Raw genomic sequence first — 71,750 nt, forward strand, 5'->3', positions numbered from 1 at the left:
CGGATTCTACACTATCAGACTATTATTTATTTCGGTCTCTGCAGAACTCCTTTAATGGTATCAGTGTAGTTTCAATAGAGGGATATAAAAATCAGTTGTCACAATTTTTTGCTAGGTAATCACAGAAGCTTTACTGTGATGGGAATATGGTGTTACCACATGATAGCACCATGTCAGATAATCATCGATAAAAATGGAGCATATTTGTTACGTAATATTGCTTTAAGGTTTAAAAAATAGTCTAGTCTGTGTTGATTTAAAAACCAGTACTATTAAAATAACGAGACAAGCAAGTTAACGACGTACAATAAGGGGACAGGGATAAAATATTAATTACCGCTTTTCATGGCATACTTTTTTCACTTCCATTAAAATTCCCGTGACAGAATCCCTTGAGCATATATATAATCAAAAGCTCAGAGTACAATACTGGCTTTTGACGTATTACATGTGATTTAAAGCCTCCTAACACCTCACTATCAAAACAGGTTAAACAAGCGCACACTGCCATCATACTGAATTCTCCTTAAGATAAAATACACTAATTATTAACGTCTTTATCTTCGTGTATGAGATGGTCAAATTAAGCCCCACACTAACCGTAAATACACCGAGTTGTTGTATGTATCCTATTTTTATCAGAATAAAATAAAATTGCAAAATATTTTAAAAATAATTTCTACTTGTTATGCTAATAATGAACACAGAACTCATGATGTTGGTTTATTTAGTCATAGGCCAAAATTATCAAATCCATTGTCAATCCGTTACGTACAGAGAAACTTAACGGTGATATAGATACTTTGACATTTTTATTCAATGCAAGAGACCTCACATCACATCACTACATCACAAGGAAGCAAATTCTGGTTGGGTATGTCTGAACTTAGTAGTTAAGTTCAGACATACAATAAGAAGATAGCGATAAAAGTACTTATACATATACACACAAACCTTTCAGACAATACAAATTTTTATAAGAAGATGGCACACAAAAAGTGCCTTCACTTAATGAAAGCTTATTTATTACTTTTAATTAGCCGCAGAATTTTAATACCTGCCATTACCACAAGAACTATAAAAATAGCAGACAAAGTCAGTCTAAACTAGTACATAGAAAATAAATGAAGTTCAAAACCTACTCTTCATAAAAACGATATCAATTTTTTCTATTTTAGCCAAAGTGGTCTTTGGCCTTTTCGCACGGAAAGCCGTATTATTTACATACAAGCCTCCTAACAGATTTCTATCTGTAATTTATTTACACAACATATTCCATAATACTTTTTTTACTTATTCTTAAAATTTTTTTTTACGGTATGGATTGCACTAGAATAAATATGATAATATTTCCAAAAATATATGTTAAGCATTTTTTGCCTATGTATATGTAACATGTATGCAGCTAACATGCAGATAATGGGTCTTTTAGCACGGACGTTTTTTATGATTATAAAGTTTATCCATTTTCTGCAATAGATCTGTTTAGAGCATTTTTTGTTGGTGTGCGTTCAAGCCATGCCAACCCCGCGTCCACACGCAGTAGAAAAAGATATTTTTAGTGGATGTGTCTGGGTTCAGTACAAGATGTATGATATTATGACCATGCATTTACACTAGAAGGAAATAGTACAGAATTGTTTATTTTGTAATATACAGGATGAAAGGTATGGTTCCTGAGAGTTGCCAACTCGCATTGGTTATTTATATTACTATGTGATTGAGTTTGTTCCGTTATCCCACTTCAGCAAAATAAATCATGGAATACTCGTGGTTTACTGTCATGAATAATCAGTTAACTGGCACAAAGAATATAACAAACGTGACTCAATTAGAAAATTTAAATTAACGTAATTTATTTTTTCTTATTAACAAATATGTCAAGACAGAAAGACGTGTTCATCTTTAAAGGCGATATTGCCAGGGATATTTTCTAGAATGGGGCGTGTCAAGCGGACTTCTAGGAAGATCTAGATACTCTTTAAAAAATGTCTCGAAAACGATATTTTTAAAAAATATCGTTTTTGGGACAGAAGCAACTTAAGTCTCTTCGTCAAAAACCAAAAATTACTATAAGTAGTTTAAAACAAAAAAAGAGCAATTTTGTTTTAGGAATATAGGAATAAGAGATTGACATCTCAATAATTCAAATAAGCGGGTTTCCAACTATGTGGTACCGTGTGGTATAAATCTCACTAGGCACTCCCGTTTCAGCGGTTAGAACATCCCACACAACAGCAATAGGCTTGCTGAGCCTTGCTTGTTGTGTGATAACGACTTGTATTATACGCGTACTACAAATTTAGGGATTTTTCTTCTTTTCATCAATAATAGTTGACGAATGCTTTTCTGATTGGTAACTTCCTCACTTTGGAGCTTGATATGCTAAGAAGATGAATTTGTTTCGACAGTATTGTCTGCAAATGTGAACAGTTGTAAAACAAGAATGGAGAGTTTTTAAACATAAAAACAAATATTAAGTTTTAAAAGATAAATTTTTGTGCATTAGACAAAGCTAATAATTTTTTTAATCTGTCGAGTCTCTGGAAATCCATATATATATATATATATAAATTTTACTCGTCTTGTGTATTAAGATTTGCGTAAATATACCTTCTTCCTTTGGCAACACGTAAGTCGTTTAAATCGACGCGTCTTCATTTCACTTATCTCTACGTTTACAGGTCAAGATGTACAACAATTTTGTGTGAACCTATTTGGTGTGAACGCACATCTTTCGTTAAGTCATATATACTCATAATCTAACCTAATTGTTTTCAATAGGCTCTTTTTTATGATACAATAGACCCCGTTTATAAATCTGCGCTGTCTTTTTCATCTCAATTCACAATCGTTCCTCAACAATACAACAACACACTGCAGGTGCACAAATTATGTTGGAACCCTTTTTTAAGATTCTCAGCTAGTATAGTCTTTACGTTTGCCTATTACAGTAAAAACAATAGCACAGTAGCTGGCTGTCTGATATATTATTTTAATAATCAGATGTAGTCACCGACATGTCCCTCAACTCATAGTCATGGAAAGCGCCAGGTGAAATGAGCCCCATTAGGTTGTTGCAGTAGTGTAACAGGTATAGGTGTTTGGCCAGGTTGTCTGAAATATAACAACAGGGTGTTCAAATTTTGAACAAATTGTGCGACAAAATACTACGAAAAAACAAAGAATCATACTGATTTTTTAACCGTGGCGGAGTACAGCGCTACCGGTACGAGAACAAAACCCTATTGATATGAAACCATGGGTCGTGCTTAAAAAAAGATTGGTGCGAAATGCTGTCATGGAACAGAAGAAACAATAGCTGTTTCTTACTAAACAAAAAGACGGACTTCAAAATACCTTGGAGCGAATAAATTGAGTTTCGCCTGTGCCCAGGTTTGCCGCTCCTTCGAACCTCATAGACGCAGTAGCGTTGGATTCCACAATCGAGGCAGACGATGTTTTGATGGTGATGTTTGTGTTGTTGTCTTGATGGAAAGACAACAGCTTTCTAGTTCTCTGTGCGTGTTTCTAAGGGTCCACTTGATCGGTTAGATAGCTGCGTTTATGTCTCTGGATTACCGTCCCTGCTGGATGCAGTCGCTTCTTTGTCAGGAGTAATGATGTCTTAACTGTGTCGTATGTAGATGGTGGTCTGTTCTTTTTCGTGTGCGTGACTGACCTTCGGCTTTCTTGTCATCTGGCGTTCGGAAGAGCGGCAGGGGAAGCCTGTAGGAAACTCGTTGAACTATTTCTGGCAAAGCTACAGAAGAAGGAGCGCGACAAGGTAGCACCAGATCGGCAAATGCCAATGTGGGATGAAAGCAAACTGCGTCGGTTTCCGGGGTTTTGCGAGTGCCAGCTACAAATTTAGTAAGAGTCGGAACACTTCAGTGAGACTGAAAAATACGCCTAGAAGCTAATAATTGCTAATTTGCACCCGCAGATTCCGCTGCATTTGGGGAATCCAAGTTGGGTTGCATTAGCGATCTCCAATCCAAAACAGATAGCAGCAACGTTTGAGAACCAATGTCAGACGCGGCTTTTATTAGTTTGTGTATTCGCGTGGCGTTAACTTTGTTGTTGGCAAGTGAAGGCGAAGTCTGAAGCAGCTCTGCAAAATGTTCGTTTACGAATGGGGAAATTGATAGGTTTTTACTAAAATCACACAAAATTCCGCTTCTTCCTTCAAATATCCAGTACTTCAATAGTTACTTCGCTCGAGTCGTTATGCATACTAATACTATCGTGGCGTTGTGCAGTAATACTATACCTTCAGCGGGAGGAAAAGCTTCACCTTCCTAGATAGCCAAATAGATCGTCCCTCTAACTATTAAAAAGATTTTTTACACTTCTCTTCGCTCAGGTGTTTAAAGTGATTATCAGGCTGTTATGTTCGCATACAAGCGGACATCATGGATTTGAAGGGAGAACTAACAGTTTATTCCCGCTTATGATCACCCGTCACCGTCATGCGCAGATGTTATTGCTGTTGCTAAAAATTAGTGAAAAAGCCACATTCTGCGTTAAGCTGACGTTGTACGTCGTGAGCAGCTGTACGAGATAACTTTGTCTGCCTTCAGTTCTATCGATCGATAAGAACGAGTAGGTTTAACAGAAGTGTTAATTGGTTCGTTTGGTCAAAATTAATGTGCGGACATAAAATAAGAGAAGAAAGCTGAGGCAAGATATTTAGTCTGGATATGTAGATGAGCCAGTGGAATTTGTTAAAATTGAATTAAAGACACTAGAGGTGATTAGGTACATGCTTCTTTCAGTTTACAATTATTTGATGCTTCTGGTACCTTTTTGACTGTCTTATCGGTGTTCGGCTGCTTCCTCGCAAACACCATCGACATTAAAGGCCAACGGTTTATAGCAATATAACACCCAATCTGGAAAGAGTTTCTTGTGACAGTACCCGAAGCCGGCGGTTTTCATGATAACTGCGGGTTATCGGTTGATTGTATGATTATATAAACTTACCATTTCGTCGGCCGAAGCCTTTGTGGGATAAACTTTACAACCACGGGTGCACCTACTATGATACTTATTGAGCTTTTTTAAATAATATTTGATAAGAAATATTTGATTTTTACTGAGATTTTTTTCGAAGATTCGAATCATATACAGACACAGTTTAGAGAGAACTTTGCAAGCGCATTTCTTGTAAAGTATCTTTATTGGGCCTTGTGAACTTGCTGTTTTCACGATAGTTCAGTGGTTGACGGCATACAGACATCCTTGTTCTACATTTAAGTAGTGACGGCTAACGTCGTCAAGTGATCCATGACTTCATAATGAAACTTTTACATGAACTCAGAACAGGGTTATGCCTTCATTTCCTTTTACGGACGAAATGGCCAGTAGATCATATGTCATATATTACGGCTGTAGTTCGATATAACTGTAATTTTATGAGATAATTCTGTGAGAAAAGTAGCAGACTCACGCACGTTTTGCCTTTATTTGCCATATGTAATTTGCCACTAATGGTGTTCAACAGTTACTTTATTATTGCCAGAAACTTCCAACCCGAGGTAAGTCACACCAATTTGCCCAGCCAGCAATGCCCAGGCATACGTGTCCATCGCAGTGTTAATCCCCCTCATGACTCAGCGCTAGGGTGACATTTTGCAAAAGCGCTTTGATGGCTGTCGTATAACCTTCATCACGTAATCACAGTACACAATGCATATTATTAAGGAAACGTACCCGGACGCGTATACCTAAAATATAGCCATGTGAAAATACATCGATAATTTGTGGTTATTTTTTTAGGCTGTCTAACCATGAGCGGGACCAAGGTGTTGCATAGTTGATATCCTGTCTTCAGGGAAGCACTTTCGGTCCGCGCTGGTGTTGTTGCTTATGGCCCTGACGTGTAAACTGGTGGCATGCAATTTAGTACGTTGCAGGATAATTCGGGGCAAAAATGCAAATCATTTATTGCTGCGGATGGTAATGTGGTATTCTCCGTGGTTAATTTCATCTTCGAGCAATTTGAATTTAGTTCGACTATTTTTTCGTCGAACCAATTTCGGACATTCCGTCGCTGTTAAAAAATCAGCATTTTAGCTTAGCCAACAAAACAGCAAAGAATGTTATAGTATATTCCGTTTCTCTGCTGGTTTCAGATTGCTGCCACTCTGTGTCCGTCGGATAGCTTTAGGTGTATATAAAAAACTTATACTACTTATAGCAGTAATAATAAAACTACCAGGTGGTACATCCACATCATCTATGCTCGATAAAGAGAGAAAAAATAATTCCCATCCGCACATGCTTACCATAGACAAATCAATTTTTGCAAATCAACAGTTATTATACACGTTGTGAGATTAACAATTAAGGAACCAAGTTAACATGGCTAGTACGCGGATCCCCGAGCAGAAAGTAAGTATATGTTTTTCTTACGTATATGAAATTAGTTCACTACTTTCCTGGTCAAAAATCGTTTCATGCCTATTTATCGATTTCATTTGCATAGTATCGCAATTTTTCCATATCTGTTAAAAAAAAATATTCACATGACATCAGTTCATTCTTTGTTTCTTTCTATACAAATGAGTTGAGTTACGCTCATATAAAACATAGAAGATATCCAACTGTGAGTTTACTTTTCGGTTGAGAAGCCGACCGACACGCATTGTTTGATTACCTCGTCATTGTATTTCGACAGCCATGTTCCGTTTATGCCTTCCCCAGGTGATTCTTTGCGGCGAATACGGTGTGGGGAAATCCTCGCTGTTCAGGAGATTCGCACAGAACTCGTTTGTTGCGTCCTCGGACCGCGCCTCTACCCTTGGTCTAGACCATTTTGACAAAGTTTACAAGGTCACTGGAAGGGAGATTAAGGTGAAACAGCACAATTCCATTTTGGTTTTTTATAGACTATTACATTCCTGCCAGGCCCTGCTAGGTCGTACCTCCATTATACAAATGGCGTGGGTAAAGAAAACTATTTTTTTTTTCGTTAGCAACACTAGTGGTACATTATTAGTACTTGAATAAGGTCCTGGACGGCTGTGAACATCACGACTGAGAGGTTATAAGTCCAGCTCTCAATGATTATAGCACCTTCACCTGACTTCATCTGTAATAATATTACATTGTTGTAATGTATTGATTACAGTTACAACTGTGGGACACTGGCGGCATGGAGCGAGTGGCTTCGATCACATCGTCATATTATAAATTCGCTGAAGCAGCCATCCTTGTATTCTCTTTCGATTCTCCAGACTCCTTTAATATTCTTTCTCAACATTTGTTAGATATCGTTAGCTACGCGGAAAATGCCAAGATTTTCCTCTGTGGCAACAAGACTGATATCAGCCATAGTCAGGTACATACTTCTACACATATAGCGTGTCGCAAAAATGTATATACGGTTTGACTTTAGTTTTCGATTTACATGTAAATAACATAATATTATGAAATATATAGGTTCTTCTATCGCAAATGTTTGAAACCATTACCGTTACAGTCAATATATTGCTGGTAATGACGGGTTATCGGTTCACAAACTTCAACAAACATTTAATTTGGTGTTGTGGCGCAGTCTTGCTCAATGGCGTCTTTTGAAGCTTCAAGTATCATCAGTTTTCTGGCGTAGACTTTATCTTTGAAACATCCATACAGGAAAAGTCCGTTGGTACAGAGTCCAAAAAGCAGACAATTTTCTGAGACATCTTCGTCCAACCCATCTGTTTGTAGTCTTTATCAACTCATTACGTATATATGCTCTTACATCACGATAATAACGTGCAGGCGCTCCGTCCTGTTGGAAATTAAATTCGCCGTCTTCGAAGTCCGTAAGATAGATTATTACAGTTAGCAGTTCTTGTTTTGTCAAAAAAAAAGGGCCAAAGAGTCCATTCATTGAAACGCCGTATCACACTGTAACTCTTGATTAATTTACATGACGTTCCCGTGAATTTAGAGTTGCCCACTAAATGCAATTATGTTGATTAATTGTGCCATTTACTTTAAATGTGCCTTCATCACTCCAAACAAATTTTACAGTTCACAGTTTTCCGGATATCATTCACAAAAGTAAATTGTTCAGTCCGGATCATCTTCACTGATAGCATGTATCATTACTGAAATGTAATTTCTTATTTAATGACGTTTTAAAACGCAATGAGTATTTCATTTGCTGATGCCAAGCTTATGACTTATATATATATATATATATATATAGATTTTTAGAGTTTCTTGTTATAACTTTTAGTGCTCTTTTTTTCTGGTAAAGCTTGTTGATGCTCTTTATATTTTTTTTATCTTTTAGTTTTAAAGATAACCAGCTGTGTTAGTTAAGGCGGAACTACTTCTGTTGCTTAGGTTTATATGCGTGCTGTTTCGTAATGTTGAAGTCAGTGAATTAAGAACATGCCGTGTGGATATTCTATATTAAATAGAGAGTACCCAGGAAGCTGGCTGCAATGTTATTCTATTAGATTCTGTTAAATTTTCAGCTGGTAACAGACGCAGACATTGAGGCATTCTGCGAACAATGCCGCAATATGGTTTCTGGAGTGTACCGGACTTCGTGTAAAACGGGCCAAGGTGTGGAAGAAATGTTTGAGGATATCGCGAAGCATCTAGTACACGGTGTTCGAGTTAGGGACCTCGACGAAGCTCTATATAGAGACGCGTTTAAGGTAAGAGAGCATTAATCCTAAAAAAATTGCCTATAGGTTAATTGTAAACAACAAATATCTGTTAGAAGAACGAGCACTATAGGCCTTATCTCTGAGACTCTTGCATATAGGGTACCGTTTCCAGCAAAGTCGGTGTTAGTTGTTTGTTTCATCAAAACGGCAAAAGCATTTTTTTAGCTATCTATCGGAATCTATTTCCGCCTCTTTAACACACAGGTACGTACACACGTCGCGTATAAATAAGCAAAGAATTAAATCAGGCCATGCAAACATTGAATTAAGTGGTAGAGGGCACACATTTTTGCGTAGAATTAAACAAATTAGTAATATGCATATAAGACAGTGAACTCTCCACAGTTCTGACGCTCTATCTTAAGATAGTTCACGATTGTATACTGCACCAGCGCTCATTCCTTTAAGCTATGAAACCACATTTATTTTCTAAACTTTAGCGAGTTACGTTCAATCTTAGCGGAAACGATATCTCGAGGCGTGGCATATATATACTGATATAGAAATATAAACATAAAACAAGCGTGCAAGCAAACAGTTGTGTGAGATCGCATGAAGAAAGAGCACCATTTTTTCCCGTGTTCCTAAAAGCGTGGGACCCACTCAAATTCATGTTAATTTTCAAGAACATACGCCGAGGTCGGCAACGATAGCAGTGACGCACATACGATAATCAAACTCCTATCTGAAAACAAACAGATATAACGAACAAATTGTACTCGCCCCACGAGTCTGTAGTTTCTAATAATAGTAGTCCCATTTAGAGCACGCACCACTGTCACACTCTTGCACCTTTCAGAGGGTTGTGGGCCTGTTGTATTATTTAAACTCGAAATAGAGCAATTTGTTTCAGGTAACGCGTGATGCAAATGCGGCTGAAGACGACGTATGCATGTGCTGATGCTCCAACCCAAGACTTGCTATATCGTAAAATAATATGCAGTTTGTAGACGTCCAAAATACAGGCAGTCGAGTGGCTTCGAAAAGACATTATTTTGTAAGTGGAGCTATAAGTTGACGTGATCGTCGCGCTCGTGTCAAGTGGGGAATCAAGCGGAGCTTCGAGACGGAGCTATGAATGGGTGAAATGTGTGTATAATAATGTGAACGGTACTTGATCAAAACTTGGGTGATAAGAAAAAGAATTTATGTTGCTATTGTGAGTCGCTGGTTTAAGTTTCCGTCTAATTTCTAAAATTGGCCAGATTTGATAGAGACCGCTGTCCTAGCATGATGAACGATTTAGAGGCAATGGAAAATTAGAGTTCGATAGGGTATTTTTAATGTCGCAGTAGTGATTCCCTAAGTGCCCGGTATCTTGGCTTTACGAAGCCTATAACGTTCGAGCTCAATGTAGACTTGACAAGTTAGTGACAGTGTTTCGAACAGCGGCAAATCGATCGGATGACATTTTATTACTACTTTTTGTTGATTCCTTCAATTTTTTACCGGCATTTTTTTCGTCATAAAGATGTGCTCGGTTGATCTTTATAGCGAAGGCTTTAGAAAAGTCGACCAACATATATATACCAGAAGTTGTTGCTTAGCGTGAATATATTTTTAATATGTTCTTATAAGGATTTCAGAAGGAGCAGCTGCTGCTATCATATCGAGAGGCCCATACAAGTTATTGTGGGTGAAAAAAATACTAGTAAATATGGGGCAAAAAGATAAGTCTATGTAAAAAAATATTTTGCCAGTAGGAAAAACGAACAAAATTTGAACCTCTATCGTTTGCCGAGATACCCTCTTCGGAGCGTTAAGTACGCGAAGCCAACGGATAAAGGTTTTAATTTATTATGTTTTCGTTGCGTTACCAATGTGTATATATTATAGTAATTTATATTTGGCAATTTGTTCTTTGTTAAGTTTTTGTTCATTAGTTCGCTGCCCACCTTTTGTACAACATTGTTTTCTAGCGGAGACAGTGTTGTGGCAAAGTGATGCCTTGATTAAAACATGCAGGATGCGTGTCAAAATTTAAAGGAAAATGAAACTACTTTCGAGACTATTGAAAACAATGGGGTTGGACTGTTAGGTTCGAATGTGATAAATATATATTTTAATCAATGTGGAAAGAAGACTGTCGCTTTTTGTTACGCGACCACGACGTTATAGAGATTTGTGGGATTTAAATTGGACACATCACTTTATCGAATAACGTTAGAGAAGCTGATATATATCGCGCCGTGCATACAAGACCTTTAACAATTCTGTTTCTGCAGAAGCGATTTTGGAAGAACTCAATCATAGAAAGGTTCGAGATCTAACGTGTCATCAATACCGTATTCCTATAAATGCGCGCATTAGCACATTAAGAGATTTTTTGTTTCGAGACTAGGCCACGTAAAGCTTGAGGATGGCCAATAAAGTCCTAAATCTAAGCCAAACTGTATCTGACGATAGGTTGTACGGCCGGTGTGAATGTGTGTATTGTACATTTGCCATTTGGACAAGATTAATGGGAAAAGGAGGGCGAAGATTTGCTTGGCATACCAACTGGTTGAAAAATATTTTAGCACCAATTGAACTGTTGGTCGGCCGTAGCACCTGTGATTTCTTGATTACAGCATAGAGAACGAAGTAATAATAATAGTACTATTCACATAAACATTTTGTACTGAGATATAGAAGAACGGTGAAGACACAAAATAAAACAATCTATACATTATATTATTATGAACTTCGCTGTTGCAAAAGAAAGCGTTTGAATATGGCCGTAGAGGAAGCGCCTCAGATGTACGAGCCGAATGTAGCTTGTCTGGAAAAAGGAAAGGAATATATATGTACCATATGCCCAGGATGTGCGCTTTACTGTGACGATCAGACGGTATCGACGTAACGTTGTAAAGCATTTGCTTTTCTCAATGCGCACAGCCGAATGTGATTGTAGCATTGGCGCTAAGGAGGGTTTCGTTCTAGCAAAAAACAAAACGTTGAGTGTGGGTGTCTTTTGTTTGGAAGGTACAATAGTTGTTTATCCGATCGACAGTGAGTGAGCTGAAATTACAGAGGAGTGCTTTTGGATCGCTGGGGTTTAAGTCAGAACACTTTTCCGATGATTTGTGCGTGTGTGTGTGCGAGTGAAGTCGTGTTAAGAAATCTATTATTAATAATTCTCATTTGTTAATGACCATTTAACCTTCCACCAACCGCTAGTAATATATTTCTATAACTAAAGAAAAGTGTTTACCGAGGATATATCATAAAGGTGGAATGAGTTAAAACAGGTCTGATCGTTTTAAACTCAAAGCGATCCAAAACCTCCAGCAGTTCGCGCTCAATAATAATATTAGCTATAACAGCATAAGTAACTCCTCTAATTTTGAGAAGTACTTATTTATGAAAGGTACGAAAATAAAATCGTCAAATGTGTACGCGAAACATAATTCTGCGTATTCAATATTTTCATATATGTAAATATGGCAAAATAGGCATGTTAGATATTTCTAGAAAGTGTTACAAGACCCGAAGTCAGCCTTGGAAGAAGTGATAGAGCTCAATGTATAACAAAGAAATGATTTAGCTGAAGCTACTTCGGAAAATATTTAATAATGTAAGACTCAGCTTTGGTTAAAATGAGGAGGATATACGCGTCCAGGCGAAAATCTACGTGCTTCTTTTATATCTACCACGAATCAGTTGAATAAAATATCTAGTCGTAATAAACCAAGTGATAATAAATTTTTATTCGCCATGTTTACTTTTTGAGCATTAAATGAAATATCTAAATGTTTATCAAGCAACTCCATCACTGAAGTTTATATATTTTCATTGTTGCATTTACTTAAATTCTAATTTCTAAATCAAAATTGAATTTAATGCTTCAGTTGAACTTAACAATTTTTCTCGAACTGAAACCGATCTGATTTTAGTAATATTAATGAACAATCAATTTTCAATAATAGGAAAATCTTATTGTCAACTGAACAAATAATACTTAATATGTCAAGTATTCAACAATATCTTACATACAGTATGCAGTTCGACGTATATATATTCTTAATTAGCAACGCTATTATATTGTTGGATTGAAGACTGCGTCGAAATAGACTCTAAGCAGACGATTATATGGACAGTTGTATACCCCGCATATATATATGAAAGATACAACTTCAAGTCTTTTAAAAGCTGTCCAGGGTGTTTTTCAACGACTAGCAGGCACCGTGTTTCTCGGTTCCTGCTTAGAGCTTTTTACATTATCTGCATAAATGTTTATAGATACAATTTACTGAATATGCAATTTATTGAATTCGATACACAAAAAATATGATTATTTATTAGGTTTTGAGTCAATTTCAGCAATCCTTTACCGACACCTAAGTATGGCCAAAGCTTGGAATGAGTGACTCGTTGGAAGTCTGACTTGATTATAGTGGGCTATGTATTATATATATATATACAGGGCAGCACATTAATAGTGAAATTTTTTCGCATATTGTTTTTGAGACTGTATCTAAACAATACATGTACTAAAATTTTCGCCATGTGCTAAAAGCGTAGTCTGGTCGTGCTTATTAAACATAACCACCGTCGACCGAGACTACGGCTTGGTTACATTACCAATGACATTACCAATTATTCATTTCCAAAATATTCTTTCTTTATTCTGTAAATAATTGTTTAACATCAATCGCGCGTCATGCGATATTAGTTGATGTAACCTCGGTAAAGCGTCGCCCAAATACGTTATTTGCAAATTCCAGCAAAGTTAAACTCCTTAAGCTTTAAAAATATAGGGGCTTAAAACAGCCAGAATGTATAAAAGGAGCAAAAAGCCTCAAAAAAATTAACCGTTGGAGTTTATCTGAACCAGAAATTGATACTTCCCACTCTGAAACTCGACCGGTATATCAAAATTAGTTCTTTGAGCCATTTAGACTAATTTTTGAACCCTTTAAATCTCAGCCCCATTGAGGACCCTATTTCTGGCTTGCTTTATGAGAGTCTTTCTCTGATTTTTTAAGAGCCACACGAAAACTGGAAAAAAATTCGGGAGAAAAAAGTTTTCTAGGGTTTTAATTAGTACGGAAATATTAGATAATAGCTAATTTTAGCCTGAATCCCAAAAACGACATATTTCTGTTGGTCATGATGAGTTTGTTTTGTTTTAGAAAAAAAAACTGACTTTCAACTGATATCAGAAACAGCGAATGACGACATGCTCGTTATGACGATCAGCTCGTCAGAGTTTCTTTCAGTGTAAACGCGCTACTATATATATATATATATATATATATATATATATATATGGAAATAAAGACGCTTGAGTTTCAAAAATGATGCATAACTTAGAATGTGGTGTTAATTTATTTGTTGTTGTCAGTTTTAATTATCATCATATCGTTTCTCTTATCAACCTCGTCATCATGCACATCTGCTCAGATGGTCACCATTATGGTCGTGTTGTCCTCAATTACCATCGAGGAGCCTCCGCTCCCTCATTAACTTCTTCTTGCATTCATTTCATTCCGATGCATTGCAGGGCATTAGGCCACCGGCATCAAGTCGATCAATAAATCGAAATCCGTCATTTTAATCCATTTTGGATCTCGGCTTCTCTTCTCACTTCTTTTTTTCGGTCTGTATTTTCTACGTCTGTGTGTGCACAACGATCTTCAACTTTTGTCTGGCTGCTATTATCGTCGGCAAAAATAGCACCGATGATGTTACCATAGCGCTCCTACCATTTGATTATTAGTGATAGCATTAATTACATATACACGATGCGAATTTTCTCTGGAAATCGTTTTCTCGTAGTTTACCTTTTTTCTTTTTTTTTTTGCTGTCGTTGTTTTTATATTATCATTATTTGTGTTGTTATAATTAATCTCGATCACTACACACCGCTTGTATCCACTGCGTTTGATAAATTTCTCGTCTTCGTTGATTATTTTTATTTCTACGAACTTTCGCTTTCGCGTGTGATTTTTTCTGCTATCCTAGTACACCTTATACCTCCACATCATTCCTTTATTATCAGTATTTCCTGTCCTTATGGTATGCCAGTGTTAGCATCAGCTTTTCATCATTTCCTTTTATTCCTGTCTCACCATCCTCGCCTTCTCACCACGCCTATATATATATATATATATATATATATAAAGAGATATTGGTCAGTTACCACCATAATCACCATTATAATCTGCCTATTTTTCATCGCGCTTTTATCTCATAATTATATCTCCACCATCTCATCAGTTTCATCAAGCTTATTTTATTATCATAATTATTACCACTATGTATATATATATATATATCTTTTATCCTCATCTTTCTTTCTCGCTATGTCTCGTACTCGCGCCCCTTTCTACTTTCTCGCTTACCCATGTGTGTTATTTTCGCTCGTTCGGACTTTTCCCGTTGCATTTATATATGGGTCTATATGGTTCATGTGATATTTTTTCTTTCATTAGTTGCTGTTGCCAGGGTTGTCGTCATTGCTGTCTTTAGCACGTAACGTAGCTTGTCTATAAAACTGTAGTCCGCAGCAGCTCAGAACTCAAGACCTCATATTTCACGCTTCGACTGTCTTGTGTGGCACTTCATTGGCCCTAGTAGCAGAACGCGCGAAACGTGTCAGCAGCCAAATTGCCCGCGGTCCTATAGCAGGCTAAGTTGATCAAGCCACCGCCACATATCGTAAACCTATTCACTTCTTCGTTTTTCCGCAAACGATCATTATTCGCCGCTGCAGTTCTCGTACGTTTTGCCGGGTTGTGTGTTTGTGCGCGTGTGTGTTCATGTACTGTGCTATGTCTCTCATTAATTTATCTAAATCTATTAATATGCAGCTTCGCTCAACACTTATCGCGACTGCGCCACCGAAAAATCATCCACCACCGATATATCCGTGCAACTGCTCAATGATTGGCAATAACTATTTACCACACGATTTCCTAAAACTTCCAAAAAAAATCCCTACAAAAACTTCACGTCAAAGTTCATCTCAATCATACCATCTTATGGCAGGAAACGCAAACATCACCGGTACGGTGCTAATCGCCAAGCAGGAAGCGAAGTGGTGGAAAAGGTTTTCAATGCAGACGCACAGGAGGTTTCATTGTCCGTGAACAGACTTCACCTTATTTCATGGATTTGCCTGCCTATTAGAAATTGCCTTGGCCAACTGACTGCGATTCTACTGCGTTTATTTTAATTATTTTTACTGCTATCGTTGAGCCGCTTCCAGAATCGCCGCCACTCTATTTATGGGTATGGGTATGCATGTGCCGTCTACCATAAGCACTCCATGCGTTTTCGCTAGTCACTTCTTTCAATAGGAAGGAATTCGTAAAGATTTCAGAATGAGCATCACATGCCTACGATTAACATTTTGATGACAACATGACGCAATTGAATAACCATTAGTAGCAGTAGCTGGAAGGGATAAACAGTCGAGTACACAGACAAGCAGCGACAACGTTATACTTCTTTGCTTGAACGTATTCATGTAGAAGGATATTAGGACATATTCATCGACTTGTAGGGTGATCTGGTTCGACTGAGGGCAATATTGTAAAAAAGCAAAGAATTGCGATTAACCATGGATACCCGTGCGTGCATGTACTTGTGTCAGTGTTTTACGGGAAGGTACAAATTACTGTATCGCTTCTTTCTTTCTGTAATAGAAATAGGGCACACATCCGCTTAAAGGCCAACGCCATTAAACAACGTGTTTTTTGCCTATTTGAACTCGTTTGTCTTTAGCACAGAAATTTCTTTGTCACTTGACACTGTTAGCTCTTATCAACGGATAATCAAATAATGAAGTGGTAAGTGTAACATTATATATATATATATATATATATATATATATAGTCTTCACCTACACTCACATCAGTGTCTATAACTTGAAAACTCTCGATGATTTTTTGCTCTCGCTCTCCTGTGCTTAACCGCTCCTTTTCCTCTCTCCACCTTACACTCGTTTCTGATTGTTATATCGACCGTATGTGGATTATATATGTATATTTAGTATTTATAAGAATCTCTTCGCCTATGAACGTTGTTCATACTCCTGCAATATATTTCACCACGAAACGGGATGATGCTCGGTGCTGAGTCGGTTCATTTACTTCTGTTGTTTTTCTTTATTATAATTACTTATTTTAGAATTATTCTTATTATTACTACTGTTACTTGCGACAGGTATAGAACAAGTACAAATGGTGTGGGTAACTGGTGAGCGAAGTTGGCTGTCTACTGTTTACTGCTGGCTGCTTGATGAATGATTAGTTCGTATTCTTAGTCTAATAGTAACTGTAATAATAGCGGCGACACTGGCAAACAAACGAGCCCAACCTTCGAGTCGGCCATACCAGAGACAGCCGCACGACGGGACGTGTTACGGCGGGACAATTGCACAGATTGACGCGCAACAACCTTTTCTCCTCTACAGACACAGGTATAGTCAGCAATAATTGGTTTCTCCTATTTTTTTTTTTTATCTGAGTCTCTGAGCTGACGTGGTTACCTCCGATCTCGTTACGTTACATCGTCTTAATTTGTTGTCATTCTTGTAATAGTAGTTATAGCAGCGGCAGAAGAGATAGCTGATGGGGATTTTTCTTGGTATTTTTATTGTTGTTGTCTTTTTTTGTATATTGTTGCTGTTGTTGTCTTTCTCTGCAGCGGCGAAGAAAACATATTTGCGCAATTCCTAAATCGATAGAGCACCTTGGGATACCATCTTAACAACATCCGCCGCCCTGGTTTGGTTTGACGGGCGTTGACGGGTTGATCCTTCCTTCACCAGCGGCTCGCATTTGCTCGCTGCTGGCGGGACCCATGCGAGCCATGATGTCCTCGGCCATCTTCTTGAATGCCTGCTCAACGTTGGTTGAGTCCTTGGCTGACGTTTCGAGAAATGGGATATCAAGCTGCTTGGCGAATTCGGCCGCGGTCGAGTGGTCGACAACCTGTGCCATCGAATTGATGAAGGTCAATCAGTATAAAATAAAAAAAGTTGCATTTGCTACATTAGCCTAGTTCTTGCTGACGTAACCGTCCATATTACCATAAGTAACATTAACGTTATAGCATTATAGGGCCCGTTTCTAGACATTGAACAAAAAATGTTCGAATTTATTTGAATACTCTAAATCGAGTACTTAATCATGCTCAGAGCTCTTGAGAACTGTGGACGTTCCTGCGACGATATGGTTAAGCGGTGCAGGACGAAAACAATAGTTCGTTTGTTATCTCAGATTTGTGGATAGGCGAACAGTGACAAAACGTTTTTCCCCGGGATGACATTATTTGTGGGCGCTAGTCATATCTTACAGGATTTGCTACGGCCCAGTCTGAGAACTGAATTGATATCATATTGCATTACTGGTGCCTGAGTGCCGCATTACCGTCTCACTAAAATCTAATTAAATCCGATGGTGATGATGATGATTGTCATATTGATGTTTAAACTAAAGCCTGATACGCAAACTATTATCTCGTTCCTAATAATAGCTTAACGCTAGGATTGTCAAAGGCGCGCTGTACAACAAGCAGCTGAGGCACGCCTAATATTCCCAAGTATGAAAGGCCATACAGCGCTCGTTAACCCTGATTCACGTGACTGGCCGCATATAGAACAGTGAATCTCTGCAAGCGTAAATATTAGAAAAAAACTGTCATACACAAATTGATGTGTTGATGTAAAAGAATCGATTACCAATTATCTTATTGTTAGTAAACTAAATGTTTTCGGGCTCCTTGTATAATGCTTAAAGGTTTCTCACCTTTTTTGTGGTGAGGTCGCATTTATTTCCGACAAGAAGCTTATTTACGTTCTCGCAGGCATAGCGATCAATCTCCTGAAGCCACTGTTTGACGTTGTTGAACGATTCCTGGTCAGTTACGTCGTACGCAACAATAATCCCATGTGCTCCACGATAATACGACGAGGTGATTGTACGGAACCGTTCCTGACCAGCTGTGTCCCAGATTTGTAGCTTGATGACCTTACCATCAAGCTCAATGGTTCGAATTTTCTGGAGAAAAACAGCAAAGCAATCACCATTATAACACAATAATTATTTCCTTCATTATTTTCACGAATAGAGGTAACTCACTTTTGAAGTGAATTTTTCGAGCCAGGCGAAATATGTGACCTATTTTCTAGTCGTTTTACATAGATAAGATTTGCATATATATGGTCATCTTTACCTTTGATCATGTGTATATAATGGTAATAGAAACTGAGATAAGCCAAAAACAGTCGCAATTTTTTCTAAGTATGTGATTACCCGCATTACTGTGTTATTATGCCTCATTCGCACATCAGTCTTATATTATTAAACGTTCTTATATTGACTTATAGGTAAACATGAACATTTCGACACTTACGAAATCCACTCCAATTGTTGAAATGTACGATTCTGTATAGGTGTCATCGGCGAAACGAAGTAATAGACATGACTTGCCGACTCCGGAGTCACCGATCAGAAGCAGTTTGAAGAGGTAGTCGCTATAGAAAATCATAATATTGGTAATAATATAAATAATTATTGAATCGCAATGCATACATACGTTTTAAGATTTGTATGATACGTACATATATTCCTGCGGCTCACTATGGGTATTACTAATACATCTTATTGTGCTTAAGCGTACGGGTGTAACCAAATGATGTTAGATTACGGAAACTGTAGTATCATGAGCAGTATTTGAATGTGCGACCGCGATGATAATACGCTAATGACCGACATGCTAATAGTATTAGGGAATAGTAAGTAATCATGAATGGGTGACAATGACGGCGATTATCAAGTAAGCTAATGCAGTACTTGCTTGTGGGCAAGCACCATGTCAAAATACGTCTGCGAAGAGTCAGTTTTTCATTTGGGAATTTCTGTTCGCAATAAGTTTTGACGTGCGAATAGAGAAAACCAGCATGACATCTCGCCCCTTTCTGATTGAGGATTGTGCTAAGCACTCAGTGATTTAGAGATATTAAGTCATTTCGCCAGGAACTTTATTCTATTGGTAGTTTACGCTTTATATGTGCTTGTACATATACGTTACGCCAGAAATACATGCAAAAGGGACCCTCAGCACCTGAAATTAATCGAAATACGCATAATAAAGTTTACGTTATAGCTTATCATTTCTGACCCATTTGCACTCTCCCGGACTTTCATGGACGAGACAGATAGCATTTGGCTCCAGCTGGATGCAGCTATACCGGTTTGTAGGCTATGTGTTTTGGATTCGTCGAAAGGCGTGGGATTACGTGCGAGACATCATGCATGCGCAGCGCATCGGTGCTTGCTTTTCCAGCAACAAATCCAGAGATTTGTTAGCTTACAAAAACGTACACGTTTAAAAAAATCCTCAGGTAAAACATTTCCTCGTAAAAACTCCATGTAGAGAGCTCGCTTAGATCGACGGCAGGATTGCCTACTCAACCGCTCGATGGATACACCCGCTTGGCTTGACTGGATTACACTACAGTATACACACCGCCTCTCAAGAAAGCGTTGAGTAGCCAAATGGAATAATGATGCAAAATTTGACAGATAATTCTAATACTGACGGACTAGCGATTACCATCGTATTCTCCTTGTATTTGAGAACACAGTTGGTACTAGCATGAAGCAAGTTGCTCGTATGGGTTAAACACTTCCAGAAAAATCGCTTAGTGGTTCAAAGGAAACGACCGAGGAAAAAATAGCTCTAACTTCTGCCTTTAGTGATGGATGACAGGTATTTAATGTATTCATATCGATGTCTGTGGATATGCAATGTAAGGAATAATAAAGATCCCCTTTGGACGCGTCAAGCGCTATAGAAAGAATACGTCAAGTGCGGGAACTCCTCGGCTGGTCATCAACCCATGTAAAAGTAATCGCGCAATTTCAGGCATGATTACATTGAATGATTTTTATGAATGCCTCGATGGTGTCATCGTAATAGTTGAGAATGTTGTTACAGTTAATACAAAGCAATTCGTCGATCAGTTTTGTTCAATTCCATCGTCCATTAGTTCTTGTCACTCCTATCCCAACCTGTTCTCTCTTCAAAAACTGCCTCCGGTATATATTAAGCTACCTATTGTGGAACTGACTCAACTGGTTGACAGTCTAATGTGAAGTATACAACAAGGCTTCGGAAAAAGATCATATTCGTGTCTATGAATGCACCCTTTAAGCACTGCAACAACCTTGCTGGCGTTTTTTGAAGAAAGTCTAGTAATTTCAATATCTCACAATGTTGGCAGTATTTTTAATGTGTAAACGATAACGTACATTCATTCGAAAAAGGAATATCATCTTAGAGAAAGTAGTTCATGCTAGCAGCCAGCAATTCACGAGCGCCATGCAAATACATAGCAGACACACCGCAGCAACTTCAGACTGTGGCATGCATGCTCTAGCTATCCAACCAGCGATAAATTTATTGTTATTTTCAAAGTCACTCGAATCCCATATCCAGGCGAAAATAATGTCGATATGTCTAGAACATCAAGCAGCATTGTAAGGATCACCCGCGGGTTCGAGCGGTGGCAGTGAGCAGCCAATGTTTTTATTGTTATTTTTACGGAAATTTTCACCAGTTTTGTGTTCTCCGATGGCACGCTTCCTACTAGCACCTACTTCATCACATATGCTTAAACCCCCATCTTTATAAATATAGGTAGCTTATCGAATGCGTGAATCGGCTTCATCAGCCACCCCCTGCGGCACTCTGGTTACTACCGCCTGCGGTTGCTGGCACCGCCGCAACAACGTCCTGGTTGTTGTTGTTATCATCACTTTAGCTGTTCGCTAGTCGATTCGTCGTGTTCTGCCGTATCGCTCTCACTCCGTCCCGCTTCTCTCTCGCGTTCGTCGCTCCTCATCAACGAGCGTCACACTTACGGCACAAATTTTGCGGCTGTCATTGCGCGCTCCGGTGTCCCATGTCTGTCTATGCCAATTAGAGGTCTGGCTTTGTGCGTATAAGCCTGGTACGTCTACATGCCTATCTCGATGTGGACATCTCGGCGTAAACGTGAACAACAACCTCAGCCATCACAACGACAGCAACAAGTTTTTGGTTTGGCTGACATCGCTGAATCCGGTGCTGCCATAACTGACGACCTCCTACCACAACAGCCACTGCTGCGAAAGCACACAGTCGCCAACTGCGTTGCAGAAAGTGGATCTCGCTGTAGGAACGAACGAGCAATAACAACCGTCTCCGTTATAACAACGGGAGCGGCTGCTGGCAGCAATGCCGGAGAGCGTATTGGGACGGTGCTAACAACCGAACCGATGTCGTGAAACGGTCGGTCGGTTAAAGCCGACGTCGATGGTCGACAATAGCAACCATGCCGCTATGGCTGCGAACGAAAAGTAATGCTAGGGAGATTCGCTTAGAAACGACGCGCTAGCTTTCACTAGATTCATGACTAGGTATGCAAAAGATACGTCAATGAATGATAATCGTAATCCTAATAATATTTTACAAATATTCTTATTATTATTGCTGCGCTCGTTAATGAATGGATTGGGTGCTACCCTATATATCCCTATATACCTTATATACCATGTTGTCGATGAATTAAAACATAACATTACCTCGCACTTGCGAACACAACTCTCGTAAAACATTTCAGTGCTGCATACGTAGGTAACCTAATGCTCATTTGTGAAGCATTTCCGTCTTTACCGATTTTCTTTGCCTTCGGTTTTTTTCACAGTAATACGTCGAACAGAATAATCCATGAACGAAGCTGAACGCCGAAGTGCGTTAGTAAACATGTGCCGCATGACGGTGCTAAAATGCTACGCTTACAGTTGCGTTCCTTCAAACAAGTTGGCTGCTCAACAGTTAAGCCTGTGGTTTCCCGAGTGGTATTTTAATTAATCTACTCTGCCATATTACTGTATTTATTTGTGTAGAGGTATTTCTAGAAGAAGTAACTGAATCCGTTCTTCTAAAATCTAGTCAGTGAGCTATCCGATTATATCATTAAGGCAATATTTCCCACCAGTAAAATACGGATGAAACTCTCGATATACCAAAGGCGCACATGTTTACTCGTCTCTGTGTGTATCTCTTCTAAAATAAATATGACAAGTCCGATAAACGTTATGCAACGTTTCGCCCAACAGAAGCAGCCACATTTGCCAAGTAAACTACAATTAGCTGCATTACAGCTGAAATAGCAATGGCCTCATACAGTACCACGGCATAAATTACGTAGACACGCAACCGAAATAAGTCTGGGGAGAAAAACAGTGCAAAACAAAATTGAGTCGTTTCACATCTGCTTATTACTTCACAAAGTGACGTGCATTGTCTCGAGCAATCCCCGACACCAACTTTCGCTGCTAGACAGTCTATGCTGGCAGACTTGTTCGGATAGCGGTGCGTCATCTAACGACAGACGCAATGCAGACTTCTGCAGAAGCGTCTTGAGGTTTTTGCAATCGTAGGTCATTCTATACATTTGTATATACGACAGAGGGCCTACAAAAGTTACACAAAACTATAGACGACAGTTGGAGTCATTACGCAATTCTACAGGAACTTAAAATATATATTTATCGAAAAGTTTCTTTTACACTTTGTGTGTATATATGTATGTATAAGAAATATAACGACAACGGATTTAACTAAACGACTAGTAAAAGCAGCTTACTTTATATGGATATGTGCTGCTATATAACGTTAGCTCTACCCGAGCGACCCTATCAGGCAAGTAACGCGATGCGTCACGCCGCACGTGACATTCACGACGATCCTGGTCTTTTTTCACTTTTGCTTTAGGGAAACACAAAAATTTTGCCTGAGCCTAATCATACGATCGCTATAAACCATAGAGTGCATGGCTGATTGATGATATAAAGTCGCCGAGTATGTTGGTGTGTGTTTGTGTAGGTTCACATTCACGTGTGGATTAACGTGCGGTTGATGTTAGCACCAATTTCGAGTGACAGACTGCTTGTATCTAGTCAATAACAGATGTACAATTGACTACATTGTTTTTTTGCCTTTCTTACAATTTCTTTCTGGGAGCACTGTTGGGCTTGTTGCCATCATGTAGAATTCAATAATCAAACCATTGAAGTAATCTCGTCTCGACGTCGACAAAGGGCTGTCTGTATATCATCAGTAGCGTGTGCATGCTTCCATGTTAATAACTTTGATTTAGGCTGCACCCCAAGCTGGTTTACTGAACATGAGTAACGCAGTTTCTTTTAACACCAACGTGACTTAAAAATTTCACTGCATAGAGGTACTGCTACAGATCCAATAAACTAATTGTACTTCCAGATCTATCAGAAATTATTATCAGCACAGTTAAAAGTACAGTAGTACTTATGACACTTACTTAGAAACAATCCGCACTCATACTGCCTACATAAAGGGGTTTTTCAACTCAGCTTTAAGCAAAAATTGCTTGAAAATAAATACGCCTTCCTTTTTCCAATCGGCAAGTAGAGAGGGACCGTAGCCAGTATCGCTGGCAATGGTTTGTTCTATTCCGTGATGAACTCTCTTTCCTTGCTCAGAGTTCAAAGCTGCCCCATAGTTCTAGTTTGGCTCGGAGTGCAGTATAAAAGAGGAATTTTATTTTTTTTTTTAGCGAGATTTTAGAGGAATTTTAGTGGGTAAAGGTTTCAGCAGAAGTAAATCCAACCGTCGGAGCTAAACCCCACACTCGGCCCGCATAAAATAGGCTTTTCTCTGGTGCCACCGGTACGTAGAAATATTAATCAAACCCTCTTAAAAAGATTGATGAAAGCCAACAATAACAGCAGCAGTGATACCCCTGTTATAACGTAAAACGAAGAAGGACAACAACTGCCAAAGTATCATTGCCGAACTGACCCTTCACCCTCGGCTCTAACTCGCAATCATCCGCTCTCCTTATGCTGGTTCTGTTACTTTGTTGCCGCTGCAGCTACTGTTTTCATCACGTGCCAGTCACGGCCAGATGTTGGCATCTGACACACGTAAAACGGAGATATTACAAACCGACGAACGCCCCCGCCTGCGCCTGACGTCACCTCAGGGCTATGTTTTTGCTGTGGATACCATTGCTACGACTGCCACTCGTGACGGCGTCCGCTTGCCTGCGGGCCTACCACCACCGTCTCAAGAGATTCAGCCTGCGCCGACTATGGCACTTTGTTATGATTGCAGCAGCGGCAGCATGAGTACCAGGAGCATCTGGGCGCTTTCGTAGTTGCCTCTGTGTAATCGTCGTGATCATTGCCGCTGCAGCTGTTATTGATTAAATTGATGCGTCGACGGAAGCGGCGGCAGCAGCAGCACAGCTGAAGCGATGACGAAGGAGATTGCTGGTGGACTCCTAAACGCCAGGAGGAGCCATCAGAACCGCTGCTGTCCGATCCACTCATATCGAAGAGAGGATCAGTTTTTCGCACAACGAAAGCAGAGAATATGTTAACGGCTGCGTCTTCTACAATTGTCAGCTCTGGTCGGTAGTGGTTCGGTCATCCGTGAAAGATGCGCTAACTAACAGCATGAACAAAGGAACGTACTTCCTCTTCTCCGTAATTATCGACTTGCTTTACCCAGTTTCATTCACTAGTCAGGCTGCTTGAGCCAGATCCGCTATGGAAGATACACAATGTTTATTTATTGTTGGATATATGGCGACTGCTATGCCCACGCTAGGTGAACGGCGTTCGAACACGTTTGAGAATACATAGTAAAGAAGTAGAATGCACAGTACGTAGTTGCGTTGTGTGTGGTACAAAGGGATTCCTGATTACTTCAAATGCAAATCATCTATATTTTTTTGTGAAGCGTCGATGCAATGCGGCTTCCATGCTGTATGCTGCAGCCATATTTCAGATCGTCGCATGAAACACATACGATGATTATCGTCTGTAATTGGAAAAACTAATACAGGCGAGAGCAATTGAATCTGCTAACTAGCTATCGTAGCTTTTCTGTAACAGACGGATTCGCCACTGGTTATAGACCGAGAGTTGTACCTTTCCAGTTACCAATGAAGAAGGTAGCTACAACCGACTGGAGCACAAAAAAAGCAAAAAATAGTACACAAAACGTGACATCTTCCTACTCTTAACAATAAAAGATCTCATTTTACCCCCACTAAGTTTGCTTAGTTTCTCAATTTTAGCAATTGAAACACCTGACGCTATCCCCCAAACTGTAGTTGCCGCTGACTAATGCTGTCAGGCTATTAAATAGGTTCTTTATGCACGTCTTGACGATTCTAAATCGACCCGACGACAGCAAAATCTGCATCGGCACCACTAGTTATGATGTAGTGAGTGAACTATAACTGGTTATGCCGTTTATCTGTAAATCGAGGCAGGGGTGTCATTATAGCATATCGGCCTAGTACTCAACTCGACTCAAGGCAGTTTGATTTGTTGAGGGGAGACGCAACGGAAACGGTAGGGGCTCAATGTAAACAAGACAGTGACTCCCACGTATCGTACCTCTTGAACGACAAAACTATCTCAGCCCTTGTTAGACCACAACTGTCAGCTACCACCTAATCTCATTGTCTGCCATCTCTTTTGCTGTGACCAAAGTACGCAACTAACACGAGTGCTATGCAGATTATCCATTCGTGCGCATCTAGTTCTCATACGAACGAAGTCATACGAACGAAGTCATACGAAATAATAATCATATGTTTTCTAGAAACACATGTATAAATAGGAATGAGTATAGCAATATTAATAATTGTAATAGAAACGTCTCAGTCATCTCGGTACATATCGTCATTGCCGTAACGTTCGCTTCTTCTCTCGCAGTCTTTGCTAGCTGATCGGTCGGAACCTGGTACTGTCGCCACAATCTCTCAGGTCGTTTCTGTTGATAGAGTGAGAACTGCATTCATCAGCGAGAACGAGAGACAGAGGGGACAAGGCGCTTATTACCGTATAGATGAACACCTCTCTCCATCGTCCATAGAAAGCGTATCTATCATCGAACCTCGACGACACTATCAGCGATAACGGCAAATTACTGCATCGTTCCATCGCGCCTCCTGCTTATGCTTATGTTGCTGCTACTGCTCCTGTTGTTGTTGTGGCGAACTGGGAAAATAGCAAGCCAACAACACCTTCGATAAGAACAACTGCCTTCAACAGCTATACTCTACGACGTCAGCCAGCCACTCAGTCGTCCAGTGGACGCCACTGGCACCGTCCGTTTGTGACGACCGGAAAGTAACCGTGGCTGCGGTTGTACTTGCAGCAGCAGAGGTAGCACAGCGTCCGCGAAAGCAACTGCTGCAATTGCGACGGTTCGGAGGCTGTGAAAGGATGACGTTATTGAAGAAGCCGATGGCCGAGACCAAAGAGCTTGGTGGTCACTGGAGGCGGTCGACTGATCGACACGAAACGAACGGGACGAACAATGTCAATGCAAAGAATGGATAGAAATTCACACACATACACATGACACGCAGATGGTACGAAACCAAACTGCTACAGCAGTTCAGTAACTAGCAGGATGAACCCAACAGATAAACGAGGTTTATACTTTTACCGCTGCTGCTGTTCGTATTAGTATTACTAGACCAACTGGAAAAATAATCACGTGAATAAAAGCACACACAATGAGAAGTAGACGAATGCGTAACAAGTTGTTGGTCGGATATAATTCGGCCAGCATTCGCTACTAATATAATATCAGCAAGAGCAGTAATTGTAAATGGTAGCGGCCGCCTCCTCAACGACAGGCGCGGCGGCTGAATCGATGGTACATGGAAGCAGCACCAGCACTAGTCATGATGGTTGCGGCAATTACGGAACTTCTATATCTGTCGATTTAAATGTTCATCTTTGAAGAAACCATTCCGATGAACAACTCAAGAGCAGATTAGATCTAAGCAGAGACACATAACAACGGTAGTAATTACTAGCAGGAGGATACGACGAGAAGCTGGAAGTGCTTGGACGCAGTATCATGAAGAAGACAGTGGTGCACGCGTATTGTACTCACTACTCGGGGTTGAGGGTGGCCATGGTGATAACTGCTGAACGATCGGATACTCGGTTGCTTGCAATGTTCCAGCAGTTTCGCAGCACTGTTTGTTCACGAAATTCGTCTTAGTCCTCTTCCTGCAATTCGTTCTTGTATAGTTTCGGCTGTCAACGCCTGCTTGTAGGGGGTTGCCTGAATGGACGGCTAGCTGGCTAGACTCGCAGTCGTTGACAGTTGTTGACGCTGAGCAGTCGCTGACTGACGTAAGTACGTCGTGAAACGTTGATCCGTTTCGTTGCTCTCAATCCGCCTGTCGTTTGGTGCCAGTCTGCGTTCGTCACTCACTATAGTTCACTCTTTGCTATTGCTGCTGATGCTGACGAACGTCGTCAGTCGAGGGGTGTTGTTCCTAGTCTCGGCGATTTCACTGCTGCTGCTACGACTGCTGCGACTACCGGATAACGACGACAACTAATACACACAGCGATAGAAAGACGACCGAATGATAATAGTGATCAATGCTTAGTGGACTTCTTTGCGATGACAGTTCTACGGCGGGGGGCGGTCAGGTAACATTGGGAGCATTGGGAGAAGGTTGATAGCAAGGTACAACACGCGTTCTTGGCAGGGACGGCTAACGACAGCGGCGATAGTTTCGTGCTGGATTGCATTTGAATGGCTGCAATTAGTTTGTTTACATTAACTTTTCTGTACACTTCCTGCTGCCAACAATACAATTATACAAAAATATATTATTGCACCTGCGTACACCCAGACAGATAATTTATGGACAGCTGTTATAAAATAACGACTAGACTATTGCCTGATCTGCTTCGATTGGATGAATGCTTGTTCGGTTCACTGTCACGCTGTTGGTACGTTGATCTGCTGCCGCCGCTGCAACTTCGGCTGATCGCACACTCGAATACAACGACATAGTGCTTCCGTTGCTGGAGCTGCAATAGTGATAGTGATCTCTGTCTGCAAAGGATAATCAGCGATGATGACGACGATGATTTTGGCTGGTAACATTGACCCACACAGCTCAAATTATTGTTGTTTCCGCTTCAGATACTATCACTGGCATAGGTGATGCAAAAAAATGCCAAATAATCCCAGCTTGGCGTTATAACTGATGTGTTAATATTTCAACAAATACCTAACCTTCTGTAAAGAATTAAACATACTTTATTTCAAGTCATATTAACGTTGCTGACAAGACCTTAAAGTGAAGACTTCGTGGCCCTGAGTAATTTTGTTGTTAACGCGCTTAAGTTGCTGCATTTGTGGTTGTCGTTATTTTCGGCCATATGTATTGACGTGTACTAACTGTTGCCAAGCTCCCATATAACTCTGAGAGGAAGACAACAGTACGCAGAGAAAAAAAAACGAAGCAGTTTGCTTACGATGTGAAGGCAGATAGGTGCTCGGAGGAGCAGCAATCGAGGTCGGGCAGCCAGACCCATTCAAGGGTCTGGCGGGAAAATTTGAAAGTGACAAAGATGTTTTTGGCTCAAAAATCGGTACTAGCAATGACTTATAGGTGTGAGAAACTATTTGTTTGTGGTCGCGAAATAACAACCGAGAAGTCGTCGAGCAGTCTCTTGTATTTTGATCCGATGTAAAAATCATGCCTTGGTTTGGATTCTAACTAATAGAGAAATTGACCGTTTTGTTCTGCTTACAACCGAAACTTAAACTAAACCGTCATCAACTCCCATAAAGCTAGCAAAAGCTTACGACCCAGTGTACAAGTTTGTTCAACAATTTCGCATAGGGGATCATAGCCGATGCATCGCACTGGCCTGCTGGCTTTTTTGCACCGTAAAAGGCGGCAAAATTCGACAATAAGCCTCGAGAGCAGCGATTACTACCGAATCAGCAGTTGTTCGCGAACGGGCGTCTGCTCGAGCATCCGGCGTCGATTTAAATTGCAGCTTGGAGGTTTCTATTACCCGGGCCCATAAGGGGTTTCGCCGTTCACACGGTTTTCAGCTGAATTTCAAGGGTCCCTAAAGACATTTTCATTTGCGTATTTGTGAAATCATGGACATCGCAAATAGATCAGGTTCGTGAGTGATACGCTAATATTTCACTACGCGATTTCTAAAACAAAAAAAAAAAACACGATTCACCGTTCTTGAAACAACGACTATTGACGTTTATTCCTTTTTCTCAGTTGATAAATGATAGCTTTTTGACGTTGAAACCTCGAAACCGACACATATGAGAATATGTCTGTCATAATGGGTTACATACTACGTTAAAAAGAACTGCAGTGTTGTCATGTCATTATCCTGATTGCAATCTGTAGTACATTTTTGATGTTCTCGTCTTCTGAATCAATCATGTAAACGTTTCGTTTCCAAAACTCTTGATAGATGGTTTCTATTGTATAGTAACAGCCGTGTACTAACCATAATTTTTGTAGTCTGATAAATGAATAGTGTTAGCGATTAAACGATATATGTATATATATTAACGAGTAAATGTACTTACACCAATGTACAACATAGACATACATCTGTAAGATGAGTGTGAGTGATCTTAAACTCAATGCCACGATAATCACGAGAATCTTGTCCTGTAAAGGAAGACCTTTCAGTTTACAATAAATCGCACGATTCCTAGCTTAGTCAAAAAATGATGTTAACTATTTTCATCACTTCTCAAAAATTGAATAAATTACAAAAACAAGCTACGTTACTATGTATTTGTCGTCGTGCCCTATGCCCTTTTGATATCCATTAACGAATTCATCTTGTTAGAAATGTTTATACCTGATGCTGAAGAATTCGTCTAGCTGATTTTTACAGCTGTTTATAATTGTTAGTTACTTTATGAATTCTATCGGGTTAGTAATCGGGAAACGTAGTTATCCGTCAACGCGCGAGATTGAAAAAATGCAGTTATCCGTCAACGCGCGAGATTGAAAAAATACAGGTGCTGTGAAGAAACGTCGTAGAGCCTTTTTAAGGACTTATACCATGTGCGGTTTAGTATTGTCACGGAGAAGCAGGATTTTGTTTTGTTTATTGGGTTTTTGCTAGTAAGTAGCTTTATTTACTCGCTGTAACTGGACCTCTATGTGCCATCTTGCTTTTCTCATGCATTTTACGGTTCGTAAGATTCCTCCAGTTACAGGAACGCGAATCATAATCGTTTGGATAGAAACCTGGGCATTAGCACTGAGCTTAGCCGTATCACCCGGATATATCCGTTCGTGTTTCACATCGACGTAGAAATACCACTTCTTGTCAACCAATGCAGTTCTGTTTAGAACCCTATCATTGTGGCTGTGTGTTCGCTCGTACTCTTTATTCCATTTAAGGAAGGGAAGCCCAGTTGTTTAAAAAATAAGTTTGTGTTTCAATTGAGATATTTTATGATTGTTCGCATCTCATCTTCTCGATCAATTAATGAGTTTCTTTCCATCTGAGGTTTTCGTGGACTTTAGGTAGATGGTCAGTACCATTAATTTACCGTTTATTCATTACCCCAAATTACCCTTAAACTTAACACAGTTTCACTCTGAACAGTCTTTTCGGCTAATAGACTCTCGTCGTACACACCATAAATATCCCGGATCTCTTCCATAGCTTTCTGACATTCCCAAATAGCGAAATAAATTAAATATCAAGTATGTACTTTTTTTTTTTATTTGGGATGGTGATGCGATAGCATTAGGGCAAATGGCGCTTTTCGAGCCGGCATTACAGACGCCTTTTAATCATAGACGTCTGTAACAGTATCTACAGCTCAACTAAGCTTGCTGACGGAAAATCGGGGAGTTTCTACATGAGCTTATATTGGATCATTCTCTTGTTATTCCCAATGACACCGATCTGTTAAGATTATTTCTTCAATTACGATTATTGGCGTTTTTTTGCGCATATTTTCAGCAATAAATGCGCGGCGCTAATTGTTTGTTTCCTAAAAAAAAGAAAAACATATTTTGGTTCCAATGTATTTCTCTATGGGAGAAGTAGCTGACTGGTCCACTACTATAAAATTGTTGCCTCAGGAGAGGCTCACATGAATCGAACCATTGTGATATTGGACATTCGTTTCAACAAAAAATACCTCATCAGTAAAACATTGACCATGAAGAGCTCAGAACGTATTTCTTTATACTTTCTATAATATTATACACCTAATCGGTTCCGATCGGTACTAGGACTTCCGACCAATGTCGGCTATAGTCGAAAACAAGTATTGCCAGTTCCAGGTTACAGGCTACATGGGTGTACGCTGCAACATTACTGCAAGTTATTCACAAAATGTTTCGTATAAAAGAATCCGATTTCCATTCGTTCGCTGTTTGCTTTTTGATTTTCATATGGCATCATGGTAGGCACTTGTAAGGTAGCATGATACCCTTAATTTGGACTTCAGACTAAATATATATGACCAAAAAAATTAGTCGTTTATAAAAAAGTTATAAAATATTGTTCTAGTATTGTTGTGAAGGCAGAAAATTCATGGTATAGCCCATTGTAAACATGAGTCGTTTTCGCGTATAAATATATTATGATTATGAAAATAAAGATATAAAATACGTGTTTTCGAAGTGAGGTTAGCTAGAGCTGCGCGCCTCGAATTAATGCAGGTTATTTCTCTCTAGCTTTGCGAGTTCAGTTGGCTTCAATCAAAACAACAGCAGCGTTACAAAGATGAGATACACAGCTCAGATTCAATAAGAATTATTCGCGGGTCAATCCTGTCTTAAAATCTATATTTGTATTTGGTTCAAGCTTGCTGCGTCAAATAAAGCCACATTTTTGTTATACGCAGCAACTTTATTTATTTAGAGACTAGTATTTATTGTGTTTTTTCTATAGATTTCATGTTCAATCCTTCTACATGTACGTATGCAGGCCATACTGTTATCTCTCGCGCAAATATTAAAAGGTACCGACGAATATATTATCAAGAACGAAACTGCTAGTCATATTCTTGCTATTCATTTTTGCGGTGATTTGGTTATGTTTGTGGCTATTTTCGTAATCTCCGCGATGCCGCAGCTATTCAGCTACTATTATCCTACCTTCCAATGATCTATGCTACATAATAATCGTGATAAAATAATTTTTTGTGTCACTTTTTTAGCTACCGGAAAGGAAAACGATTCAAAGAGTGCGAATGCGAGTCCTAGTCAGCAACCTCAAAAACCAGGTAAAGGGTAAGTGAACTATGAAGAAGATTTCAGAACAAAATCCATAACATGTCTATACACCCGTCTCAATTTATTTATTTAAATGATCTGTTGTTTAGGTTTTGTCACCGGAAAGAAAGCTCGAACCGTTACACATGTGCATATCCAGAAACTAAACAGTATAGGCATAACAACACCTTTCTATTAGCGGTCTCTAAACCGTCACAGTTTCGGAAAAGTTCCTGGCACAAAAGACGTCAGAGAATTACAGGTTTCGAGCACCTTACCTAATGCACCAATACTTTTTTACGGAAAGAGTATTTTAAAAAGCCGAGGATTATATTATAATAAATGGGTTATATTGACTTAACGTAGAGTCCATAATAGCTTATGATTTATTTCAGGAGGAGCTTTCCAAACAATATTCAAACGTTGGTGAAAGCTTGAGAGGTGCTTGAGGCGTTTCTAGCATTAAATGCTAATTAATAGATAGATATTCAACTTAGTTGCAGCCTTTTGTTGGGTCGACATATCGGCTTGGTAGCTATTCTAGTCGGCTGGCTCAAAATAGATATACTGCTCAATGGAACGAATGCTTGTTATACTTACAAAATATCGTCATTATCACTTCTCTATATGCATCGATTTTCAGTTGTCGGTTACATACACAATTTGAATAAACAATAGTGATCTGAATAAAATATTGTTTACAGTGATATGCGATGGCAGCTGAGTGACTTCGAAATCGGGCGTGCCCTAGGAAAAGGCAAGTTTGGCTCGGTTTATGTAGCGCGCGAGAAGAAGTCCAAGTTCATCGTAGCGCTCAAAGTTCTCTTCAAAGATCAGCTGCAAAATGCTCAGGTATTCGTTTCTTATAGTGATTATCATCACCATCATACAATAAAAATGAAACTTTTTTTTAACCAACTAGTACTTAGGGGCGGCGTGGTCTGGGTAACTGAGGCGCTCCAGACGCGTTGCCGTAGCCATTATGAACACCTGGCCATTGCTGGTTCAAATTTTAGCAATGGAAAATGGTTACCATGGCATGGTTACCGTGCCGCTTCATAAGTCCCCTGGAGAAACTTAATAAGGCCCACTTCAGCTAGACTTCAGCTGATGAGAACAAGTCTTTGATGCTATACCGAGAAGATCATTTCGAGAACTGGTTAACACAATATAAATAACCGTAGGCATCAACATAAAAAAATGCTGGGGTTAACTAATTTAAAACTTTACACTTCTACGCCCATTAAGTTATTCAATTGAGCCAGTGACCCGAAGCCGCTATATCGTTTTATACGCCGCCTCTTTGATTGCGCGGCTGCTACATGTTTGCCTAGAAAACACAGGGGCAATTAAAAAGATGGTCTAGGCTCGACGCCCAGTTCGCTTTGTGTTGCTGTACAGCTGCCTGAGACATTTTTTGGCAAATCCAACTTTAATTTCTTCCTCGTACGTAGACATTTTTTTCTTCAAAATAACGATATTTCCACATTTGTTATTTTTCTAAATCGTTCAGGTCGTACACCAAGTCCGAAGAGAAATCGAAATTCAGTCACATCTTCGACACAAGAACATTCTGCGTTTGTTTGGCTATTTTCACGACGAGAAACGAGTCTATCTCATTCTGGAGTTTGCACCTGGAGGCGAACTATTTAAGGTATACTTTGCTACAATAATATTTTTATAGCAAAACACTAGTTGCAGTAGCTATTTGGACCCACGTCATTGGGCGAGCTTATCAATCTCGGATTACTACCTATAAATAGCTGCATAAATATTTTGATATAAAGTAAGAAAGCGTCATGTATTATGAGTTTAAATGTATCCGTTGCTGTACCTCGCTCTTTGTAGAAACTCCGGGACGTTGGCTGCTTTAACAACGAAACTGCGGCCAGATACATGCGACAAATCACCACTGCCCTGCAGTATCTTCACTCAAAGGGAGTCATCCACCGGTATGTTGTTGACTTTTTATTTGTTACTTGTGGTGTGAAACACAAACTCCGCATAGTTTTCTCCATCGGTCCTTATTTAGTTTTAAAGTAATTTTTATAATAAAATAAAAATCTATTCCATGTGAACTTTATAGGAGATTATCGATTGTAGTAAAACCTGGAGTTATATGTCTACCATAATACACGCTCGGCGCCTGGTTAACTCTATATCTGAGGAGCAACTGTGTATATTTTGTAGAAATATTTCATCATATCGACTCAGGTCAATGAAATTGCGGCGCCATGCTGAGTGTCATTAGAGCCTATGTAAATTATAGATACACAGTCGATACGCAACGGCTATTCACTGAAGAACTAATTATTCGCCTTAATATTACTTCTTTCGATTTTGTACCTTGATTTTTTCGAGTGTTGACACCAAGTTCGCTAAGCGTACATTACTGAGGGTTCCAACCTAATTATGATGTATATATTGTTTGTTCGAGGGTTCTGTGAGCTACCCGGTTTTCCCTATTTTCATATGAAATAGATCACGTTTATGCGACAGTGATTATCTCAGAGACTTATCTAACTGATCTTAACTGATGGAATGAGCATTTAGTATTCAGAAAGATTGCTGCCAGCATTCATTAGATTGCTTAGTGTTCATTAGACGAACGTATGGGACCTGTATGTTGACTGACTTGCCCTTTCTTCAAGAATAATTAAGAATTTTCTTAGGAAGCAATAGATTTCTTTGATGAACCCAATGTAATAAAAATTTCCCGAGTTTTTAAGCCGGCACTGCGTTATATATATATATATATCTCAAGCAGTGCTGGCTTATATATATCTAACTGGTCGTACGCAAGTGATCTCGTTAGTTCAAAGAAATCAGTAGATTCCTATGTGTGTAAAAGGAACGATGCTGTAGGACTGATGCAGTATCCATACAGAAACTCTGTAAATAAGATAATGTATTATTTTGAACCTCTCATAAATCCACAGTGTGGATAATGAACTTAAAAACTGACATGCGCCCCTTGTGTTTAATGGTACTGGTTCACGCGAAAATTTCAGTGACATCAAACCGGAAAATCTACTGCTCTCGAAGGATGGTGAAGAGTTAAAGATAGCGGATTTTGGCTGGAGCGTGCATGCACCCTCATCTGCTCGCACTACGTTGTGTGGTTAGTATTTACCGTATGTTTTTTATGGCCACGACAACGGCTCAAATCAACTCGTACTGGAGGCACATATTTCTGATTGTTTCCTGTTAGTTAAAACAGGTACCCTAACTCTTTTTTTCTAAACATGATCAAATGGTGCATATATATATGTACGAGTTTAATTTCGCTCTTATGTGGTTCGTAACTTTTAATAACTTAGCAGTAGCCTCAGTTTCAATACCTTAAGAGCTAGTCGTATCGCCTAGAAATCAGTTGATCTAAAAATAAGAAACACCCAATCAAGTGATTGATTATGAACAATGTTATGATTCTTAACAAGCGAGATTCTATTCCGTGCTCTTCGGTGGAACACAGGCACAGTAGATTACCTACCACCAGAAATGTTAGCCAATGAAAAGTACGACAATCGAGTTGACGTCTGGTGTTTGGGGATTTTGCTCTTCGAACTGTTGACCGGAGCTCCGCCTTTTAAACAAGCCTCAGATAAGCTAACATTCAAGGCTATCGCCAAAGGCGTGATCAACTTCCCGTCGCATATGCACGAAGAGGCTAAACATCTTATTACTCAGGTAAGACAATTGATTGTTGTAGGGCTCAGGTGGAACGTTTGAATAAATATAGTGCTGAGGGTATATATATGTAGAGCAGAAAGTTTTTGCTTATCGTCGTGTTCTAACAATTACGGGCAGACTTATAACGATGCTGGCCTCTTAGAAAGATCGCTGTTTGTTGTAAATTATTTTTTTTGAGTAGTAAAAATAATTTACAACAAACAACGATCACTGTGTAGGTTAAAAAACCCTAGAGGTATTTGAAATACGCTTATTTCGCGAGTAACTTCGTGCTATTTTTATTTTTAGTTTTAAATTCGAGGACACCGAAAAAAATATGCTTAAGGTCAAACTCATGTGGCTTTTGACGAGACAATTTTATTGGTTCACACGGTTAGGAAATTCCGAGCTCAAAAGATGTTTTTTACTCAGTATTATTTCGTGACTGATAACGACGAGATAAAATAGATGACTGGAAAAATCCCTCGACAAACACTCCTGTTACAGTTTGCTATAGAACATAGGGTGTATCAGATTCTACCGTGAGCAAACATGTTTAACAAAGTTGAAAACTAGATGGTTCATTAGGCTACCGATGAGCAAAACATATATTCATCGGCGTTCGTTAGTTGCTACCGCAGAGCTAGTCCCAATATGATTCACTGAATTGGATTGCCACAGGTTTTAAGAAAAGAATTCAATGTAAGAATTAAACAATGCAACACTTTAGGATAACAGGAAGGCGAATCTTTTGTACCATATACCTTCCGCAAAAAAACAAAATAAGTAGAGTCAATTTTGTTCTTTAATAGACCTAAGACTTTGTCTTTCACTATGAGCTTCTGAAGCCCGACAAATACTGAAAAATCCACTTCGCACAGCCGGGAAAGATGACAGTTGAACTGTATGAGACGAAACTCAGTCTCGTTCTAATAAGGAAATGCCCAGCTTGTCACAAGCTGCGTGTACGACAATAGGCGTTTGCAAAAAAATTTTTTTCAAAAGTTTTTTCTCACAAGAAAGTATCTATCTGTACAAGAAGCATGGCGATCCTAACCTAATACATCAAATCATTAAAAGGTTCTACGGCTTGCAAAAAAGAGATATTTTCTATGAAAAAATTGCGCGATGTCCCAACAGTGTCAATTGAAGGACACATGGATGTTGCGTGGTTGCGAGGTACACTGCGGGCATCTTGGGATTTTCGCAATAGTGAAATCTAAGAGACTTCAGATCCGAGAGATAGGAGGCGCTTTAGGTTGAAAATTGCCTAAGGATCAAAAATCTAGTGTGGAAATGTGTTGTAGTGCTGAACGATAACGTTTTTTTTGTATATTCGGATTTCATTCGCCATTTTAAGCTAGCTTTTCTGTGCAGCCGGGTCCTCTGTATCAGCAATTTTTAGATATAGTGTTCATGACTTGTGCCTCAGTTAGGGTCTAGCCGGTGTGTTTCTTGCTGAACTTATTTGTGGTTTTTGCAAGGAACGTGTGTGTGACAACGCTGCAGTATACAACGCAACGGCGACTCCAAGCATCATTAAATAGAGAAAATGGAGGTTTAAAAAAAACCACTATATTTACCTAATCCCGAATCTTCTATTAACGAACACGCATTCCCGTATTTTCGGATGTTCCTGACAACTTAATTTTCACTTCAGAAGGCCAAGCTCGGAATGCCTTATGTTGATCTTTAAATACCTCCAAAAGAAACGTTTTTATTACCGTAGATTCCGTTCGTTGCCTGATGGGAACTGCTGAATGAGACTGTTTTTGTTAACTAATTAGTTGTGTTCAGCTTATTGAACTGAGCATCGTGCATCAAAAAAACCACGAGAAGCTTCTTACGGTAACTATAACTATTGTTTTAGTTGTGCTCAGGAGACCCCAAGAAACGACCCAGCCTCGAGGACATCTTGCGTCACCCTTGGCTCGAAAAATTTGCCCCTCAAGATGACGACTCAAGAACGTCCGATTTAGGATCATCAATCTGAGTCGATAGCTTTTCAGGTGCCCCGTACCCGTCCCGTTGCCATCATTCCCTGCATACGATGAGGCTCAATTTGACGAAGAACCGTGCGACAACCAGCTGATATTGAAAATGTCAACAACTGTGATCAATACGCGCAGCTGCTGTACCTCTGTCCAGTTATGGAAGAGTAACATGAAGTTTTATAGAGGAGAATAAAGAAAAATAAAATAGATTTTATCTTTTCCACGCTTTTCGCTGACATGCGCGGGTTCTCTAGATGAGGTTCTAGCTTACCGACATCAAATGAACTCATTAAGAAGCGAAAACGTCTTCGATGCTGTGTCAATGCCTATGGGTTTAGGTCACGCTTTGAGATCGGTATTGCGCTAACTATTGCTGCATGTTAAATGAAGGCATGGAGCAGTTGAATCAATCAATATGTTGATCTAATTAGATTACTTAATTGAAATTCGAGCGGATGCAATGTATGTTATCGATAGCAGCGGGTGTGGTCTGATTTTTTTTAAGAAAATCCAATTTAAATGGTTGTCTATACGTAGACATGCTAATAATAATAATATGAGCAAATGGTAAAATAGCACAAACGCTGTGCACTACCACTGTGTATATGACAGTTTATTAACACAATGCAAAAGAACGTAGGTCGGCTGAATGTGTAAGTGATTAGTATTAGACATGTTAACGTCATTAGGAACAATGACGTTAACGACTAGATACATCGATTGTGTGGAAATAATGACAGAAATAGTGATAATACAAACAAACGCGTAACGGGTAGCGGGAAACGCTTGATGCCTCTTGCTGCGTTGACAAGGCGTCTCCTGCTAGAACAACGTAAATATGTGAAGAAGGAAAGTGAACGACTAATTTAGAAAAGTTAGAGATAATAAATTTAGCGGGTAGAGGAAATATCAAATAAACGTCTGACCTGTACTATTTATCCTGTTGTCATTTTCATTCCAGTTTGCAAGGAGATAATTGTAAATGAATATATGGCCACGACCCGCAACTTCGGCACCAGATCTCCTCGCAATCTGTCTGTTCACTTCCTGCATATTTTTCTATCGTATTTATATTTCTGACGACTCTGGCGGTATCTTAAGAACATCTACGAGTAGCTTCGCCGCGCTAAGTAGCAACAGTCTACGATCGTTTTTGAAAATTACTCATCATTTCACATGCTCGTAATCCAAGGCGTCATTTTTCCGTTTATGTTGCAATTCATATCGAGGTATTCACATTGCTCCACTGCCGTGCCCCGGTGCTCTATTTTCATTGCAGTCGGCTATTGGTAACATACTGTCTTTACGGTTATAGGTTATCTATTACTGTAGATACTGTTGTAGCTTTAGGAAACCGGGTTGCGGATCCACAAAAGTTTTATCAGATTAATAATTTATTTATTAAATTCTGACAAAGTGCAGGCTTGTTTCCGAATAGTGTAATGGGGCAGCTGGCAGTTGAAGCCGACCTATGAGGACATCGTTTGCCATATCAGAGTGCGTAGACAATAAGTCACTAAGCTCTCCGTGGAAAGCGCGAATTGATATTGAAGGCGCACTCCTTTAAACAATTTTTTGTTCACCGAGGTGTATATTAGGGCTACTTAATTATAGTCCTCTAAGAGCAGCACCTTCACCTAATATCATTGTAGGTAACAAGTCAATTCTATATTGAGAGGAAGCTTCTTGCTCTTTGGTGATTTCTGCTAATGGACCGTAAAGTTCATTTAGAAAACACTGCATAAAAATTTAGAATGGGCCAAGATCGCTTCATTAAACGCTTCTACGTCATAACCTATGCATTTCGCGTCAATAAATTCAACGGACGGTGGACAGAAAATCGTCTATATAGGCCTACAATGGATATTCGCTACCACCAAATCTAATACGTTAATCTCCTACTTCTGTTAAAATCCTGTGGAGTGGCAGGTTAGCGCGTCCACGTCAGCAAATCCAAAAACTACTTTAGGACCTAAAGGTAATTATTTTTATGAACGAATAAAATAGTCACTAAATTCAGTCAGTAAAACACTCATCGAATTTTACCTAGAAAGTAGAGAAGTTATCGTCAGAAGGTCGTCTGGCGACGCAGTTACACTCGTTTCTTGTAATACGCTTAGGCGTCTACTTAGTCTACTAATTCCATCCTTAGGTCTACAGACACGCAAAAGCTGTTCATGATATAAAAACCGCAAGGATAGCTTCTAGTAATATCGCTTACCTACTATTCACGTGAAGAATATCAATTGTGTACCTCTTAGGACAAACAAACAAATAAACACCTAACATTGAAATGAAACTGTACGTTAAAATCCCACTTACTAATATGGAAGTGATTCTGAGATAGAATAAAAAATCAAAATGCCAATGTTTTACAAAACTGGCTTTAAGGCAGCTCATTCGAAAGCAATTAGGCGATTTTAGCAATTTTAATTACTTCTCTGGGGAAACCCTAATACTTCGATGAGTTCGCCTAGAAATATTTGAGTAGTCCTTAAATCTGTCCTCGTCACTGCACAGTGGTAACATGTTTTTGCCTGCTACTGAATTTAGGAACACTTGATGAGACTTGGTTTAGATTCAAGACCGGGCGTGGACAAATAAATATATGGTTTGGTTTATGCTGAGTGGGACTGCTAGCCATCTGAAGCGAAAAATTCTTCTATTAAAGCAGTACAATCGGCCTTTATACTCGAACGTTACATTAATTCAGCTCTTCGATTCTGTATAGATAATTTTAACATATACTGTTCCTCTAAGTAACAAGCCTCTTTTTAGGCTACAAACAGCCAGAAGAAGCTTAGGAAAAAATCATGGCTTTCAATCTTTCTTTAAGGCTCAACAAGTATTTGCAAATACGTTCGTCGATCAAAACGTGCCCCTCGGGTGACCATGGCTGCTGTATCTACAAATTTCACAATATTAATCGAGACACGTAATTTTCTAGGAATTGTAACTTGTACAGCATTTTTATAATCGTAGTGGTTGCCTATACAAGTAACCGTACGGTACTTTTATTTTAAGCAAATTGTGCAGTTTATATCACTCGCGACTATACGAGATTAGGATTAGTTTTCGAAAGAGTAGCACCTCAGTCAAGAGGGTTTGTACAAACGGATATGCAAAAAGTGTACTCTACTGAATCGTTATGGGAAGCGTAATTCAGAACTAGTTCAGTTAGGCGTATGCAACAGGCTCTACGTAGGTGGTAGTCTGTAAACTATATGATATCAGCGAATTTCGAACAAGCTAAACTTTCTCATATTTATCCGCTTCAAGTAGCAATACAGCTTATGGCAATATTGTTCAGCGTATTGAACTCGTCATTGGTTTTTGAATAAGTGCGGACCTTTCCCGAAAATCTTTCTAATAGCGAACAAATGAGAGTTTCGATTATTAGTATAATGCTGACCTGGAATATTAAGACGTCAGTCCTTTATTTTCCCTATACAGGAAGAACCATAAGCGTATACAAAAGAGGACTTTCGTCTTGGGCTTAGTTATGAAGTCATGCTCGATCGATCAGAATGATGCTCAGCCAAGCCAACAAATAAGGTTACGTACAGCACAAACCTATATTAAATTCTGTAAGCAGTGAGTTCGTTCGATGAAGCCATTCGTCAGCGACCATTTTGTGAAACACTCAAATCACCTCAGAACGTGAAAAAACGTGTACGGCGCACTTTTCTTTTGTCTGTGCAATATATATATATATGCATATATATACTTTGTAACTTGTCTTTAGCATGCAAAAAGGCTACATCTTGCATGTGCTGGGCGCGCGATTAGATCAGCTTTGAAAGATAATACATTTTCCTGTTAAGATAGTTATTGTCCTCATAAGCGAAAGCACCCGACCCCCTCCAGTACGATTTCCTAGTTGTCTGCAATACGCCTCATGTATCTAGTATATTCTCTCGATTTGAAAACTGCTTGTGTATTGTTTTAGCTGCTGTCCGTTATTACCCTTCGCGACTGCGGCATGAACTGTCGTTACAAGATCAGCAGAACATTTCATAAACAGATTATCCTAGGGGGACTTGTGACGCTCAAGACAGCTATGCTACGTATGGTCAGCTAACCTGCGTAGTTTACTCATGGAAACTCTGTGCTTCGGAAATACGCGATATAATAACCGTATTGTCGGATTAATCAGTTGCTAAAGGGCTCCCTGCTTTGACCCAAACACGCCGTTATTTGGCAAACTAGCCAGGACGACATTTGTTCACGTTACATAAGGCATCCATTCATTGGCATACACCAGATCTGCGTGTTAAACTAGAAATCGACATACTGTGCACAGTCGTACACATGTGCATATGCTTGTGCCGTAATTTCCCACATCGACAAAGGCAACATGTATTAATGCCACCATGCCTTTTGAATTATCGGTATGCTATCCGATTGACAGCAATGGACAAAACTTTGGACTTTAGTTCTGCTAAGTTTCTAACCCTGCTATCATTCGATTGACTGATTATCCTTCTTCGGTTCGCTACAAATTGGACAAGTTGAGTTTATGCTCTCGGCGATGATGCCCGCTCCGTACCTGATGTGCTTAGCTGTACCGGAAATGAACCTTCCATTAGAGCTGATGATATTAGCCAATCAAGCAACCAGCAGGCCGGTCTTCCACGAGGCCGAGTGCCTGTATTTCGCTATGTCTAATCAAGCCCAGAGGTCTCCAGTGTTCTAAGTGCTCCATCTGGCGGTTGTAGGGCCAAGAGCTGACCTTCGCACCGCCTGCTCTAACTTTTTTCTGAGCTCTTCTAGCCTGCGGATACTGAGTCTCGATTCTGCGTACACTCAGCTCGAGACACTTTTGATCGACTACGACCTCTGTACGTTAGTAGCAGGCGGTAAGGAAAGCGGCAAGCAGCAACCGTTCATCAGGACAGCACATCTGGCACCCCGCCGGGACTAGTGCAGCGTAACCATTCTGCCAGCGAACTAAAATAGTAAGCCCTACCGACAAGAGAGCTCTGTCCCGACACATAAGTAGGGAACGAAGCTGATCTGAGTTAAGCAGACAGATCTTTCGCTGTTTCTTTCGTTGGGTCGTTCGAAAAGGTGCAAGATCGGCCAAATGAATGCTATAATACATTCTCTCTACTAACCGAGGAAAGGTAGAGTGTCTTGGTTCATATCGAAGAAAAGAAAAGTGCTCTTGACGAAATTCGAACCAAGCAGGCTCCAAGAGCCAAGCATTAGGCCGCACAAACAACCGACACAGTGAACAACAGCTCGAACCCAGCGATCCAAGCAAGCAGACGAGATGAATTGAGAATCTGGCAGAGAGACAAGCTTTCCCGCTGGCTGCTTAGTAGAACGCGCCATCCCTTAGTTTCTCATTTTCGCAAGCAACAAACAAGCACGAAGCTCAGCGTAGACTGTAGCTGCGACCCCGTGTTCTTAGCCACAGCTTAGCCTCGCAGAATTGAAGCACGATGTGTACATATACAGATAGGCAGGCATTCAGGAGGTGATCAAAGTAGACGCTCAAACCTGGGGGGGGGGGGGGGGGAATAATACATGCTGCAGATAAAACCAGCTAGTCAGTAAATGAAAGAAAAGCAGCACGAACAACAACAGCAGCAGCAGCAAGAGTGCCAGAGGACTATCGGTACCATCAGAACCTCCAGCACCCCCAGCAAGCAATAGCGGGCGGGGATCGGCCAAAGAGAAGAACTATGGTTCGGCATCGGGCAGTAACACGAGAAGAAAGGCAAGCTTACGAGAATACCGATTGGCGCACAAGATGGTGTCCGAAACCGACTCGACAGAACCCAACCCAACTCAGCCGATGACTCAAGCCCGTCTAACCCAACGATACCAACCCGCGGGCGATTCGAGACCCGGGTCGGGTTCAGTTGGCGGAGCTCCCTCCGAGATCACCTACGATACAAGGGGAAATCACACACGGTGGATCGCCAAAGTTTCGTCTATCACAGGCCGCTAAGCTGGCTTGAATGCAGTATGTGGAGTAGGCCTACCTTAAGCTGTGATACGCGGATAGAACCCCTATTGTATGGTACTTTCGAGCTGTCGCAGTTTGAATTCAACTACAGCAGTTCCGTGACCGAAGGACCATAGCTGGCGCATGGAATCTTCTTGTGGGCGCATATACAAATATCTGAATTTTTGATTGGTTATAATTGCAAGATATCTTTGGCGCTTGGTAATGAACGGCGGCTCGGAAATTAAATCAAATATTTGTAGAATAAGTAATAGTTTAGCTATAGAAGCAAAAAGTAACTAGTGAAGTTTTCTCTCTTTTAGCTACCGATTTTCGAGTTATTACTGAGTTAACAGGTTTTTTCTTAATAGGTATAAGCTAGAAAATCAATGTGCAATAACCGCGTAAGTAGACCGTAATTGCCGTATCACCGGAGTGTCTCTGTGCTGTACTTCGGCGAACTTCCTTCAATAATGGACTCTGAGATGGAAACTGAAGCTATTGAGATCAGGGTCGCCGGTTCCCGATTTAACCGGAATAATCGAACAAACGAGCTCGGCCTTTGTCTTTTACTCTGGACAATTAAGCACTCTTCGTGGATACGAAGCGTTGGGTCATCAGATCACGCCCACTAGCGTTTATCATTTGTTAGTTGTAAACGTAGTTCTCGCATACATATCGGGTGACAGGACCCTAAACATAGTCTAAGAATTTGTGGCCTGGTCTTCTGATAAGCATGTTTATTATATAACAACTTCTAGCCATTTTCATGCTTTCAAGCCGTTGGTATTGATAGTGAGCATCAAGCGTCTCAGTCGACAAATGGTAGTAGAAGTATATACCATACAAATTTGATTTTTTATAGATCCTCAGAATAACCGTAAACTATCAATAAAAGCAAAATAGGGATGTAAAAATATTCGAACAAGAGCCTTATCTGACTCGTGGCAAACATTTTCCACCATAGGGCTTTACGTTCACTTAACGCCGCCTGTAACTTGGAAGACTGTAGTACATTCTCTCCACATGCAACCAAGACGTCGACTATGAGACTGACCCGAGCTTAATTGCATTGTTTGGGGTGTCATCAGTCCCCAGCTAGATTCTTGTGTTTGTTTAAAACTGTGTAAAAAGGCGCCTTTCTGTGTGTTCAGCAGTGGGAAACAATATTTCATTTGTACAGTGGCGATGGTGATTCCGATTATCCCGAAAGAATGGTAACAACAACAGCAGATAACAAAAACCTAAGCCGACGACTTCTGTAATCGTTACAGTCTATTTTGAAGTTATTCCTAGTATTTCACCGTTATGCCTCTAGGTCTAGTGTGGCCACATTCAACACAATGGTCATACGTAGAGCATATATGCGTCTTGTTTATACCATGTTCTACAGATCCAATCAAGCCTTATATGAATTCTGTAGTAGGTGCACCCATATAACCTGGTTCTAGGCAACACATTAAGTTCCTTATGCAGAGTGCCTGACTCTCAGAGTCTGTTCTCGACTCTGAATAGATTATTTATTGTTGCTATTAAAGGTAATCAAATCGAGACAAAGCTTTTTCGACTATTCTTTTTACAAAAAAAAAATCGAGCTTATTTTGGTGCAGCATTTGCACCATGTTTGGGAACGTGATGGCGATTTCATTCGGTTCAAATTCATTGTTCTCGTGGTGTTCACGAGGTGTGCTCGTAGAAATACCCACACCTTGTTCGTGAACTTGTAAGTTCCTGACTTCTTCAGTAATTAAGCTCAGAAACCAGTTTTATAGAAAAACGATTATCCGAAATATTTTTGGGCAGTTAAAAGCCTAGCTTATAAAGATGTTTTTTTTTTTACTTTTTGCCATTATTATTGCTAATGAGTGACTACTTATTATGTATGAAACTAGTTAATAAACGAACGGAATATTAGCACTTTTGCGAAATGTTTTAAAGGAAAAACGGTTCGTGCACCTTAAACATAACTTCTATGACCCGTTTGACTATGTAACTGGCTTGCAAACACGTTAACGAACGGAGTGCAATCAGCAGACGCCGAAATGCAACAAATCTTAGTTCCACTTCTTGACCTAATAATTCACACTTGCACTTTCACCCATATTATATGTTTGCTTCGTATACTGTGGTTTGAACTCATTATTCGTTATATTACAAGCAGACTCACATTCAACCGCCTTCCTGCCCCATTCAAGTCAATCTGTTAGAATGGCTTCCCGATACAGCGCTTTTCTGGTTGTTGTCTATTTATTCAACACGAACCAATACGCCTCAGTTCTGTAGGTAATCCTGTGGCCCTTTCCTTCATTCGTCTCTTTCCTCCGATCGAAATTATTCAATGGGCCACCGTTTGATCCTCCATCTCTACCGCGCATGTTACTCATCATACGCGAAGGGAATCGGGAAAGCTATATGGAAGCAGCCGCGATCCGTAGAGATGCGCGATTTCGAACATAAGTTCTTTTGACCAATTTTGCTTTCGTTTATAAAACTCGTTTTGTATGCAGCAACAACCGCCACCGGCCGTATCAGCTGCTACGGTTGTTACTGTACGTAATTTATATATCTGTCCACATACGTATTCGATCATCTATCTCTGTCTGTATCTACGTATGTGGGTAGTAGTGAAACGGTTTTCTTTATTCAGATTCAGTATTGGGACAGCAGCTAAATAGTACTTCCGCTATTTTGAAATGTGCCCTTACAAATTTTATGCCGAGAGTGTCTACTTTCTTTGTTAGGCGGTGCCGTTTCCCCGAATTCTCCAATCGGTGCTCCTGGCTGCGCGAACAGCATTACTGTGACGATATCACGACGCAGACGACGCACAGCAAACATCTTCACGAAGATCAGCCTCAATGCTATACCAAATCAGCTAAGCTTCTTCTGCACAACCGCAAGAACATCTGCGACAGTTGCAGAGATTCAAAATACTATTCCCTTGTCTAAATTACGAAAGTAATTATTTACGTTTTACTAGCTTATCTATGGAATATTGGTTTGTTCCGCCATCATTAGCCAGCTCAATATGACAGCTAAGTCATCAGAGTCCACCGGACAGACGATGGTCAACGGAGCACCAAAAGACGACAAAGTTGTTCGATTCTACCTCTTCTAGGTGCATGCGCATTTACCTGCGTGCCGCTAGTTTCGCGATGGTGTCGGTTTCTACCGGCGGACGTGGAAGAAGGATAGCGCTTCAGATTTATTCAGACTTCGCTCTCGATCAGCCCTGTCTGCTGTGATTGCAGCAATGAAGCCGAAAGACTTTGTTGCGTGAATGCATTGTATAACGTAGTCATTGTATCGGGCGTCATGTTAAATCGATCATTCGCATCGGAGACGTTTCGGTATTCTAGGTTGCTGCCGCTCCATAAGCGTCATCTGGCCTTCATTAAATTGCGTGATGTAGACAACAAACGTACCGGCTACGTGCTTATTCATTTGCTTCGAACACAGTCACTAGTATATCTATGGTTATGGGAACACGCGAAAAATCTGGTGGCGTTTTGTGCTTACTTTTCTACAAACTCGACTTGAACTTCTCCGTGCTCCATCCTCGAATGTCAGCTGGCGCTCTTCCTGCTTGCCTAATCGCGGACTCCCCTTTTCTGTTTTAAGATCCGATCCTTCATTTTGCTTCGTGTTAGAAATATATATATAAACTTTTTGCGCGCTGCAAGTATATGTTAATGGAAGTGGCAACGGGGTAGCGGATTTGCTGGGCCATAGACCTGCTGCAACAGCGATTTCCGCAACGTTGTTACTGTTTCTGATGCCAAGTACAACGGTGCCAGGCTATATATATATATATATATATATATATATATATGACCTGTCTGCCAACTGCCTAGCAAAACAAATAGACATATAAACAACAGCTTGCCTCTGAGTCAAGACGCAATCGAGGAGCAATCGCCTCCCCAAATCATTTGCGTATTTAATTTCAGCGGAGCTGTGTGAATGAACCAGCAACAAATACGGGCACAAGGCGTAGGGAGACCCGTCGTGTGCGAGCTGCTCTGTCGATAAACACAGCACGCGATAGTGTAGAAACAGGGAGAATCACCAGGGACAAAACGTCTCTTGTTTAGCGTCTGATATGATGCCTTTGCCCTTTGCCAGTTTCGCTATCAGAGCGCTTTCCGCTGTTTCTTACTTGGCTCACGGACAAACCGCATTGCATGTCTGCGTTTCAGGTCACCTGTCAATAAACAGTGATCAAACACCTCCGGGATCTTGCTCTCGTAGACAGCCAATTGCTAACGGCTAACGGTAGCCAAAACGGCAGTTTTTCTTTGCTCTGTCATAGACCTGATGTTAAGCGCTAGAGCCAACGAGAAACCTGTTTGCGTTACCGGTCGCATTCGCGACGCTCACGGCTCCAAAAACGTGCTGCGGAACGTGAGAAACAGTCGAACGGTTAAACACGATCCGCGTGCCATGCGCCCACCGATTTGCAGCTTATCATAGCTTATCGCTGCTAGCCAAACGGTCTAGTTGCGCATATTTTGCTTCGGTCTCGATTAGCGCGTTTTTTTTAACATTGTCGCTGTCGTGGCTTGCGCCGCTAGTACCATCGGCAATAGCGTCATTGCTCGAATCGTGGCGCTGTGGAGCTATGACGAGGTGGCGCATATCGTTTGTTTTGTCGGGCGGTGCTCATAGCCGCATGGACAACTTTCAAATCGTGTCTGGCCGACAATCAGCCTAGACTGTCATTGCTGTAGCTTCTAAGGCTGCTGCTAATCCAGCATCGACATCATGCTACTCTGTATATGGTTGAATGCCCCTAGCTGACATTTGTAGCTATTTCGATCTGGGCTAGCAGAGCTGATCAGCACGGCTCTGGGTTGGCACAGCCAAGCAAAACTGCTGGCGCCTTCCCTTCCTTATGGCCGTCACCGCTTCCGACGCAGTTCAATGTCATTACTCCGCAACGCTAGGCAATATAGGCAAAGGATGTAGACAAAATGAAGGGAGTCGCATCGCTCTGTCGTAACAAGCATAGCTGCTGGTGCTGCTACTGCTGCGAACCGTAGCAGTCCCATGGGTTGGCTATAGTGGATGAACATCGCCGTGGTAGTGGCAAAGGCGGTTGTGTTAACTCACAACCAGCAGTGGCATCGCAGGTGAAGTTAGAACAATGGACGCAGTAGGCTGCCGTCTCTCGTCGTGCACCGCCTGTCGTCCGCTGTTCTCGCATTGTTCCGACGTGGAGCCGCTGGGAACAGCGGACGTTCAACGAATGAACAAGTAGCAAACACTGGCAACAGTGCCACCAGCAGTGTGAGCTAGATCCTAGCTGTCACAGGCAGAATTATCTGCCACCGCTGCGGCTGGCTGGTGCTCGTTCGTTGCTCACGAGCCTATCGCCGACCACAAATCGCCGGTTTTCGCGCCCCGGCTCATCCTCCTTCCGTCGTTCCATTCTACTACTCTATCTTTTGCTGCCGCTGCCATCTATTGCTGGCGGCGCGGCCAGAGGCGCACGACTTATGACGTATGGACCCTTATTGTTTGTAATTCTCCGGCTGGTGACGCCGCACCATGTCCGTCGCGCTCAGTCCGATAAAATCAATGCTGTAATCGACAGTCAACTTTTGTTGTTGCCCGGCTCCCGAGCTGTGGTGACGGCTGATTGTTACGATGATGTGAAACGCTGCCGACACCACCAGCATCAGCAGCAAATCGTCCGCTTATTGGTCCTTTGATTGTTCGTTCTTTCGTTGGTTAGTTGCTTTGCTCATCGAGTGGCCCGCTCAGATTGCGTCGATCCCCCAAGCTGCTCCGTTCTTAACAACCACCGGAGCGAATAGAGTCTGCCAAAGACCGACATGACAGCTTGGCTTTGTCCAGATGCTCCGTTCCACCGCTCCATTCGACTCAGCCAACTGCACCAGCATCCTGACGCGGCAGCGCCGTCAGCGACCCTCCACCCTCAGCGGTGTAAGAGCCAGCGGCATTTGGTTTGGACAGCACCAGCAATAGAATCAGCGCACAAGGCGATAGCGGTCGCAACGAAGAGCCAGAGGCAGTCAACCGGGGACGACGACCGCAAGCTTCTGGCCACAACGGTCAGAAGTGCCGGCAACCAATGCTTTGAATGAGGCTTGCCACCTCTTCGTTGTTACTGCCACAGCCCATCTTTGCTACGATGATCAGAAGCCGTACACCGTGAATAGGCAGCAACGACGTCATCAGTAGCAAACGGCCGCGCCAGCATCAAGCACAAACGGCGACAAGCGATCAGTAGCGATGTTGTGGCAGGATCCTTCGAGCTGAGCTCTGTTATGCTATTACCACAAGGATCGAGCGTAGACATTTCGGGAATAGATACACGGGGGAGGGGGTGACCGCCGAAGGATATGGGACCGGCATTTCGCGGATCTCCATAGACAACGTTATGCTGTTCGATGCTGTTTGCCACAGCTGATGTTGGTGCGTCTCAAAGAAGATTTGCTTAGTTGTGAAAGCTGTTGGGGTTTAGCTCTGTTATTAAAGGCACTCAGTTTTGTTATCGTTAGAAGATGGTATCGGACAATGCTAATGAAATGTACAAAAACATTATTTATCATGACACATGGTTGAAACGTATCATTCCATGGAAAGGTATACAGCACCAATAGGGTGGAAAACTAGTTGGTGTTCAAATATGCGTTTTGTACATTAGAGTTGATCGTCCGTGGTGAGATCTCCTCGTTAGGGCGAATTCTCGCGCGTGGCGCAATGTTCAAGGCGCGTATCATTAGATTATCTATAAATCTTCGGAGTTTTCAACGTATGTACTGTGCCGTACGCACGAACGGATCGCTGCGTTACTTTCGGATTGCAATTAGGAACGCTTATTCATAGCGTGCTGTAATCGTGTTTAGAGACTGCCTAGGTAACGTACGACTTGCGTCGAAAATCTGTAATATACGTACAAATTCAATTTAATCAGAGGCGTAGTTGTATTTACCTCTTCTATTTGTTAGAGGTCGCTGCACGTGGCTCCTGCCAATTTAAAAAGACGCTAACCTTCTTGGATATATCAGTAAACCAGCCTCTCACTTCTGTAAAGATTTAACCTAGTACTAAACAGCTTGCGGGCGTTCTTGTTTCCCCGCAGTGGGCGTCCAACCCGTTTATAATCTTTGTCACCTTAATCGTATTTTGTGTGTAAGATAATCACCCGCCGTTCGCGACTAACACAACTAACGTTAATAACGACAAACCGACGTTTATGCATATATAGAAGTTTATTTGTAAGCCTGTCTAGCAATTGGCCCGAGACCACGCGTGATAATCTCAAGAGTTGTTAGTTTTAAGACGTATCAGTGAGTTGTTGAAGGCCTTCACCAACGGCCCTAATGTCTCCATCAAATGTCAACGACGTCCACAAGCTATTCAGTTATGTGTAGTAACACACGCGTCGCTAGCTAAGTGTTTGGCATTTTTCGTTGCAATATAAACATTAAACGGACCTTCGCCGCCAACGACTGATCGCCAAAAAACTGCCCTTCCTTAGCGTAGCCATTTTATGTTGAAACAAGTATCGCATTGTCGAAAGACAGAGTGAGCTCGGCACTTGCTTGAAATCGTCGAAAGGCAAGGCGATTTGATATGTCAGTCATCGCAGAAACATTTTGCTGCCAGTGGAAGTTACTGTAAACAAATTACTCTATCTGGATAAAACGAGCTTGAAAATTTGAACTTTTGTCGTCTCTTATCTACAAAGTGAAGTTTGTACTTCGAGCATCTCGAAGATATATACAATAATCAGTCCCCCCTTCAACGCAGTGTCAAAAATCTGACGATTTATTTTTCGACGCCGTACATTGGCAGCAGTCTGGCAGCATGAGATCGTTTGTGGATAACACGATTTTCTATGGTGTCCCCTTAACCAAATTCTTTATGGGGCAGGGCAAAAAACGCGCACGATCTCCATGTAAAGGCGGCCAGCTCTGTCGTTTCTGATGTGTCTATCGTTGCACCATAGCCAACACGATCTACAGCATTTAAATGTTTTGACTGTCTCACTCGACGAATCTATGTCAGCAACCGCTCCCGAACGCGTCAAGCTTTCTGGTGCTGGTGTTAACAAATCTGTAGTCAGAAAAGTGCTCCTTTACACTGCTTTCTTAGTACTAGCAGCAAGCAAAAAGCACAGTTGAGTCCACAAATAGAAGCGGCCGGTGATCCTGCATTTGTTTCGGTTTGTAGTAAAGACTATGCGCGGAAAGTTGCGCTTGTTCAACTTTGTCGCCACGACTGCCTGGTGTCTTGACTGTTTACTTATAACTTTCTTGCTGTTGAATGCGTTTGTTTTGACTGGACGCAGAAGTGATGGCGAACGTTGTACTGCGAACACAGCTAAATCTATGGCTAAGCGAAAAATATTAAAAAGGCTCGAATAGCTTGAAAATGATTATATTTTTTTTTTATGTGCTTGTGTTATCAACAGTTAGGCGGTTCCATCAGGTTCGATGGATATAAGCCTCGCTCTCGCACCTCTATTCAAATTTTGATACAAAACAGTAACATTTGGCTACTAGCAAGAATTCGGTTACAACACAGATGCGCAGCAATGGCTGGTCGATATTTGATCATCGCAGGTCTTTCTTTGTCGTCCCAATCTTCCTTGTGTTCGAGACTGTTGTTGATCAGCACCAATTCTACTGATTAGTCATTTTAATTAATGTTATTTTAATTAATTATGTTTAAGTATGTATGTTCGAGAAGACCACATATAACATTACACTATCGAACGAACGGATCTGGATTATAGCAAGTTAGTTTCTCTTTGGCTGTACTTTCTGTTGATGTCTCACCATCATAATGTTCGCTGCAGGCCACGAGAAAACGGTTGGAATAGTCGAATGACTCGAAGGTCTGTTGCCGCACTCGTGGCGTTTTTGCTGCATTTACGCTGGGGAGCTGGCTGGCTGACGATTGTCAGTGGGCCGCCAAAGTGCTAACGCTTCAATTGGCTGGTAGTCCTCATTTTGATAGGTGCTGCACAGGGACACCTCATTGTTGGCTGAGTTGCTTGTCTATGCAGCTGAAAGGCCCATCGTTCTAGTTTGTTGCTCGTCTGCCTGTAGTATTACACTCAGTATCGGTTGTTTTGACGATGGAGCTCGTGTGCTGCTTTTAGTAACTGCCGCAGCAGCCACGGCATGAGCAAAATTGAGCCGTTGTGAAGACAACGATAGCGCCAACAGACGCAGGATTGGCTGAAGCCTAGAACGAGCCCTTTTCTGCTGGTATCAGTATTATACAATTTTTTCTTCCATAGAACAACCGAGAAGCCAGTCAAGCAACTAGCACTCGAAGGAACTAACGAAGGCTACAAGAAGTTACCGCGCTCAAACGCTGCTGAGTGAATGCTGCCTGGCTCGACGCTCCGGCTACTGTAGCCACAACTACTCGTCAATTCGCTGACGACGGCTTGCTGTTGCGCGAGCCGCGGAGGAAGAGTCGTCTCGTCAACATTCAGTGTTAGTGGCACCATTGCGGGCATCTGTGGATTCGCTACGGACATACACAAACGGACAAAGGCGCCGCCATAGAGAAGCAATACGCGAGGAACAACAGATCGCTCAATCCCAGAACAAGAAAATGGAGTCAGCCGTATTGTGAGACGACAACCGAAACTAGCAACAGCGATGGGGGACAGGCTACAAAGAAGTTGACGACGCTACTATTTGACGAAGGGGGCCAGCACCGAGAATAACAAAAATGAACCCGTCGGAATACGAAATAGATCGTTTCATCCATGATTCCTTGCGACTTTCCAGTCAACCACCCGTCAAACAAACTATTGTGTTATTCCAGAGTATGTATACAAATCGTAAATTAATACCGATATCTGCCGGCTAACAAAGGAAAACAACACAACAAGTATGACAACGGTGAATAATGGTACGCAAATGATACGATCATCAGCTCGACCGGGTTGATCAGACCTGATCGATGGAGTTCAGACAATTGAGGCTGGTGACTGGCGCGGCATCGGGCTTGATCACGATGTTCCATTCCGTGGTTGTCTCTACGCGCAACTTCCTAAAGCTCGATTGACGAGAACGGTTTCGCTCCCTGTCCCAGCGATCTGTTTCAACACCATCATGCTATAATATGCCCATGCAGAGTGTTGTTACTAGCCTTGTGCTATCGCGTCTCTTGCTGCAGTAAATCTTACATTTTGTTGTACGCTTGGTTTTGGCGGTACCGGCGACGTCCGAAAGACAAACCCATCTTTGTCCATGGAACGTTTTAGGTTCGAATCTAAGCGCTGATGCACCCCGTCTCGAAAGCAGTGGACGTGAAAACTCGAATGATTTAGTTCACTCTTTTTGGCCATTCTTTGCCGCTGCTAATGCTCCTGCGTCGCCCGTTAAGTTAAAACCGTGTACTTTCACAGCTGCTACTGACCACAGGCCTCGGACCATGGGCTGTCCATAGCTGGTCGACAGGTTGTCTTAGCAACCGATCATAACAGGCAGTCCTCAGGCGGTCCCAGTCTATCGAGCTACGGGCGTTGTTTATCGAGAACGTTTGTTGATTCTAAAAAACGTTTAATATTTATCATGTCTAGCCGTACCATTTCAGCGGATGATTGGCACACAACCGTTTAAATCAGTAAATTCTTCCGATCAAACAATCGCCCCATCACGTAACCCTTTTGCTGTTGGTGCGAGAAGAGCCAATGCAACTGAGCAAGGTTATCATGTGCGGCAAGCGACTTGTTGTGGCTGACTCGTCCCTCGCAGTGTTCTGGCGACTCGTCTCGATGACGCACGAAGAACAACTGATTACCGATTGACTTGACAGCAACACGTGGTTGTTTTGCGTTCAACAGCAACAGCGGCCGCAGTCATCGTCGCAATAAAAGCAGCTGAATTCAATCAGCTATTATGTCTCTGTTTTCGCCAGTGTGCCCACGCCGATTGCTTTCAGCCGCCCGTCACGCCCGCGCGCGGTCTTTAGCTACTTCAGCTTTTCTCTAGCTGTCTTTTTCTCTGCTTGTCTCAACGTATCGCTTTCTTGTCCATGGAATGGAATGGGGGGGGGGGAGGGTCGCCTCGCCGGAACTGTGTTATGCGAACACTGCCGACATACAGGTACCATTGACGGTTTGTCATGTGGTTCGCCCAGCAGCAGCATCGGCTAGCGGTTCGTGGTAATATTTGGTCATCGTGTTTCTGTCAATTGGCTTGTTTACCGCTCCAGCGCAGGGCATCGCTGTCGCTAAGAGACCACGTAAGGAGAGAGCGTTGTGACCTCCTGACTGTTGAGCATACTGAACGCAAGCGATGTAGTTGACAGTAAATAGACGCACAGCCCCCCGCAAGTATCTCCAATATGGTTCTTGGTTTTTAATTATTATTATTATTGTAAGAATAGCTGCTAACTACAGGGTGCAGTATTGCAGAGATGGGCATCTGATAGATAAAGCGGGGCGACCCGGCAATTAATCAGTAAAAACCAGTCAGCCAATGCAACAACAGTGCTTCTTGCAACATTGTCACGCATCCCACCAGCATGGTGAACAATGACAGCCACAGCCCAGGACTCAATATTTTGTATTCCATCTAATACCGTTTCCGTAATGGATCAGTGGTCCTACGTCTGTCGATGAAACTTAAGGATATGTGAGGTAGTTTAAATTCTAAACCAGGCTAAGATACGCTTTCTTTTGTGCCTGTAGTGGGAGTCGTCCGTCTGAAGTGACCCTTAAGTAAAGCTGTTCTTTACTTAAAACTCAAAACATTTACCCCGTCTTCGGTACGCAGTCTTCTGCAAGGAATAGCAATAGTTATAATAGTAATTCCAGCTTTTTTTACGCTGTACTTGCTGACCCCGACTGGTTCATTTCGTCTGTGGAGTTTTTCCCCATTGAGACTCTGCCCCTGGTTGTGGCGTCCGCCAACGCTGCCACCACTGCCGGTCGTGCCGAGCTAGGCCAATAAACAACATGGTAATGAGCGACGTTCTCCGTCGATGAGAGCACGGCCATGAGTGTTAAACAACCCTGTCGCCGCCCGCCTTCCATGCAGCAACATTGAGCGTTGCTGTGAAGCAGCACCAAGCTGCTGCGGGCACGTTATTTCTGATGTTCCGATCCCGTCCGTGTACGGCGTGCGCAACGACTGCTTTGGCGATCATTCGTGTGTCTGGTAAGTGGCCTGGTCTCTTACTGACCGTGTGCGAGCGAATGTTTACGATGGCCCGCAATCAGTTGAGCTAAGTCGAATCGCCTTCGCTCGTTTCTTTTGCTGTTCTGTTCAGTCGACATAGCCTCCTTGCTTGCCGGCTCTACCCGCGCCATCGCCGATGGCTGGCGCTGATTCCCGAATAGTGATCATGGCCGAAACTGCAGCTGCGCCGCTAGTCTGTAGCGATGGCGTTGCCGGCTAAAACGTTGCCGTCACACGAACGGCACACTACATCGACCGAATGGTGAGTGCCGTTTGAGTGGCGTGTCTGTATTTAGCCTTGCGTGGTACTGGGACTTCTCGATAGTGACGCCTACTTTGAACTGGCGGCGTTCTAGAAATTGCGCCACTGCAGCGGTCGTTCGTGGTATAGCTACTGCTGTACTTCTGGTAATCGTGCTGATGGTGGTATTCTGCTGGCGACTTCTTTGTTGCTGGCTCTCCTCGTCTGTGTCTATTTGGCGGCTCGGTTCGAGCGTCAGCAGCTAGGGATCCACTAGCTTCGCTTCACCGAGTGTCGAGCAGCTGCCAACAACGGCAGGCCTCTTTTAGTCCAATGGCTATACGCAAATATAAGGCTTTGAGTCATCGACTGGCAGATACACACAGACGGCACACAAACAACAGCCGCCGTTGTCCGCAGCCATCAGCGGCAAGCACAGGTCTGCGTCAAGATAAACACACAGCCAAAGCTACCCAGACACGCGATAGTACAGACGGAGCGGCCTCCAATAGCGGCCGCTTGATATCGACACGCGCACTCAGTGAGCGACATAGCCAATCGTAAATGCAGCCACGTCGGTGTTCCCGGTAGAATTCAGTAGCGTCGCTACGACCAGCCGTGCCAAGTCCGCCAGCCGACGGACCTCCCCAGCGGCTTACAGCCGCTCGCCTCAATGACGGGGTTCCTGTGTGTGTGTTCCATCCTCTCTGCAACGACTGTCAGTTTAGCAGTTCGCTGGCTAGATCGCCAGTCTCATACAGACACAAATAGAGGCGTAATCCTATATACTCAAAGCGACACGGACACTCTACCCAGCCGACGAGCGGAGCGGTCCGTTTACAACAACGGCACTGGCACCGATATCCGGTACTGTCCTAGTCCGCTAAATCAGCGGCGAATAAGCAGGCGAGTCTGGCGGTTGTAACACCGCTTCTGCGGCCACTGGCCCATAGGAAACTGCCATAAGAAGGCCGCCGCCGCAGCCGCACCCGCCGCCGGTGCTGCAGACCGTGATACGCGCTCGTCAACGGGCTCCCCGAGAGGCAATATCGGAACACTCGAAGCGGCTATTTCATATCAAAGTGAATCTATTTTTGGGAGAGTCCGATCATTTACCTCTCGAACAAACACGACATCGGCCAGGCAACCTGGCGCGCACACGCCGCATAACCATCATGGCCGCGGACAGGGTAAGCGGTAGGGTCAGCTTGGCAGTTTCTTGCCGTCCAGCCCGCCCGTCAGCCAGCCAGGTTGTACAAGACCGAGTAAACTAAACGAACGAACGAATGCCCAACAAGCCAAATAGCACGCCAAGCTTTCTGTATAGAAAGGCCTGCCTTTGCTTTCGATGCCTATTCTGGCAAGAGGCGGCAATAGCGACGACGATGACAACGCACCCGCCGACGGTGCCTATGGACCAATAGCGGAAATAGGGCCGTGGAGGACTACAGCAAAAGGAGGCCAACGAGCGACTGTAGCCGGCAAGCGAGTCAGTCACCTCACACGATGACGAACCAACATCAAATGGCTAGGGACTGTTGCGGCGGTGAATGTGAATTTAGTCAAAAGTGCAGTTGTTGTTTTCAGAGAAACCTTTGCAGCAGTACTGCACCTGGTCGATAGAAAAAATGGTCAGGTGACACAGCCATTGAGCTGGAGGGAGGCGGGGGAAGCGGAAGAGGAATGGTTTCCCCAGTGTAGCCGTATAAATGATTAAAACTATTCATATTATAATGGTGGTAGGAGGGAAAAGTAATACACAAGGCATATAGAAGTGAAACTAAATTTAAGCTAAGTTCGAACACTTTATATAAGGTTGAACATGTAAGCGAGAAGAATAAACACATATATAAGCTACACACAGCAGGTGAATCTGACCCTTCTCAGCCTAACCATATGGTGCTGTAGGTAGTACTACGTTTGAAATACGATAGCTCGACCGGGTTTTGCCTACTTAGAAGCACAGACAAAGTACACTAAATTGAAGACCTACGAAGCTCAGTGCTGTTAGTGAATGTTAGGCATTGCTGCTTACTTGATTAGGTGGGCGTCCTCCTTAAGGTCTAATCATAAAACAGAAACGATATAATTGCCCTGTAGTTTATTCAAATACATATGAAGCCTCTCGAAATAGCAACGTATTCAATGACTTTTTCAGTCTATTCAAATTAGAATGACAGGAAAATTATTTTTTACCGGTCCCTGCTTCCATTATTCCGTACTTACAAACGTGTGTGCGCAAATAAGAAAATATTCTTCGGAAATGTTTTCCAATGAATGTGACCCGCACTCCACCGACAAAAAAGCCCCTTGTCCCGCCAGTTTTCGTCGCCTGGATATCGGTAGTTAAGTGCTGTTGTCAATCGATACAACAGCATCTTGTGCCGTTCGAATGACCCCGTGTTTCGACTCCCCTTAGAACTGTTGGCGGGTGCTCGGGACGTACGCATGTGTCAAGCTAGTCTTGCACAATAACGATGGCCCGAACCTAGTGTCACCGCCGGAAACAGAAATATCTACTAGACAAACGAACGAGCCGCCGATGTCTATGACCATCCCTAGCAGTTTCGCGCTCAAGCATTTTCAAAGATCGCCGAACGGCCGTAGTGGCAAAAGCTTGAGTCAACCGCCGCAGCCTAGACGGTCTCCAATTACCTACCCGTGTCGCGACCTCACCGCTGCTGAACTCATTTCTTAGCGGCCATATGGCCGCTATCAGAGCGCAGAAAGATGATAACGGGCGGGATAAAAGTCTCTGTGGGGTAAAGCTATTCGATCAACTGTAACGGCAGTAGCTGATGCTGCTATCGGGCAAACCGTCGCCGGCGTCACCACCAACGAAACTTCCACCCATCGACTGACAAAAAGCTAGCCAGCCAAGGGATCAGTCCATGGAAAAACAGCGAAATGGTTCAGCAGGGTAGGCAAGCGCCAGGCCGAACTGCTTCGATTTTTCTGTCCTGCTGCCGTTGCTCGTCTGTTCCTTGGTTTATCTGTTGTTTCTTAGAGATATGGGTTTGTTGTTGATCGTAGTGATGGTGGCAATGGCGCGATGGCATTGTTTTCCTTAGTAGAAGCCAATATCACAGACAGGGGCCACTTTCGCTGTGTCCCCTATCCTAAATATATGTTTCTGCGTAAACTCATTCTGGCGCCTCTGCTGCTCTGATTGTCTTCTGCGACCGATACTGCGTGTGTGTTTGCATGTGTGTGTTTTCGACGAACGCACGCCCCATATACCACACATTTACACGCATGCACGCAGTCAAAAAGTCCCCCATCACAGACGCATACAAAGCGACGCAGCGAACATCAAACACACGCAGTCAGTCGATGTCGCCCGGTGAGTCGAGCCAACTCAACAGCGAATAGCGAACAAGAGTTAACGAGTTGTGTCGCGATACGCTGCCAACGCCGGCTTTCGCGTAGCTTTGACTAGCGTGCCTGCTATCATCGCTGGATTCATTCGTTTGGTGGTTCGGGCGGTGCTGAGTCGTCCGTTCGGCCGACTCTGATAATCGCATAGCGGCAATACCTGCAGGGCTGTGGCGGCGCAGCAAAGTTTATCGGACGATGACGACGACGACAACTATGAGAAGAAGGAGGAGGAGGAGGAGGAGGGGGAGGAGGGTTCGCTATTGGCAGAATTCGCTCATCGCTTTGGTGGTGTGCACCAGCTCGGTATACACCTCCGGCCTGCGTTCGTTCGGCTGGCCGGCCAAGCGGCCAGGAGAAATATATTTCGTTACTGCTGTATAGCAGGGATGTTTGTAGCAGCAGCAGAAGCGCTTGATGCTGCTAGAGGCAGTGTTCCAAGACAGCATGACTGAGTAGAAACAGACATCCGCTGGTGCCTGTCTCCTACTGCTAGTTCACGCACACACACAGCATCGTGATTCTGCCAGCCTCCCATCCTGCTTAGCTGGCTAGCCGGCTGGCAGGCAAGCAAGCAGATTCGGCATGCCATTAAGCGGGGTCGCTGGCTGATCCGATGGTTCGACTCGGCTTTCTGCCGCCGTCGCTGCCGCTGTTGCTGATGCTGCTGCTTTTGCTGGGGTTGCTACGACGGCCGCTGCCGAGGAGGTCTCCGGGAGAGTCCGAGAGTGGCGCCCTCGTTGGCGCCAAAACGAAACTCTCGTCGTCATGTTAGCCGTACTAGCTGGCTGGATGGCGGCAGCAGCAGCGATGGCGGCGGCGACGACAACAACGACGACGAACTGAAGCCATAGCCAGCAGCCAACACGGTCAAGTTGGCTGGCACAGGCTTGTGCTGGTGTGCTGCCCTACAGCAAAGACTCGCTTTGTGTGTGGTGGCGCCGATCGTATCCCCTACTACTACTACTGCTGCTGCCGCTACTGCTGCTGCTGCTGCTGCTGCGGCGGCGGCGGCGGCGGCGGCGGCGGCGGCTGCTGCTGCTGCTGCTGCTGCTGCTGCTACTACTGCTGCTGCTGACGGTGTGTTTCTTGTTGGTGTGGCTGAGCCAGTCGCTCTGTTGGTTGGTTGGCTGGCTGGTTCATTTGGCTGTCCATCCTTGTATCGCTTGTGTGTGCTGCAGCCGTGACTACTCGATCCGCTGCTGCTACTGCTGCTGTTCTGGCCGCCGCGCTGTGCTGTGCTGAGTGTTGTAAGGAGACAACAGCATAGTATTATTATTATTATTGTAGAGACACACTGATCGCCAGTGAGTGGTGTTGGTGGTAGTGAGAGACTCGGCTCCTCCGCAGGCTGCCATCTAATTCGCATACGACAATCGTTCTCAACCAAGCGACGTTGCCAGGTCTCCCCGCGTTTCGACTCTAAGCCAGCGCCCGTAGCTCCGCCGTGTAGGAGAGCTGCTGCTTTCTTCGACGGAAGGAGTCCACTGTTCGCCAGCGACAGCCGCGACTCAGCTACCGCTGCTGCTGCTGCTGCTGCTGCTGACGACGACGACGACGACGGTATTCACGACGACGACAACAACAGCAACAACAACGGTAATATCCGCGATAACAACAACAGCCACCACAGCAGCAGCGCACACACATTTCGCAGCGACGGTCGACGGCAACACTTTTAGTAGGGCCAAATCGGCCAGGAGTAACCGACAACGCCATAGGCCGCGAGACGCGATCAGGCAGGCAGGCAAGCAGGCAGGCAGGCAGGCGATTGAACGTGGTGGCAGTAACAGCGTTTTGGCTGGCTGGCTGGCTGGCCGACTACTACATTGGCAGCCACATTGGCGTGTGTGCGGATAGACGACAACAGCATCGATAGTGCTAGCAGCATTCACAGTTAGTACTCGCAGCAGCATAACAGCTACTGTAACAGCAGGAATAAGAGCAGCTACTGCAGCACAGTGCCGTTGCTGCTGCTGCTGGTGTGGTGTTTGTGGCTTGTGTTAGTGGTGTTTCAAGCAAGCGAACAACGCAACGCGACGCGACGCAGCAAGAAGAAGCCAACCAAACTGAGACAATTCTAACAAAGTCGAGTTGAAAGTTAAAAAGAATAAAATTACTATTGCATCGACTATAGCATCAGCGACGATGGCGCACAGCAGCGATTCGACGATCCAGTTTTTCAAGAAAGCGTCCCCAGAACAGTGGACCTATCTCCTCAGCTGCTACAAAGAGGCGGTAGGCGCCAAAGCCCAACTGAGGACCAAAAAAGGTGGACCTGAACAGTACCTCAAGCTCGATGCCTGGTGAGTTGTTAAAGTTCGTCGTGGGCTGTGTAGCAGGTCATCAGCGAGCTGCTAGCCACAAGCCAATATTACTAGCGACAGTATATATATATATATGTGTATATATATATGCACACATATATTTTTAAATATATATTAATAATTATAATAACATTATATCATTCTGGTGCCGTGCATACCCGACGCCAGTTAGGTCGCCTACTTGGTTCAACAAGTCCAGGCTGTACCGACTCGACTATGACGTGAGGGAACCCTCAATCTAGCAATGAATGTACATATACTCTCTCATATATATATATATATATATGTATATATATATATATATATATATATATGTACAGAGAGAGAGAAAGGGAGAAATAGATATATGGTTTCTATAAATTAGTTGGTGCAGAAGATGGGTGTACTAACAGTGAATCTTGAATAATGCGTATCGGTTCCTTAAAGGTGGCAGGTGCGAATTTACGCGCTGGATTGTTGCTAAGTTATTAGTTAGTCTGTTACCGCTAATGATTTAGTTTGGTGAATCGCTGGTAACTATTGGTGGAGGGGCTCGGCAGTCGAATAGCGGCCCAGAGCAGCGATCGGTTCAAACGCAGCCGACCATAGGCTGTATCCCGTAATAGTGTTTATCCCGTAACCGTGTCCCAGAATGCTGATGTGGGCCCGTGTTTTGTGTGAACTATACCGGGTCAATAGTTCCTATTTCCCGAAGTGCGACTCCCCTGCCGGTCGTGCTGCGCCCCCGCAAATATCTCCAGGGGGTAAGCTCCACGCCATTACGCACCTCTAAAAAAATTTTTCTTCTCCCTCTCAGTCCCTGGGCTAAAACATCCGACCAAATCCTTTCGCGTCCCGTTCCGTCGTCTCATGTTGAGTTCGCCCAGTATGTGTTGTTGCTCTAGCAGCAGTCTTTGTGAACAACCCGGTAGCCATCAAGGCAGCTAGTAGTGTTAGCCCATGTGTGTTAGTCTTATCGATGGCGGTAAGAAGCGATTGGCGTTTCGCTCATCGCTCGTTGCTGTAGCAGTCTACATAGCTGACAGCGTCGTTCTAGCCGGTATTTTATGAGGAGATGATTGCTACTGACGAAAGATTAACGTTGGCTTGTTTTAGAGAAAAGGGAAAAGCACAACGGAACAAAAGAACAAAAAGACCAACCTAACAGACACATAAGTTTACTAGCAGATTGTGACGTGCTTCTACGAGTATATAAAATACGTAAATAAAATATACGCAAATTACGGCTAGCGACGCGGTATTATAAGTGATCGAGCAGGCCTTCAATTGAGCTATGGGCAGTTAGCTCCTCTGTCAATAGCACGAGGAAAACGAGAAGCAATAATGCAAAAGATCAGGTGAGCGTGTCACGTAGCATTGAAATCCGTTGCTGAGCCAGGTACTAATGGAACAGCTGGAGCAGCTGGAACGCGTGTTCGCCTCCGATCTCTTGCTGACGTTTAACTGTTGTGACCACTGTCACATACAAAAGGTGCTTCATGAACAACTAGCTGGGGATGCCTATATGAGAACCTTGTCGTCCATGAAGTTCTGATCTGCTCCTGTATCCAAATGGGAAAACGATACCACTACACACTTTATTAGAACCTGCGCAGCCACAACGGCAGCAACAGGACAGACGTGACAGGACGCGAGCGACATTTGTGAGTCGACAACGTTCTCACATCGTGATGGTGATGATGACACCGACTATGGTCATGGTAAATCACGCGAAATATTTTTGTTCGAAAGAGCGGTGGAAATCGATCAAACCGAGCCGGTATGAAGGGTGTCATACGTGTCAATTTGTAACGTCAAATGACTCATAAATTCTCAATCAGCGAAAAAAAACTCACATAATCGAGCGCCATTTGCCGATTAGTATGATTCTGGTGTTTCGTTTTTGTTGACCTCTGTCATTTGACGCGGATTCGACGCTGAGGGCGAGGCCAGCCCGATGCTACTCGATGGATTCTGCTGAAATGCGTTTGCGAATTCTGTAACGCATTCTGACATTCAGTAAGCAATGTGTATGTGTACATACGTGTATGAGCCGTTACCGCCAATTTTCGATCATATAATGACACAAAGAAGAGCGTCGGTAAGCACAAATTACTACAATAAAATTTTCGCAATTATATACCAATCATAATAGTACTAATCATTTTATCAATAACAATAATAATTGTACCTGTTTTTACACCCTCAACAAAATAACCAATCAACGCAATCGCAAACATGGGTCACAAGTCACACACTTGTGACTTAGTCGTTGTCGGTTGTCATCTAGTTTGTCCATGTGCTAATTTCGCCGAATGAGCACTCTTTAGGTTCCCAGAAGGACAACACAACCTCGTCGAACCATATGACAGTGGGATATGTTCCAAACGAGTTTCAGCGGCACCGCTGCCGAATTTGCGCCACGCGTGCGCCCGTTTGCCCGCCACTCGGCGCCTCCGGCTGCTTGTGGTATCTTGCACGCCGTTCTTGGGCTACATTTGTTTATCCCTGAAAATAGACTCACCCCCATTCGTTTACCCTAACCACCTTATCCCGGCGCTTCGGCCTCGTCTCACTTTAGCTGTTCTCGTATCCCCCACCGTGACCCAGGGAAAGCCAGCCTTGTCTCTCTTTCCCTTCAAGGCTGCCTTCAAGGCCTCCAACAGTGGCAGTGGAATTTCAGCCCCTCAGCGTTATGCCCCCTATCTCGATTGACACCCCCCTCGATTCATTCCTCTCAAAACTGCTGCCGCTACCGCCACCGCCAACTACCGATGGCTTCATGCTGCTTTGCTTGTCCGCCTCTTCCAGATTTCGCGCCCAGCAGCTTCTTGAACCGTAGACATTTCCACCTGCCGCCGCACTTCCGTCCCGCTTGTGTTCCTACAAAATGCCCTTTTCCCGCTTCGTTTCTCTCCTTGGTTGGAGCTCCTCTATTCCTTGTCCTTCCCATGCTCTGCTTTCTTACTCTAAATCGTAGAAAAGGGGATAGCACGCCCCCGAGTTGTAAGGTTACTCAATTGGTCGCTGCACATTGATGGACTTCCCCAATGGCCCCCGTATTCACACAATCTACGGGTGCCGACGGATATTGAAGTAGTCCAATGATATCACTACCAATGTTGCTTCTGAGACGTTGTTCTATTGCAGCAGGCCTGTTTGGTGGCTCACGGGCAGGTTTTGTTTAGAGTCTGCACGAACGACCTCGCAGCAGTGGGTGGGTGGCTGAGAATAGTTGTTTACTGGCAGAAACCGATAAAGAAGGGGAGTTCCGCGCGCTACAAAATCCATGTGGCATCGTATAAGACTGGGCGAATACACATGATAGCTGAGCGAAGAAGCTGGAGAAGTTGGGTCGTAAACAATATATGACTGGACTCTATAGATTTTTGTGGGGATTCGTGCCAGCAATGTCTAGTTAATTTTTCATAATGGAAATCTAATTTATCATAATAGGAATGCATATCCTTTGTACGCAACGTAAGCACAAAGAAAGCTCGAGGAAAGATAGCATTTCAAACTAAACCGGGTCGTAATGACTGAGCTGGATCGTTCCTCGTCGTTCGAGTACGTTAAAATGGCAAGTAACGTTGGTTAAACGTTCCTTGCCATTTTATCTGATCAAGCGGATTTAAAGACATTTCTTTAAAAGCGACGGCGCACTTGATTTTCTTGCATAACGATATTATCCAGTGAACGTATTCGTCAGAGTCAATATATACAAAACCAGTTACGTAATGTAACATGAACACCTATTGATCGTTATTTATGGACCACCTATTGACTCGAAACTTGGTCTTTCACTTTTACTTCAGACCCTATTATAATTCTATACCATTCAGGCCTTCTATTGCCGATGGCTCCCCTTGGCGATCGCCACTAGTTGAAGCTGTCCCGATCGATCTCGCCTTATGGGCTACTGCAAAGTAATTTTGGTGTGTCGCTATGGGCTGGAAAGTTTTTGCCCCTAAAGAGGCGAGGGTTCCCAAGGCCACAAGGGGTGAATGACCTCAAGGTTGGTAGCCCGGTCGGTTATGGCAGAAACGTACGGAGCAGTAATCAACAAAAGGGGAAAGAGGGACCCTTCAGCCCAGTTCAGCAACAGCAATGGGGTCGAGGTCAAACGAAGTTACCCTCGTGTGTGAATCGAGGAAAAGTAGAATGGAAAGAGTAACAAGCCTACGCGAAGTGTTTATACTCCAAAGACAAGCAAAATTTCGACTGAAGCTATGGCTCAATAATTCCTACCTTCAGGCCAGCGCATAATTTTGTAACGCAATTTCATTTAAGGAATGTAAAGAGGAGCGTTTTGTTAAATTAAACGGGCCAGATTTGATAAATGATGCAATAATAAACCAAGAGTGTTCATAACTGTCAATGGCAGCAAAGTACCCAATAGGGTTGTAATTGCTGCTAGATTTCAGATAATCAACGAGTGTTCTGCCGTATAGCGTCCTGATTATCTAGAAAACAACTATATCTGAGTTCAATAGAACACTCTGATGTAACGTGTGCAGTGAAAATACAATTAATTGTATTGTTTTCGGACCCAGAGCTTAGACGGAAACGAATCTCTTTGTTTATGGTTTAGTTTATTCTAATTTCCTTCCCTATGCGTCGAGGGAATGTGCATCTCGCGCCTGACATCATTTTTAAATATAATGCGTCACAGCCCACCGATACGTTTTATCGTATTAGTGGTCACAGTGGCCTTTAACTTGTCTTGTTTGTTTTTCAATTCAATCACATATAATTTGTTTAGGCTGAATGACTGTACATTAAAGGCGAGAGAAAATGCTGAAAGTTTCGAAAAAAGCCTACTTTCGTGCCAAATGTGCAAAAAGTTTTACATAAAAGCATCTGGAATACTCTGTTCCGAATGAATTACAATGTTACGAAACATTATTGTAGAGGGCGTTTTGGGTGTTTCCAATTTTCGCAGTTACAGGTTTCTTCTACACACTTACACGTTTTCTTCTTAGGTATACACGATCATAAATTATTTTAGAAAGCACTTAGATAACGCAGTGTTGGTAATACTTTTCTAAAAAACAGCTCAAATAAAGAGTATCGTCTGATCAGCAGACGCCCTCACTTTGCTTGTTTTGCACAATTTTTTTGAAAAGTTTGAAAGAAGAACACTTTGAGATGATAGTCCAACATTCTAATATCTATTAATAATGTTGTGCGTAGTCGATCAATTTTTCGTCGAATTTTTTGTCTGGTAGACCTATTGCGATTGGCTAACGTCAAGGTGCTCCGACAAAAATGAGTCTTTGCGCATACGTATACACTATACGTTGAGTTTTACTAGCTCATTCCTTCATCGAAACGTCAATAGGTTGATCGGAGCCTGTAATCTACCGGATGGTGGTGCAACACTGCCCTAGATTCGCCGTCGCCACCCCAAATGCCAATAAAGACTAGGCCCACCAGGTAGCCAAATAAGTCGAGTCATGTCGTCATTGCATAAGCATTGTCAAATCACAACTGTGACCTACCTTATCTTATGTAAGTTTTTCGATTTCATTCATATTCAGGTACCAAGATACATTGCCAAAGACGATCCGAAGTCGTAAGGACCCTCATCTGGAATACAATGAGCTGGTTGATATAATGAAATGGAAGTTGATGCGTAGTAAGTACAAGCCGGCGGCGCTGGACCTCGTCAAAACTAACACTGAAAAGAACGTCAAAGCGACCACACAGCGTGCTTTCAAGCGTATGCCAAAGCTCGAAATGGCCATCCAGGCCCTTACAAGTAAGTCTGTTGTTTGTGTGCTTTTTGCTAAAGTTTTTTTTCTCTGTCTGAACAATTAATTCACCGCCCTCATATGTAGGCATCTCTTTTACCAACCTGCATCATACTACGCGACTGAATGAGATTCTAGCGAATACTTGAAGGTGGATAAGAACGTTCCGGGGCTGGGAACCCCTAATTCAAAATCGCTTAATTTCTAAAAGGAATTTATATACTCGTCTTAGTCTTGATAAATGCTCGATTTTCAAAGCGGATTTCGTCCACACTTTCCAATGAACCCCAATGAACAGAGAGACCTCATGATTTCTGTTTATTCATGAGGTCGCCGTATCGAGGTGGTGTGCGTGAATCAAACAGCGCAGTCCAGATAGTTTTAGTACTCTATCAAATACTGGCACCTACACCTACAATCGCGTAGAAACACAGAACAGTGCACACCCACGTTGACAACCACACGAGCAGACAGATACTCGAGACATTCGCGCAGGATACCTTAAGCTCCCTACCGACACCAGTTTGCCTGCTGTTTCCTTGCTAGCGGGACGTAATGGGCTGCGTATGACAAGCTGACTTGGGCGGTCTGTTTCAGCAAAGATAAACGTAAAGAAACGCGTCGTTTGCTGCCGCCACCGGGTCTAACGGTGACCAAATACAAGACAGTGCGGCGGCAGTAACGACAACGAAACGACTCCCGATCGGTATTTCTACGGTTCGTTATAGTGAGCTAACCAAATAATCAGCGCAATAGTAGATTTACGAACAACAACATCGCCGCTGACTAGCGCCGGCGATCACTACGGATGTTCCTATCTACGAATGACTCTGCGCGCTTACCCATTCGGCCAACGCTACTGCTATGTTGATTGTTGGTGTGTGAGCGACCGCTCTTAGAAAAGTCTCGAAGTAGCGGCAACAGGATCCATAGGGCTCTCTAAGGTGGCGCCAGTCCCACAAAGTTGCTTTGGTGATCGAACGGTGGTGGCTGTTCCCCGGTGCGTGACACACCCGTTATCACCTGCTGTTTGGTACAGATGTACAGTATAGTTGCATAATAATAATAACACTACCAGTATGGTGATATCTGTGACGCACTCCAGCGACTATCATCACATCGCGTACTCAGGGTAGGATAATTAACAGATGGAGCAGTGAGCAGTAAATTGTAGAAACGAATCGGCAGTCTAATAGGTGGTGTGAGTCAGCTACTAGGTACCCGGACGAAACACATCGAACAGCAACCAATAACCACCGTAAACAGGCAAATGAACATGCAGCCAGCCGCTGTAGCTACGTGGAATAGTTTATCATTTGTCACCTACATATGCATGATGTGGTTTAACCCATCATTCTGACTTAACCAAAAGGGGTTTCGGGTTTTACGTGCAGCAATACACCCTTAAAAATTGCTTTTCCAGACGGCCGGCGTTCCCCATCCAGCACGAAACGAGCCGTCTGTCTACGCCCGGTTTCGAACCTCGACCATCACCACCCTACATATTCCTAAGCTTAGTAGACCAATATGTTACTATGAAAAACACGTTGCCGAAAAAAATCACCGAAACACCTTATCTGAGCTACAATAGCAAGAACTAGGAAGAAACACCAGCACGAGGGAGTAGTTTCACGCCGATAGCCGACGGTTGCTGGCGATGACTGTCGTGATCAGACAACAGCAGCTGAAGCAGTCCCAGCAGCAGCAGCAACAGCAGCAATGATCCACAGTCGTCATGGCCGCCCGCGATGCCATTGACACCCTTGAAGGTTTAATGCTGCCGCTACTGCTACTCCGGCTGTTACAGCTGTCGCAACTTACACATCACAAACATATTCCTAGACAAACGGAGAGACAGACAGACAGACAGACAGGCGTACGCAGGTACAATCAGACAGGCAAACAGGGAATAAAAGATACAATGAGAGGCAAACACGCCGTTCATAGAATGACATACATCAACCCTGCATGTTCGGCGCGTTCGTCACCCACCGCCGTTCTGGGAACTCGTCGATGGCTGTTGGTGGAAGAGAGAAAGCTAGAGGGCGAGAGGGGAACTTAGGCGAGGGGAAAGAGCTTGTCGGCGGCGGCGGCGTTTCCTGCAGCTACTGCGTCAGCGTCTGAAGAAACTTCAATGATTTTGCCAGGGTAATGTTGTTGACCCACTAGCTAGTTGTCTGCATGTTATCATGCCATCATGGGCGATAATCATGTTGTTTTGAGTTGGCTCTGTTAGCCATGAGTATAAAATAATTGCGTTGCGGACACTAATTAATCAATCTTTTCAGCGTAGTTGCTGTGGCTGCTGTTGTGTTGGTCGTTGTCGTTGTTTCTATAAGTCAGCTTCGCCCATATGATCTTGCCGTTACTATTACGCGTTTCTTGTTAGTCTCTTGTTAGTAGAGCTCTAGTAATAGTTGTCAGATTTGTTTTATACTATTTTTTTTTTCGCATTTTCACATTTTCGCGCACATTTATTCTGGCGATGCCTCTATGTATAATCATGCCGAGCGCACATAGCTTTGTGTGTAGTATGGTATATAACATATGGCGTCAGTATATAAAAATTTACCCAAGTTTGCACCCTTTCTGCCAAATACGTACCGTACTAGACAAAACCTACAAAACATTCATATGTATGTACGCAACTACCGTAGAATCGCCCCTTTACACTTTTTGCCCTTCCCATGAGTCGCTTGTCCCCTTTATTTCCTATTTCTTAAATATATGCCCTCACTTTTTTCCTTGTTATTTTATGGTTCTTTTTGTTGTTATGGAAGTACCAGTAGCTATAATAGGCGTTATGGCTATTCTTATCCTGCGACGATACTTTTCTAATTTCTATTCTCAGAACGAGTATTGTCTTTCCTTAGCCTTCCCTTTAAATAGGCTTCATGCTAACGTCCACTTGCAATAACAGTCATCTTTGTCGCCGTTATTAGTGTTACTGCCGTTGCGACAACTATGCAACAGATAATAGAAGCTATTATCTCAAACAGCTTTATTTTTAGGCCTGCAAGAAGAAGGTCTACTTAAATTAGGGATACAGTTGCTTTTTAGATGTATATCTACACTACTGGAATGAGAAGTATCAGATCTCTTAAGAGCAGAATCAGCTTAATTAAACAATTTGATTATGTTGTTAATAAACAATAACACTGGGCCATGTGCGTCACTACGTGATATAGCAAATCTTTAGCAAAACCCACGGCGGGTTTGAACGATTTTTCATCCCACTTCATCTTCGCTGGAGACATGCTTTTTTTTTTTGACATTTATTAGTAGTAACATATAATTGGTAGAGATGATTGCCTTCGTTAGAATTACCGAACAACGACAAGAAGCTAACAATCTACGTGTGCCATTTTGACTGCTCGAGGTTTACACAAGGCCATATAGTTGGCTTCGCATGAAAAGATTGATTTCATCAATTTCACACAATCGACGGATAGATTTTTTTGGCACCAACCATAATGATGCTGATTAAGTGTGCCTTTCAAAACTA

At 42.5% G+C, this 71,750-nt stretch overlaps 4 protein-coding genes and 1 long non-coding RNA gene across 9 annotated transcripts in view; 3 read left to right on the forward strand and 2 right to left on the reverse strand.

Annotated features, from left to right (window-relative positions):
• Positions 1–1,827: 1,827 nt before the first annotated feature.
• LOC147758332 (uncharacterized) lies at positions 1,828–3,501 on the reverse strand. Of its 2 annotated transcripts, XR_015318722.1 has the most exons (3): positions 3,361–3,501; positions 2,614–3,117; positions 1,828–2,417 (listed from the first exon to the last, which is right to left on the reverse strand). It is a non-coding gene; the product is annotated as an uncharacterized LOC147758332 (long non-coding RNA). The 2 variants fall into 2 exon arrangements; XR_015318721.1 differs by having other exon boundaries at positions 1,828–3,117.
• A 2,758-nt stretch (positions 3,502–6,259) lies between these two features.
• Positions 6,260–12,064, forward strand: RabX6 (RAS oncogene family member RabX6). 3 transcript variants are annotated; one of them, XR_002670449.2, is made up of 6 exons: positions 6,260–6,396; positions 6,709–6,858; positions 7,136–7,345; positions 8,478–8,663; positions 9,529–9,764; positions 10,254–12,064. XR_002670449.2 is itself a non-coding variant. In XM_022788861.2 (5 exons), exons 1-5 carry the CDS (start codon positions 6,367–6,369, stop codon positions 9,574–9,576), a joined length of 624 nt encoding a protein of 207 aa, XP_022644596.1. In that variant the 5' UTR covers positions 6,260–6,366; the 3' UTR covers positions 9,577–12,064. The 3 variants fall into 3 exon arrangements, 1 of the variants encoding a protein (XP_022644596.1); XR_002670450.2 differs by having other exon boundaries at positions 10,262–12,064; XM_022788861.2 differs by having other exon boundaries at positions 9,529–12,064.
• A 1,882-nt stretch (positions 12,065–13,946) lies between these two features.
• Rab1 (RAS oncogene family member Rab1) lies at positions 13,947–28,086 on the reverse strand. The gene is made up of 4 exons (XM_022788860.2): positions 27,621–28,086; positions 19,020–19,140; positions 18,413–18,664; positions 13,947–17,596 (listed from the first exon to the last, which is right to left on the reverse strand). The coding sequence occupies exons 1-4, from the start codon at positions 27,641–27,643 to the stop codon at positions 17,369–17,371; spliced, it is 624 nt and encodes a 207-aa protein (XP_022644595.1). The 5' UTR covers positions 27,644–28,086; the 3' UTR covers positions 13,947–17,368.
• Positions 28,087–28,656: 570 nt separating this feature from the next.
• Positions 28,657–39,370, forward strand: LOC111255532 (aurora kinase A-B-like). 2 transcript variants are annotated; one of them, XM_086976936.1, is made up of 8 exons: positions 28,657–29,670; positions 32,712–32,777; positions 33,471–33,618; positions 34,280–34,420; positions 34,615–34,718; positions 35,778–35,887; positions 36,242–36,456; positions 38,309–39,370. In XM_086976936.1, exons 3-8 carry the CDS (start codon positions 33,475–33,477, stop codon positions 38,429–38,431), a joined length of 837 nt encoding a protein of 278 aa, XP_086833062.1. In that variant the 5' UTR covers positions 28,657–29,670; positions 32,712–32,777; positions 33,471–33,474; the 3' UTR covers positions 38,432–39,370. The 2 variants fall into 2 exon arrangements, with proteins under 2 accessions (XP_086833062.1, XP_022673330.1); XM_022817595.2 differs by having other exon boundaries at positions 28,658–29,670; positions 32,712–32,784.
• A 21,938-nt stretch (positions 39,371–61,308) lies between these two features.
• The window catches only part of LOC111246324 (uncharacterized), a 21,306-nt gene continuing 10,864 nt past the window's right edge, over positions 61,309–71,750 (forward strand). Inside the window, exons 1-2 of the mRNA XM_022795755.2 lie at positions 61,309–62,492; positions 68,033–68,253. Of these exons, the coding sequence (XP_022651490.1) occupies positions 62,335–62,492; positions 68,033–68,253 (379 nt within the window). The 5' untranslated portion in view covers positions 61,309–62,334. The remainder of the gene's footprint in view (positions 62,493–68,032; positions 68,254–71,750) is intronic.

Source organism: Varroa destructor, unplaced genomic scaffold, assembly GCF_002443255.2.
Source record: "Varroa destructor unplaced genomic scaffold, Vdes_3.0 BEIS01000001.1, whole genome shotgun sequence".
NCBI classification, from domain to species: Eukaryota; Metazoa; Arthropoda; class Arachnida; order Mesostigmata; family Varroidae; genus Varroa; species Varroa destructor.

What these genes read in the sequence shown, in the direction of transcription:
- RabX6 (XM_022788861.2), top strand. Translation starts at nt 6,367, where the DNA reads ATGGCTAGTACGCGGATCCCCGAGCAGAAA. An exon ending in TCACTGGAAGGGAGATTAAG is followed by an intron (nt 6,859 to 7,135) that starts GTGAAACAGCAC and finishes TATTGATTACAG; the next exon opens with TTACAACTGTGGGACACTGG. An exon ending in TATATAGAGACGCGTTTAAG is followed by an intron (nt 8,664 to 9,528) that starts GTAAGAGAGCAT and finishes AATTTGTTTCAG; the next exon opens with GTAACGCGTGATGCAAATGC.
- Rab1 (XM_022788860.2), bottom strand. Translation starts at nt 27,643, where the DNA reads ATGGCCACCCTCAACCCCGAGTA. An exon ending in GCCACCCTCAACCCCGAGTA is followed by an intron (nt 19,141 to 27,620) that starts GTGAGTACAATA and finishes GATTTTCTATAG; the next exon opens with CGACTACCTCTTCAAACTGC. An exon ending in GCGACCTCACCACAAAAAAG is followed by an intron (nt 17,597 to 18,412) that starts GTGAGAAACCTT and finishes TCGATGGCACAG; the next exon opens with GTTGTCGACCACTCGACCGC.
- LOC111255532 (XM_022817595.2), top strand. Translation starts at nt 29,649, where the DNA reads ATGGACATCGCAAATAGATCAG. An exon ending in CCTCAAAAACCAGGTAAAGG is followed by an intron (nt 32,785 to 33,470) that starts GTAAGTGAACTA and finishes TATTGTTTACAG; the next exon opens with TGATATGCGATGGCAGCTGA. An exon ending in TCAAAGGGAGTCATCCACCG is followed by an intron (nt 34,719 to 35,777) that starts GTATGTTGTTGA and finishes CGAAAATTTCAG; the next exon opens with TGACATCAAACCGGAAAATC.